Genomic DNA, 72089 nt, shown 5'->3' on the forward strand with positions numbered 1-72089 from the left:
AAAAGAAATGCAATATTTTCTGGAATAAGAATACTATAGTTATAGCTTATGGACTTTCACAAAAAGTTGTCAATTTGTTTAAATCCCTCTGACCAGCAATACAGCTTGTGCAATGAGGCATTGCAACCTGCCAATCACACGAAAGCTTGTTAGGTGCACTTTTACCCAACAAGGTCCAGTTGGGACAATGCCTGATCGGGCAACCTTTAAAAAGGCCTTAATTCAAACTTTAGGTCACTGCAAGAAAAAAGCCCACACTTAGTTACCTGTGCATTCCATAATGCCTCGAATGTCACCTGAAGCAAGGGAGCAGGCCTGCAGGCAGGCATGTCATGTGCCACCATTGCCAGACACTATGGAGTAAGCCGCTCCACTGCGTCCTGACTGCAGAGAAGGTTTCAGCAGACCGGCAGGACAAATGACAGTCCAAGATCCGTCGCCCTCGAATGAACACACCAGAGCAGGACCGACACATCAAACTGTCCATCTGGGAGATCGTTTCAGATCTGCCATGTGCAGATCTGCTGCTGAAACTGCCGGCAGACACAATGTCTGTGACAGGACAGTGAGGCTCCATGTTGCTGGCCTTAGAGCAAGGCGGCCTGTCAGAGGCCCTGTGCTCACACATCCTAGACATCACACCCGACTGGCTTGGGCCAGACAGAGGCTGCAATGGAGTCGTCAGCAGTGCCATCAGGTCCTCTTCACGGATTAGTCACTTTTCAGCCTGTTCCACGCAGATGGGAGGACCAGAGTGTGGAGGAGGGGATGTTGAGTTTCTTTTTTCCATCAGTATATATATATACAGTATATCATACATAAACACCTATTTTGCATCTTCCCTCCACCCACTCTCCACCTTTGCAGCTACACCTCCGTTAACGCCTCTCTCTGAATGGGGTTTCAGTCTTCTCCACTTACAGTAATAATACTTAATAAATATTCAAAATATGATTCTTGGATGTTACTATTCCTCGGAAACGTATAATGTAATAGCTGTTGCAAAATAACACAAGAATTGCGCAATATTAAAGCATTCTTAGCATTTTTTCTGTGTAGCTCCTCTTAGATTACATTGCAAATATTTTACTTTATTTTCATGCAATATATTACCGCATACTGCATACACTTTCTCCTCAATTGGAAGGCCTAAGACTGTTTTTAAAACCGATCAATTAAGGTTAGAAGGATATGATTGACTTGTATAGTAGCTTTAACAGTTGACCTAAACAAATGAAGAATATATGGAGAGACGGACTATATGAGGTCCAGGGATAACAGTGTTCTCAGCAAACAGAAGGAAACTGGGAAATGACATCTTCAAGAAGCTGACCTGATTACTACAGTTACATCTTGAAAAATATGATGCCTGCTCATTGAGCCAAGAAGATTTTTCAAAACAATAATGGAGAAAAGAGTTATTGATAGATAAAGCAACATTTGAAATAAAAGATGAAATGCCCAAAAAAACTGTATGCTGTGCACAGTAAAACATGAGAATAATAACATGATGTATTTTTTTTTCCTAAAGAACACAGCATACTGAATACTTTCAATTAAACCATATCCCCTCCTCCAGTTTTTTTAAATTATGCAATATTCTCAGAAAAGTGAGGTAAATGTGGGGTGTTTTAACATGATAAGGACTAAGACAAAATAAATCAGGCAAAAAGAGTGAGTTTTCAAATTTTATCCTCCCAGGTGGCCCAACTTTAACATAAACGAACCTAGATATACTCTGGAGGTTATTAGGATCATGGGTTGAAATAGTGATAAAGTGCTATAAATATGAGATGAAATGTCTAGAATATGTGCAGTTTAGATTCCTAAGGAGGCAGAGGACCTTACAGTATGATTATAATACGTAAATCAGCGGCAAGGTATCAAGTGAATCATCTTCAGGTGCATTCTTTCAGGAACTATCATAAATGTTCCTATAAATAATTTCAAGGTGATTCTTTCTTATTTTTCGGAGAAATGTCCTATACAAACATAGTTGTCTGAGTAATGGATAAACAGTTTTTATGTATATTAAATTCCTTAAGATCATTCATTATACTATAGCAGGGGTCTCAAGCTCATTTGCTGTAGCAGACCGGATTTGAAAAAAAAAATGTACTTTGAAATGACCATACTGTAAATTCCATAAATTATTAAAATGTAAGGCACAACCATTATATAATATATCCATTGTGTCTTCACTAAATGACAATTAAGAACAATTTACTCATTATCTTTCGAGTATAGGATCCTTTAGCATTTTGTACACGATTGAACAAGAAAGTTATGTTCTTTTAAAAAGAATCCTGTGAGAATATCTCATTCAATAGGTGGTGTAAATAAATTAGCAATTATATACACACACCCTTTGCTACACAAACACTTCATTTATATGGATTTTTGCTACAAAGACACCTAAACTGCATTTTAATATACTTTTTTCACTACACAATTGCAACAAAGCTGCTTCACTTTATAGCCTCTTCCCTTGTGATAGTTTTTAGTATATAGTGTGTGTTAGATTTTGATTTTGATTTTGATACTGTTTCAATGGTGGTTCAGTCACTGAGGGAAAACCAGAATTTGGAGGAAGTGTGTGCACATGTCCTGCAGGGTCAATTTTCTCAACACCATTTTCGTGCAAAGATGTCCCTATCAAGCTAGTTCTGTGACATCATCAAACTGGGGAAACTGTAATTGTGGAGAACACTAGTGGGAATGTGAGTTTGAGAGTGATTAAGGCACCAAGGGCTTCTGTGTGGTCTGTTGCAAGATGGTAGCAGGCCTAGACAAGAAAGAAGACTCTTTTCTAAGGAACATTTCCCAGAAGGCAATGGGGAATGACCTGCCATCCTCAGCCACCAGGACATTGAGCCTAGGAAGCCAGCAGGGTCTGTTGCATGATTGCACCAGAGGGATAATGGAACAGAGAAGTAGAGCCTGATCAACAAAACTGTTAGCACTACATTGTACATTTTTGGAAGTTTGTTTTTGGGAAATAGTTCAGGTTTTGCAAGAGTGAAATTTTGTGAAACTGGTAAGCAGCTTAGTTGGCTGGATATAGTGATATATCTGGAATCTGAACTTTAAAAAGAATGGAGTAACAGGTAGGCTTTTGCTTTATGTTATAAAAGTGTAAATAAATCCTTAACCTTTTCACATCTGTTGAATTGGAGTGTTTTCATGTGCAAAAGTACCTAAGGCATGCTACCAGAAAAGGTGGATCTTTCACAGCTATTCAGGCACAGACAAGACACAAATTGAACCCAAGCCAATGATCACTACAACTGCCAAATGGGCTGCACAAATGGACTAGTTGGGAGTTATAGCTGAGGCTTGGTTGCAGCCTCCTCCTTCTAGAGACTAAATTAAAGACACCTGCCTTGTTTAACCTCCACGTGAAGCAATCCATAGATAGAAAAGGGTACATACATAATTAGCTCTCAGCATTAAGACATTCCTTAGAAGTAGCACAAGTCCATATATCAGTAGCCAGTTACCAAGGGCAGGGGGCTGGGTCTAAGATTCTACAGTCCTAATGCCAGTTTAGGTTTGAAGTCTAGAAGATAATGGAAAAAAAAAACTTGAAAGTATTTTGTTATAGAGTGGAGTTAGCTAATGAATGACAGATATAGAAAGGATTTAGCATTCTGTCTCTACCACGTACTCCTGGATTTAATTTGAATTCTCCAAACTCTCTGTAGAGTTAGTTAGAAACAGGGAGCTGAGGGTTAAGCTGTGTAAGGCACGCAAGTGCAGAATGTGTATCTTCTAGTTAAGGGAAGACTTGCTGTGCATGGGTGTGCCAGGTGTTTCTAGTGAATAAAAGTGAAGAGTCTGAGAGGAGTATGTCTTTTCTGGCTATTGCATTGGAGTCTGCATCTGTAATACAAAGGACTGAAGAGTTCTTTCACAGGAGGAGAGGGACTGAAGGTCTTTTGCCGAATAATACCTCTGTGATTAACTGTTTTTGGGGGATTGAACAGGCTTCTCAAAAAGGGGACCAACAGTATGTAATAGCAGACCAGAAGGGTTCCACAGGCCAATAGTGACAGACCACCAAAACGCCCTCATGTACAGCTACAGCTGGAGGCTCCAGGCCTGCATATGACACCCCTACTTTAGAGTGATACTGTGGCCATTTGATATTCACCCTTTGTTTCTTAGGCATTCACTTCTCCTGAGAAAAAAGCCCCACCACTTTACAGCTCAGAATATTTCAAATGAGACTCAGCAAAGTTATCCCTCATCCTGTGACTCCACAAGTCCCCACTAGAGGGCCTAAGACAACAAAGAATGTGGCCCCCTTGCTCTCCTCCCTCACTACTGCATGAACATGCAGTAATAGGGGAACTCATTACATCTTCTACCCCAATTGTAACCACATATTAGATACTCACATGGCTGCTCCATTGTTCATCTCAGAACCAAGCCAACCGCTTCACGACTCAGGCACTTTTTCTTGGTAACCTTAAGATGATTAATTTTACCAAGCCCTATCGCACAGCTTTCAATTTAAATAGAGAAGGTAAAACTACCTTCAGGGCGATTCCACAGCAGCATTCTACCTACTCCTGAGCTATTTGAGAAAAAGCCAGAAAAAAGCACACAAGGTCCAAAATCCACACATTGTCACACAAGGCATATTGATCCCATCAAATTTAATTTGACATGATGACTTCAGAAGTGTAATGTTTGTGATGTGTAGCTATTTTACACAACTGAAGGTGGGTGGGTTGTGGTACAGTGATACATGAGGTACGTGTGCTTGGCCTGAGGTTTCATTAATACTAAAAGCATTAGTCCTCTTACCGTGTATGTAGGAATAAATACCCCCATCATAGCAAATTTTTTATGTGCTGTAACATTTTCAGACACTCTAGTGCATCCTATATCTGACATACTAATATATTCCAGATAAATCCAGTGTTTTTAAACTCTACACTATGTTGGTTGAAGGTTCACTATCAAGCAATGGATACATAACATGTTACAGAATTATGAAGTCTGTTATTTGCATATTTTAGTCATTTTATTGAGACATACAGTAAGTGTAGATTTGGATAGAAGCAGAGAACCACAGAGAGCGAGTGTTTGTGAGATGTGCAAAAGTTTCACAATTTGTGAAAACATTATGGAAAGGTTTCTAAGCTTCCCATTTTCTACTTCTACCTGAATGAGCTGCATCATTGGGAACCCATATGTCAAACGTCAAACATGACAGAATTCTGTGATGAATCAGGACTTGGCAGCTTTACTGAATTATCATATTCATCATTGTCATTGTCTTTTGGCGATTGTGAATTTGAAAGAGCAAATCTGCAGAACAGCAGAGCTGGTATGCGTTGGTATTCCAATCAATGTGTGAAGCATTCCAACCATGATGTGTTATCCATTTCAACCAATGTGTGAAGCTGTGCTTAAGAGGCCATGCAATTTAGAAAAGATATTACTGTAATACAATGACACGTTAACCTCTGGAAATGAACAATTACACAATAACAGACTTCCATGATGGTAAGGAATTTATTCATTTTCACATTTTGCACTGTGAATTGTTCTACATGTTTGTCCATTTAATTACAGAGATAGTAAGTTGTTTAATTTTTACTATAAAATTATCAATAGTTATAATTACCATACTGTAAATTCCCCAAGACACTGCAGAACATCAAACATTATATAGAGACTATGCCCAGACAACAATTTCTCACATTTATACTTTCCATCACCAGTAATTCTAAAACTGTACATACAGTATAAGACAGGACCCAATACATCCACCACTGCAAAAAAACACCTCTTTTGACAGGTGACATGTGGCAGTTATTGTGTGAGTAGGCCCACTATTAGACAAAGATGTGAGAAATTGCTTCACAATTTGAATTAAGAAGAAGCTTAAGTTAGGCTGCTTTGATTTAAATATGTCAAGTGGTATTTTATCATTTGGAGTGTTGCACAGGTAAGCAGAATAGCATTCACTTTTCCGAGTTCCCAGTGTTATGATAGTTTAATATGTTTAATAAGATTATAAGTAATGAAGTCTTATGAGCGTGAAATGTGACTGTTAACAATAGCCTACCAAACATATCGGCTTGCTAAATTAATAAGAAAACAGTTGTTAAATATACAGCAGTAAAAAGGTTATTTTCAGAGCAGAAGTAATGCATTATGAAATTCCTTTTTTTCTTTACAGTAGGCTCAGAAACATCAGTATAAAAAACACAGCTTTCAGTAACATTTTAGTCATAATACATTTGTCTATCACATCCCTTCTTCCGTTATTTGCTTATTTGAGTTCAAAGTAAATACTGTAAGTGCTTGTGAAATTATGCAAAATATTTTCTTTACAAGAGGATTAAACAAAAGTAGAGAGAGGTTATACATTCTTAATGAATCTCATGTAGTGTTGGACTGATTTTGTTCCACAGGATCCCCTATATTTTATCAAGGCTTAACTAAGATTTTGATATTCTTCTTCTTTATCCTTATTCGCCCTGTTACGGGGACACCTGCATTTGAGAAACAAGGGAAAATATTAAAGAAGGAAACTGCTTTGGCATACAGATTCCAATTAAAATTCTACAAAAAAAAATGTCTGCATTCTGTTGCCTCAAGGCAAAATATGTCTTTGTCAAATTTCTTTCCTTGGATAAGGATTACATTTCAGTGCATGCTGTGTCTCTTTAAGTACTAAAAACAACATAAAAGCCTTAATCAACAATTACAATATGCGTAACTCAATCATTATGTATTAATCCTAATGCAAAAATGAGTCATTTCTAACCTGTGACGTTACATTACTGTTGCTAGAAGAATTATACAGTATTAAAGAATAATAATGATGGTGATAGTGTGCAAGACATGCATACTTTATAATAATGTGTGTATGAAATGCTGATTTACAATGTTTTCAAAAATGATAAAGCACAAGATTTAAATTGGAAGAAACCTGTATATTAATGGTTAGATAACCCTGCCGGTTATTTTGAGATATCCTAGACTGATTAACAGTCTGTTCAAAATGCATTTATACAGGTTTTGAACAAGTTTTTTGGTTTAGATGGTTTACACTGCAACTAAGGGATAAGAGATGATGACTTTCAGTTATAGGTTCTCATCTGTAAATGATGACAATCACTTTTTTCAGCTGAGAAAAATATGCAAAGATTTTTTGCAAAAACATAATAGCTTTTTATATCTGAGGTGCATGAAAACTGCTGATCATAGTTGCCAAGTATGTTACTGGTATCATCCAGTATTGAATCATAATTTCACCACTCATCAACATACTGTACCATGTTTTTATACTGTATTGGCTTCTCAATTTTTTTTACACAGAGAGGGGAAATAATTGCCATCACTTAGTGTTGTTCAAAATGTCAGTGGTGGTGTTTAGTTACACTCAAGGTACCATATTTATTGCCATGTGCAAACAGCAACAAATAAAAACCCATGATATTGCACTGCTGAGGCCTATGATTCATTCAGTTGTTTGAAGATGCTTTCCCTATTACAACTTCTGCTACTACTGAAGCACTGAAAGCAAATGACAAGGAGAGCAGGGAGTTCCATCACCTAATTAACATTTTAATTGGTTTCTTGTTTTTTCTTCACCTACTAAGTGCTGCATCTAGTAATTATCTAGTATTCTTTGTTCTCTCCTTTTGTTAAAGAACAGCTCAGATCTTGATCTCTCACAGCTCTACAGATACTTTGGCTTTATGGGCATGGATTGACCACTACAAGTACAGAACTTTAAAACGACTAAGAGACAAATGTATGATTTGGTTTTAGTATCTGCATTTATTCCAGATATTAACTTGATGCAAAATGTCCACAAAATCACATCAGCTTTACTTTCCTGAACACAGTCATTTACTAAATACCTTTCATGCATGTTTTCCTACAGTCTTCCTTGGAGACAAAGTTGTTCTTGTTGCCTCCACATCCACTGTATCGGAAAGCATGGCACCTCATTTTCTTGGGATTAAATAAATATCGTTTCACAGAACCATCGCAGGTGCCTCTGTCTGGCCGACTCCAGCAAAAATCTGGTCTATCCAAATCTGGAAACCATAATAGGAACAGTGTTACAGAAATCGAACACGGCAAAGTATAGTAGACATGCAATCTTGATTACCTTGGGATTATATATACTAAATTTTCTATCATGACAGGTAGCTGTTCTCTATTTTCTATTGATCATTTTGCAAAATACACGTCTTTTTTAAAATTAGATTTTCCATTTATGATAATACTCAACTTGAATTACAAGCTGTTAATTATCTTGCTTTTAGAACCATAACCCTTATATCAGATTTAGCAAGATGAGACTCTGCATTCTTCCAAAATATGCATTTGTCAGAGCAAACCACCACGAGTCCCACAGTGCCCGCAGCAGAGCATCAATGTGAAGGGTGATGTGGCTCTCACTAACCATGAGCGAACAGGCAACTCTGATGTATGGATACCCTTGCCAACTCCAGCCAAACAGACTTCAATTGTATTCAGACATGTTTCACCACTGCACAAACAAACCCAGTCACACGGGTCGCACTTCTACAGTTCTTGCACGCTTTTTGTGCTCTAATGATAGTGCCTTTTAAAGTCTTGGGTATTACATGTCATGCAATTTAGAAATGCATTTAATTCACACCCAACAAGATAAATGAGACTTGAAAAGTATTAACTGCTATAACAGTAACTTTTTCCAGCGATGTCACCTTCTTACTCTTATAGAAAAATCATGTGAATAAAATAAATCAAACTACCTTTAAAAGTACTGCCTAATGAAGGGGTATGCCATGAGGTTCTTTACAGTAATTGATAAATAACAAAGAATATATCCATATAACTGCTATTCATACATATAGCAAGTCTAAGTACATGTATATATTTTTTAACCGGGCATCACCTTTTTTAATTCTATGCCTGCAAATTTGGAATGATCAAAAGAACAATTTGTCTTGATGGCTACAAATATATTAAACATAATGGGTTGTTTGAGTGGGTACTGACAGGACACACATTCAAAGGATTTACAAATATTCCTCCTTTAAACATCTGAGCCAACAGATACCAGATAAAAATGATACTGGTTAACAAACTGCAAAATATGATAAATGACTTTTCCCTTCTTTTCAATTTACAGAATGGTGTGACAAAAATAAAAAAATGGGAAAGCCTTCCATTTAAGATCCTAACTGAATGTAAACTCTTACTCTGAGACATCCTCTTCACTTTTAGCACTGTACTGAAAATGCCAAGGAGGTTGATAGTGAATGGAAATGCAGTGCATCCCACTATAACATTAGCATGCTTGTTATTTAAATCGATATCTACCAACGTAAAGCATGTCTAAAGAATTTCCTAAGATACTAACCCTGTCAGTGAACACACTATAACAATGGACATATGTGCAAATCTCTGAAACAACTCGTGCATAAGAATGCGGTATTTGGTACATCTTAGCATGTTGCAAAATCATGTCATAAAATGTAAATGATTACAAGCATTTTATAAATTTGAATTTCACATGGTGAAATTCAATTTTATTCTATTTCAATTTTATCACAAAGCAGACAGCTTGAACAGAAAAGAAAAGTGGCACACTTTCAGCCCACATGGTGGCAGTATGAGATAATTCATGCAATGTATGCAATCCAAGATGGAGGTTATAGATACAACCCCAAATCACTGGAAGTGGACTAAAAACACTAAAAGCAAAATTTTGGCATGTACATTCTTATCCACACTGTTGTATCTGGATAAAAATATGAAATGATATACAGTGAGCAGGAGTTATTTGATAATGTCACAAGACTACCATTTCATATCTGTCTGTGCTTTATTTCTAAAGCAACGTTCACGAGTGCAGTAAATCACAGCAAGTACCAGGGGTAAGAAAAATGATAGCTTTAATGTTCACCTTTGACCATTGGAGCTGTATTCAGTAGAAAGCCAGTTAGGCAACAAGTCTTGGTTCATTAGAAAGATTATATCAAAACCATTTTTTTCCTTTATTTTTAAAACCGTATCTGCTGTGTAAAACCAGTGACATAACTGGTATTATATTAGTATTATATTAGTTTTGTTCTTTTCATTTTCTGAAGAAGGTAACTTACCCGCACGTCTGCTATCAAGTTCGGGTGAAGAACTATTAACAGTAGTTAAATCTGAAAGAAAAAAGAGACTTAAGTCAAAACTTTATTGCCGTTATCACAGACAAAAGGTCTACTACAGGAACATGCTATATTCGAGTTTACAGGTTCACGAGCAAGCCTATGTCTGTTCTCAAATTGTTCAAACAACTCTGACTAATTCTGAAAAACTAGCTGCCCATAAAAATCAAAACCAATGTGTTTTTTCTACTTGCCTTCTTGTGGTTGTTTGTTGATATGGGAACTCTGAAAATTATAAACCAAGATGCTTTACAAATGCAACAAATTAGTATTGGAGCCAATTGCATTTCACATTTTAAACTGTACTCTCAGACTAAGAATGTGTGTCGAGACTTTCTTTGTACTATTTTCTTTTCGGAATGATGAACATACTATGACAATTTTTGTGTAGTGTACATATATACAAGAGGTAGTGAAAGGTGTTTGTGGCTTTACAAAGGGGATTTTTGTTCCAGTTTGTGTCAAAATATTGTGGTTCAGTCTGAATAGTTCATACATACTGCACTGTTACTATCATTTTTACCTTGGCACATCAAACTCAATTGTTTCCAGTGCTTTAGATCTCATTTCAAGTCTGTGGGCTAAGGAATCTCCATTCTTGAATTGCATATTCAAAACCATTACTCACAGTATCACAGTTCTCAGCAGTATTTGGCCACTTCTTAAAATACTTTTACTAGTACAACAATGAAAATATTTAGGTCCAGGAGTATGAAGTTCAAGTATTTGTCACATGTTACACTTAAATGAAAGATTTATCTTAGGAAAAGACATGACAACTTATTCCTTTAAATGCTAGAGTATTTTCTATAGCCTTCACCACTTTTATGTAACAGATTTATGTCAGTGTGGTATTGTCCCAAGGTTTTTCTTTCACAGCATTGCTGGAATACTCTTTCATGTTTCAAAGGCTTTTCACTTGAGCTCAACATAATATCTTCATATAAGTCCAAGAGAAAATAAGACGATCCTTTAAGTCTTTAATCTTTAAAAAAACTATTTTACAAGTTGACAAAAAAGTGTATTTAGTTCTGTATTCTCATTGAAACATCTCTCCACAATCATAGAACTCTGCTCAGGAATGTCTGTACAGTATTCAACCCATTTTATTACACACAACAGATATTTATCTAAATATGTAGTGCCACAGGTTGTAGCCATACAGACCCATATCAAAATTCTTCTGCTTCCAGATTTCACAGTACAAAAGATTCAGTCAGTATCTTTTGAATAGAAGACACATTCTCACCAGCAAATAAGATAAATTTTATGCCAGAAAACCATAGAACTATTGTAATAATGTTTGGCGTACCACATGTTATGGCCCTGTTCATTTCTGTGGGGCATATCACTTTTTTGACTTTTTTTTAGTGAGGTAATTAGCTTTTTCACTTCTCTTGTAGTCTACCAAAAGTCTTTCAGTCAAAATTCAGTGAGATAGACGCTTCAAGCAAGGAATTTTTGGTAAGATTGGTCAAGCACAATTCTTAATGAAGGCTACCATCTGGGAGACCATTACCAACCTCACCAAGATTGACACATCATAATGCTCAATCTTTCCGATAGTTTTCAGTGTGATGACATAGGAAGGAGTGTCTAATTGTTACAGAGCGACACTTGTGATGGCAACTCAACAGCACAGCAATACACTGAGCAGCCACGGGGACTTACTTGGCATCCTTCCTGAGGGCTCATCCCATTGTGACATCATTCTTAGCAGGACAACGCACATGTAACCGCTTTCTTGTGAGATCAGAATGTGACAGTTATACCATGGATTCCCTTCTTGCATGGTACAGATGCAGTCATTCAAAATGAGCGGGGTATGCTGCGGTACAACGCGGTGGGCGTGTTGCAATATACAGTATGCAAATTAGATTATGTTAATAGTATCCGGAATCACCTTGTAAAACCGGCAGGTGGATAATTAAGCTAGTAAAGCTTAACCTCTCCTGTACAGCATTTGAGCTGTCACTAGAAAACATCTGGTTTTGAATCCCGATCACTGCTGAGGGACAATCTTTATTCAATTAAGAACTTAAGTTGTATACTCTTTAGAGTTTTAAATTTAAACTGTGTATTAAAGCACGTTAATCATTATACATTAAAACGTTGGTATATTTTATGAAAGCAAGATTGCTCAGTTGGACAAAAGTACACAATCTACCACCTTTATCATAAATATTTTAATTATGTAGAAATATTTTATGCATCGAAGTCTTTACCGAAGATATTACTAATAGCATTAATAATGAATGACCTTGGACAAGCTGTAAATTCAAAGTATTACCCTGGTCCACATTCTTTGTAACCACCTTTGTAAATGAAAATACTTTATTTTTTCATTGACAAAAAGTAACACCAAAGCATTTCGTTAATCCGATCACGCATTCGTTTCCAATCATACAAAGCATGCCTTTCACATGCTCATAAAAGATTTTAATTTAGGAACATAAACATATTACTGTATGTAAACTGTACTGTATATGGCTGGTCTTGGTAGTTTAAAGAAAAAATACACACCAGTATTACATTTATCCCTAAACATTTTAAGTATCTTACATTTTACATTTTAAGTCTTACATGTGGTTATTTCGGAAACGTTTTTACGAGCTCCTTCTGACCATATTACTGTACGTTTATATACTTTGTGAAAATTGATCGTTTTAACCTTTTCTGCGAATACGCTCATTATCGGAGTAAACAAGAGCACTTGATTAATTGGGAATATAATATCGAATCGCGTAAATTAATAACAAATTAATGTAAATTAATAACAATAGAATATATGTATTGCTATGTATTCAGTGTATGTCACTTGACTGGATCAGTGGCGTGATAGCTTAAGTGACTGACTTATAAGCGTGAGGTCGGGTGTTCAAATCAAGCAATCACTATGAGTTTTCTTTTAACAAATTAGCATTTCTTTGAAAAACTAAAATAGCAAATATTATGGACACTACAGTATATTGACTTTTTATATTTCTAAATATCACAACATGTTCGTACTGTATGTACACAGCGGTACCGCAGGGTGTAGGGTGCAAATCCACGTGAGCCAAAAACGCTATATCCTTAATACAGTAATATCTTCCGTGTCACATTAACAAGTTTAAAAGGAGGAGACACTTTACACTTTAACTCTTCAGTTCACAGAGACATTTCACCAGAGCCTCTTCTCTTCTTGTGTCTAATTTCTAGTTTAGCAGGATTCAAGGAGGATTTCAGATGAAAGGCAGTGATGTCAAGCAAGCCCAAATCAAAGTTTAATCCGTTCAGAGCCTACATTACATTTTAGCGTTTCATTTTGAGCTGAAGACCCTCACATCTGAAGAAGGCTTCACAGCTGAAACATAGAAATGTTTATTTGTTAAAAGAAAATTCATAGCGATTGCTGGATTTGAACACCCGACCTCATGCTTATAAGTCAGTCACATAAGCTATCACGCTACTGATCCAGTCATGTGACACTGAAACAGCAATACATATATTCTATTATTAATTTCTTTAGATACGCGATTCCATATTATGTTCCCTATTAATCAATTTCTAAAAGTATGCTTTTGTTTACTCTGATAACGAGCCTATTCGCAGAAAAAGTTAAAACGATCAATTTTCACAAAGTATATAAACGTACAGTAATATGGTCAGAAGGAGCACGTAAAAATGTTTCCGAAATAACCACATGAAAGACTTTGATGCTTAAAATGTTTAGGGAGAAATGGCATACTGGTGTGTATTTGTTCTTTAAACTACCAATACCAGCAATATACAGTTTACATAATATGTTTATCTTTCTAAACCAATATCGTTTATGACCTTTAGATGTGTTATGCTCCTCTTCCTTCTATGCTCAGCTACTAAAAATTCCCTTTAGTTGTACCGACCAATGCACCACGAGTGCCCCCGTCGGTCATTTTGGCCAGCTAATCATGTACCGCAAACGCCACGGTGGGTTGTGGGTAGTTGCATGCGGTACGGGTTTGTTCTGCAAAGTTTGAATGGCTGCATCTGTATAAGTCCCACTGAACTTTTAAAGGATGATCAGGGATAATGTGTGGCATCTAGAGCTCAGAGACCAGTGAACAGGCTAACAGCTGTCTAGGCTTTAAGAGAGAAATGGGGCAGAATCCTAAAAGATGACTTGTCTGCAACTGGGTGCAAAACATCCATCACAGACATACAACAATGTATTGTTTCTTATAGTGGCTATGTGTACTGGCTATATGCTGCTGCCTCTGATTTCCCCTGTTGGTGACAAATATGTTAAGTGGCATAATGAATGTACAATGTCACCTGCAACAAAAGAGATTTATTTCTGTTAACTATATGAAATTACTCTTTTGATACTCAGTATAGTTTTAAATGAAACACCATATTCAAAAAGAGACAATTATTAATTGGTTATCATAAATTAAACTGTGTTCAATCCAGCCTCTCAGGCAACTGGAGTTCTGAGGCTTTTCTCTTCCCATTCCATAAAATATTGAAAAAATATAACTGGCTGATTTGGAACTAATTTAAGAATTTATAGATATAAAGTTAAATACCATAAAAAACACAAAAGACTCTGATTATCAGGATCTTCTACTTTACAGTCCAGTACACAGAACAAGAGACAATCAAAGAATACAGTTTATTCCTCCTATTTAAAATTCTTTAACATACAAGTGGTGGGTGTAAAATACCTCAGGACAACCCAAATCTTTCATTTATTTGAAGTGTTTGTTCCAACAAAGGTATTATTCCCATTAGCAATCCCTGTTGTTATAATAACCATGACCAAAATCCAATTTCGTGGGGTTGAAAAGAGCTTTCACTAAGGGAGTCTGAACATTATACAGGATCCTTAGCAACATTTGCTAAGCTCACAAAAGCACTGCATTCATCTGGTAAACATAATATTATCCAGGTTGCAATGAAAGCCTTCTAATCACCAGTTGGAAAGAAACCGATATGACAAGATCTATACCCGAAGGTGATAGTAAACATGCTCTGACTTACCTTTTCAAAGGTATAATTTAAGAATTTATAGTTACTCCTAAAAAGCATTTATTGATTTGGTTTAAGTGACATATCCCAGTTACATAATTCAATAAAATATACCTTAATGTAAAAACTGAGTTTTTAAAGTTTGAACATAAAAATGAGAAAACTCTCACATTGAAAGTTTTTACCATCAATTACTATTTTCTTAGTTTTACTCATGATTTATCAAATGTCTACAAGTATTATTGAAGCTAGACCTCCTTATTTAAGCGCAATTCCATTTTTGTTTAAATTGACACTGATTAGAAGAATTGCACATACATCCATTTTCTAGAACTCTAGGTTGAAGGGGTAAAAATTATCTTTTTGCTGCAGTATCATTAAAATTTAATCAATTTCACCTTTCTTCTTTAAATACAGACACTCATTTATCAGAGGTCACCCATGCCATTTAGAAGTCTACACCATCAGAAACCTGTGTATTAGCAATACAAATCTCTGCAAATCAGAACTAAAAAAAAAGCATAGGAAACCACAAACTGCTTTTTTTTTAACTCCCTGTGCACATCAGGACACACTGGAGAAAACAGTACTTGATATTCCTCACCTGTTCCTTCAGTGCAGTATATAGTTGTTGTTAGACCCAATAACCTCATTTTTTCCCCAGTCAACAATGATATTGTGACTATTCAGTCATTTATGTTTCTAACTTCTATATACTCTACAAGTGCTAGAAGTCATATACAAAAGAATTCTGACCTTTTAACAAGTTTTAACCTGCTTTTAGTAGTTTTCACACATACACCACCTAATATATGTAGCAATAAAGCAGATATTTTATATGTGCTCTACAGATTTCCAGTCAATGCTTAATTACTCTGTGAAGTTTGTTCACTATCATTTTTGTTCAAGTAAAACAAAATTAATTCTCTATCAATATATCTCTGATATAGCCTATTTTGTTTGCAGCTACTGTTCATAGCAGTCCTTGTTTTGGGGAGGTTTTAGAATGTAATTGCCGATATATTTTTTAAACTATGCACAGCACAGAACAGAATTACCACAACTATTACAATTATTGTATAAAGTTACCTATGAGGACCTTAGCTCACAACTCCTTTATCATGTTCACCTGTCAAAGTCATGTAGCCGAGGAAAGCTTACTATATATCTGTTAGCTTGAATGTCTGTCAGGTCTCATAAATTGCTGTAGGGAGCCCTAGAAACCAAAGTAGCCCTAGCTGACTCTTGTAATGGTGATGACACTCAGCCAGTTGTATCCTCCGACCGAGGGAATCCCGGTTAAAGCAAATTAATGAAATGACACAGACTTGAACTGCTAATATCTGAACTATGGGACTTAACCAGTGTCAGCTTACTACTTAAGCCATTCAAGGAAGCTTACATTTATAAAATTATTTTTTCAACGCAAAATTAATCTTGGCACTTCTTCAAAAATACACCTGTCTGAAAACGAGGACTCTGAAATACTAATAAGCTCCACAGTGCCCAACACAAGAGCACTAATTGGTTTAATATAATGTCTCCTGCTACAGTGTTTCAAGACAAAACCACCCTGGCCAACAAAAACTAAAGTCATTCTCTGAAAATTGTATGCTGCTATTGGGGAATCCCAGTTACATTGGTCTTATGTGGTCACATGACCCAGACCCCAAGTCATAGACGTCTGGGCTATAGTCCCCAACTCTGAGCAAACTATATTGGTAGGTGAGCCATTTGGAAGCCTGTGCTTTTTAACATTCTGTAGTGTTGTTTATTGCACATGATCCACTATATACAGATTTGCTGTTTAATAACAGATAAAATGTATGTTTAAATGATGCAAAGATTTGATTATCAAAAAATAGTTTTAAAAATAAATGCTTTCTAATTTATACAATAGCATAACTATCATTTTAAGTATTTAACCTTTCACTGATAAAATGTAATCACTTCTTATAAAAAAAAATACTTACCAAAATAAATCACAGGTATTATGTTTGGTTCTGGGATATCAGTATGTTTGTCACTATCTTCCACAGTGTCAGGCTCTGCTTGGATTGCATGAAAAGAGAATGTGATTAGCATTTAGAATCTATTTAAATAAATCTTATCCTCCTTTTACAAATGTACATTTGTTAAAAACCACTTTACAATTGTGATCACCCATATAGACTAAAAACTACCTTTTTTGCTGCCACACAACAATGAAAAATGACTACTTTAGAGAAGAAAAATAATTTAATAAGTCTGGATGAAAAGCATATGTTTAGATGGCATGATCTAGGATAGCTAAGAAGAGAAAAAAACATTCTAAAAACATGTGAAGACCTGCACCTCTTCTCCTGAAAGCCTTACTTCATACAACTATAGCACTAAAAGCATTTTAATACTTGGCAATAAAATTGATTTCAAGGATTGGATGCCTGAAAAAATAATCCTAGGAACATGTTATGCAACATTTTCTATATTCAAAGCAAATGGAAAAAGCAGTTTAGGACAAGCTGTCGGAAAATTGTAGGGGAAAAAAAACAAGGTCAGCTTGTTTGTTTTCTATGGCTTAAAATATAGGATTAATTTATTGGTTAAGCACATCAAAAGCACTAAAGTAAGCTTCTGCATGTGGCAAAGCAGCAAAATTGTGTTGTGAACCATATAGAAAGTATAACATTCATGAAAGTATCCAGTATAATATCTTATAGAAAAAAAACCTACCTCTTTCTCGTAATTTTGTCCTCTAAATAAGGTAAGCAACCAGCCGTCTACCACAGCTAATATAAAAATATAATTGCATTCAACACTTCATTTAAATGTGTTTTTATTGACTTAATGGACTTATGGATTGCTTTCTGACCTAATTACACTTTTCTTCTATTACATTGCATTGTTAGTCATATTTTCACATTCTATAGCTTGTTTTTGAATAATTTCTAGAGTAATTTGAATAATCTTGTCTAGAGAACACATCTGCCCCGCTTGCAGCACCAATATCACCAACAGTGATGCCTAGCTACCAGTTGTAATAAGTGCAAGTAGCTGCCAATCTGAAACCCCCACCCCGATTGAATAATACAATTGCATACTGCTTCGTATGCATTACACACTTAGGCAGGCTTTCTTTGTAGTTTTAAATATGGCTCATGCTTCTGCTTACCAGTTTAGTAAAACTAATTGAATTCATAAAAATAATTCTTATACTAATATAGCACTTTTCTGGACACTTCACTCAAAGTGCTTTACAGGTAATGGGGATCCCCTCCACCACCACCAGTGTGCAGCATCCACCTGGATGACGCAACAGCAGCTATAATGCACCAGTACACTAACCACACCAGCTCTCAGTGGGGACGACAGCAGAGTGATGAAGCAAATTCATAGATGGGGAATATTAGGAGGGCATGACTGGGAAAGCCCAATGGAAAATTTGGTCAGGAAACCAAAGAGGTTCGGTAAAGAATGGTCCTGTGCAGCACAATCACATTACTTAAGAAGAGAATACACTTACTCTACATATAAAATCTACTAACTAGTTAATGAAGTTTATATCATTTTACTGTAAGTGGTCCCCTCTTATGTGTAAAACACTAATTTATTTTGTGATGGAAAGCACTATATAAATGAAATGAAATATTAGTAGTAGTAGTAGCTTGAACTGTGATGGTTACAAATCTTCATTGAACTCAGCAATTCAAGAAACATTTGAATATGCATGTGCTCTTTCTCTTCTGTTCCTTTAGGCCTGAAAACAAAATCACTTTAATGCAGTTGGGCAAGGCACAGCAATTCACTGGCAAATATGAATTTAAAGTTGGCAATGCCTTCCAAAGAGCAGAAAAAGCATTCAGTATTGGCATGATTCATTGTGGTGACTTGATTAAATATAGATCAGAATTTCTAAAAAATGACCAGATTGATGAGTATAATATTTTGAAAAACCTTCTTTTCATAACGTCTAATGACATTCCAAAGGTTAAGTTATTTGATGAAAGCTGATGAGATTGTACTATGCTTGAACTAGAGCTGGGAGCCAGCTTTTAAAATCAATCCACAAAACATGAAAATGATCACTGATAGAACATGTCTGAAGAAAACAGTCAAATGTTTTAGTTATTTACATTAGAACTATATTGCAATTAGAAATTAAATGGAGAGATAATAAAATATTTTTTTAAATACTGTTTTCAGTTTAAATGATGCTAAAGGAGGAATTTATGTGTGAGGGTTAACCTAAGAAGAGATTAACTCTATCTTCATTTTTATTCTGTTAAAATCATCACTAAATCGAAATTAGACTAATAGCCCTGGAAGAAAATTGACAAATTAGGATTACACTGAATTCTGGGATGATGGTGTTACCACCTACCACTGTATGTATACCTTTACAAGAAATTAATTTTCAGATGTTAGGTTAGTTCCTTATGTATGTGACAGAGAAATTAAATGTGTAGAGTGCATCTGATATTTGTGACTCGCCTAACTGTTTGGATGCCTAAACCTTCACTTCACCATTCCAAGGAATGAGCTAGGGAGCTGCTGCAAGGGTGTAGACCTGGTAGCTCGAGGGGTATGAGAAAGACGTGCGAAGGTAAGTCCGACGTGCATGACAAAGATTGATATATCTACACATAGGAAAGATGGAAAAAGTGCAAGAGATTAAGATCTAACCTTCCGCCCGAACATTGGTTATAAACTTCATTAAGTACTTACTTTTTTTATGGCAGGTAGCCTGACAGTCTTTTAATGTTTTAAAGTTATTGGCATTTCCAAAACAACCTCCATAAATCATACGATCGCACTTCTGGGCTGAGGAGTTGAAGAAATACCTAGTTAATACTCCTCGGCAGGGTCCGGGCTCCTCCTCTAAGTGGCAGGGGTTTTTGTCAGCTAAACAGAGAGGGAATGAAAACAAATGATCTTAAATCACATTGATGAACAATGGTAAGGGGAAAAATAGAAAGAATTAAGCAAATAAGAAGATAGGATATACTGTACATAATAATAAAGTAAAAAACATAAATTGGAAAGTAATAGGGACTTGAATCTTGTAAAATCTAAAACTGATAAACCACTGCGTGCAAAAAAAAAAAACGCAACAAAAAATGTCAATTGAGAAGATTTTATTATCATGCCTTAATTATTCCGAATCAGTTTTTCAGCATTACATTGACACGTAAACATATAACCGGTATAATATACATTCAAATGTTGGTTGTTTATGATAGCAAAATGATTCAGTCTACTTATCTAATCAACAATCTACACTTGCTGGATCACTGCCATGAAAGCAGACATAATGCCAGATAGCATGATAGTTTTTTTTAGCACCATCTATAAGAAATAAAGTGTTTCCTTACTCCTGGCTGGCGGCCTGCATACCACTGAAAAAAATATTTAATATCCTGACCTCATTTTATTGGGAAACGCAACCAATGTTTGTGTTTTTGATTAATTAAAATATTTTTTGCAAAGTGCCAGTCTATCATCAGGGCAAATACTTCAGATTGCTTGGCTTGTATCTCTTTTGAATATCCAGATGTACCTTTTAGAAAGGTATGTCAGAATCATTCTTTTTTTTTCAGTCTTGAATTTGAAAAAAAGCATATAGAACAATTCAGTCACATGTGCTCTGCTAATCATTTCACATACTACTACATTACCCCTGCAGATGGGGACGTGCTTTAAAAGCATCTCTAGGACTAATACAAATGCAAATGAAGGATGTAAATTGATATTACATAGTCAAAAGGTTAAGTCTGTTTTAATGTTCATGTGATAAGCTTACAGAGGGCTTGAAAATCCTGCCTAAGTAATTAGGAATGAATTTAGCAGCACAAAGCAAAGATAGGTCTGAACCTTATGAAATGATTCACGACATTTCACATTTCCATCTCAGCTGTAATTTAGACTGCCGGCTTGCCATAGCTTTTTATGTCTGTAAATGTACTGTACCATATTCAAGACATAACGAACGCTCTGTACCACCAAATTAAGTTTACTTCTATTTAAATGTTACTCAATAATACCACTCAAGCAACATACGTTCAGCTAAAAAAGAGCAATGTCACAAACCATTCACGATGCCATATGACTTCATCTGTTTTCTTACTTATTACTACCTTAATGAATAAAAAAGGGGTAAAATAACAGCCTTAAATTTACATTTACAGTTCTGGGCCTTAAACAGCAGAATTCTATGCTCTTGCATGTCATATACCATTTTAATTCAAAGGAATTTAAATTACTTCAAATCGTCCAACAACAAAAAAAAAAAGGTTTTAAACAAAACATTAAAGATCCTAACATCATCTAACAGATCATAAAAAACCATCAGTGAGAACTGGGGGCTGTGCTATCCAGATCATCTGTCTGCATAATGTCAGCTGCTGAAAAGAGCACTATTCTGTAATGAATATTTGCTTTCTTACATGACAGATGTGAATACTGCATTCATCAACCAGTGACATAAAATGTGCAAACAGTGAAGTGCATTCCCTACCCAGTACTTAATTTACTGATTATTTCAATTTCACATCGGGTTGCCCTCTGAAAAAAGGGGGAGAAGTGTCTTAAAGAATGCATGTGTTGAATAGAGTTGTGTCTTAAAAAACCTTTGCTAAAATAAGGAAAACATAAAAAATGATTAATGGACAGTAAATGCTGAAGACGTTTTAAAAGATTACAGAGCCACCTAGCCACCATTTTATGCCCATAAGTGTGCACGTCATGTGATGGACTGGCATCCTGTCCACAGTGACTTGTGCCTTGTGCTTTAAGGATAGGCTCCAAACTACTATAACCCTTATCCAGAATATACAGCTTTGTGATACTAGATGGATGATCAAAAGATAATTGAAAAGGAGAAGACATGAAACAGTGCTTAAAAATGTCACCTCTAAGAGTAAACAGTAGGAGAAATAAAAAAGTCAAATCTTGTGTAGTGCCAACGTAAAGTACAGTGGTAAAAAACTGAAGATCTGGGGTTAGCGTGCTTGTGCAATTATATGAATGCATGATCCAGTCCTAATAGTGCTTTATTGTTTAATTTCATACAGTACCCAGAAAATTCAATCTATGAATGAAGGCTTTTTTTCCCCAACATGATGATGACATTAAGAAATATGACAGATTCAACTGCAATGAGGAAGAAACATCTTTAAAATGTATGCACTTGCCTTGTCAATCTCTTGTCCTTAAACCAACCAAGTGCAGCAGTTTGAAAATTACAATGAGGAACAAAACTGTTTAAGACAAATCTGTTCTGGGAGATTATTTGAACTGAAAGGTGAAAGGCTACTAAACTTTCAAGACAGGATGCCAAGATCCTATGAAACTGCGATTGCTTATTTTCTTAACACTGCAGTCAAAGGATAGCAAAACATGTCCTCTGTTGCAATTTCCTTTGAAAAGGTCAAGAGATAGTGTGTACTCCCTTTATCCTGATCACTGGTTTATGTGTAAACATAAATATGTACTACATTCAAGCAGTTAGAAAAGACAGGATATAGTATATCAACATCAGCTTAGCCAAATTCATAGTCCACATTTGCAGCTCCTACTTTTAAAAATATTGTGGTGAAGAAATTATATTAAAAAGAAACTTACGTGTTACTAAACACTTTTCTTCACATTCTGCCAAGGTTTCAAAATTGTTTGCATTCCCCAGACAGCCTCCATACAGAAAAGTTTCACATTTATGAGTATTAATGTTAAAATAGAAACTGAGTTTGCTTGCTTTGCATGGGCCTTCATCCATCTTCAATGCACATGAATGATGGAAAATCTTGAGTTCACGACGCACTCCATCTGGTTGGGGGAAGAAAAATACTTTTTTTATCAGTAGGGAATTAACAAAATGCTGACAAATTTGTTTTAATTTAATCTGGAAATCAGTTTTGACAGTTCTTTACATGTCAGAGAACCTTGATACATTGAGAAGTAATTTTAGTATATGTTCTTCACCACTCACTTCATCAAGGTACTTAAACCAATGAAGAATGAAAAATAAACACCTGATCAAAAGAGAATAAGATAGCATATATAGTGTATAGCCAGTGTACTGAATAATTGACGTACTAGTACAAAAATATAGACTTAAATCTTTTTTGGCTTTAAATGTTAAAACTCAGCTGCATGTGCCATTTTGCAGAGACTGAAATTGTGCTTGGTTACCTGCAGTAATGATTCAAAATACATAGAGTGCCATGCAAAAATATTCACTCCCTTTCAATGATTTCACATTTTAATTAAAAAAAGGTATGTATATGTATGTATACAATAAGTTTCTTTCACACATGAAAATGTGCATTTTTAGCATCCAAGTTCTTATTAAAATATTCACTTTAATAATGTTTAAATCATTTGCAATCAACAAAATGGGACACCGTTGGAAGAGGTTAATACTTCTGCAAGACAGTGTAAATCAGCTTTGACTTTTTGCTTATCTACCTTCTTTTAAACATTAATTGCACTCTAAAAACCTAGAACTCTAGTCATTGTATTCTAGATGCAAAATTCACTTTTACGTCACTGTATGCTGAAAAAAATCTTTATTAAACTAATGCAGAAAATTAAAAGCACAAAGAAAAACCATACCACTGGAGGCCAAATTAGGTAACACCATAAATGTAATTTTAGTTAAAGCATTATCATAAGTATTTAATTTCATATGCCTTGTGTATTAATTTAATTAAAAGGCAGAACAAAATTTCTCTATCAAATTTATAGCTCTATCAAACTTAAATTAATAAATATATATTGCAATGATCAGACTTTTGTGAGCTTTGTTAAGAAACAGAATCAAGTACAAATGTTTTCAAATTCTACAAGAGAAATCAACTTTCAAGACTCAAGTAAATCTTTTAGTTACCTGATATTTACAATTTACAAATTTACAAAGCATAAAACATATTAGGCTACTGAAAAATTGCTTCATATTCAATCTATGTTGGCTTTTGGCTCTTAAAATCTAGAGTGGCTGGTATCATCTCTGACAATCACTATAGGTGAGCTGGCTTGTCACTTGAAAACCACAGGGTTTACAAAAGGATCACATACTATACATGTGAAAGGCAAGAAGAAATACTATCGAGTGAATCTCATATATGTTGTTTTCTATAGTATGTAAATGTGATTTATTTGCTTTTTTATTTTTGGTTCAGTTTGGACAATTCTTTTGATTATCAGCATTACTTCTCAAAGTAACTTATTTCAGTTAAAGAATAAGGTTAAGAAAAATGTATATCCTATCTATTTATAAAATACATAATATATAGGAATACCTGCAAATTCAAAGTATAATGAATTTAAAATTTACATTTTAGCTTGAGTCCACCCACTCATTTGTTACAAGTTAAGCAGTAGCACTAATAATACTACATAATAATACAAATAAACAATTATCGTGATCATCTGATCACTCTCCAGTGCACTTCTGGTTATGTGGAAATGTACAGGATTAAGTGCATCACAGCCAAACTGCCAGAGAAATAGTTACCACTGGAAGCTGAGATTTTTTTCTGAATTGGATCTTGGTCAGGACAAGGCACATATCAACAATTTGGTCATTTTCATTTCTCTGATGCCATGAATGTATCCATCTATATGCCTTTTGATTTTCAAGTCAAATGGATGTACCGTTATAAAGATACTCTTCTCAGAGGTGATTGGATTATCTGCGATGCAATACACACTGTAAATATGGCATAAAGATCAACTGATGTTGAACAAATGTTAAATTAGCTGCTTCCGGCTCCTTTGAAAAAAAACTTTTTCTCTGCTTACAAATTACCTGCATCAAAGCAAGAACAGCATTTTATCACATTAGCATCATGCCTTTTCTCATGGACCTGGTAATGTCACGCTGTGGAGTAATAATTATAGTCAATATACTGTACGGATTCATTCACTTCATCCTTCATTTATGTAATTTCATCTCAGTTTCACTACCTGTTTTTTTGTTCTACAGCCTATGACTGGGTGAAAATCAATAATTTATCCCTAATATCACAGAAAGAATACTGGCATCAAATTGTGTTCTGTTACTATTTGTACAGGGCAACACGTTAACAAATGTAATTATTTAATTTATTATATAGAAAAGGGTGGCACGGTGATGCAGTGGTTAGCATAGCTTCCTCACAGCGCTGGAGGCCTAGGTTCAATCCTGGACTTGGGTTGCTATCTGCATGGAGTGTCCATGTTCTCCGCATGTTCAAATCAGTTTTCTCTGAGTGCAGAGGTTTCCTCTCACAGTCCAAAGAGTATTCTCCCCTGTCACACCAGATTTTCAGAGTTCAAATTAGAAAGAGTTGCTGACAGGTATGTATTCAATATTCTGTTCTATCAACACTAATATGCCTATCTGTAAATGTGTGCAAGCATGAATAGAGAAACATATGAAACACATTGCAAAATACATGAATGATATTAAACTACTTTCAGCACTATCTTTTTTTTTTGTTGTTACATTGCACCCACTAGTATTTATAAAATCAGTCTGCACAAGCTCCAATTTGTTATTCTTTCACCTTTCCAAAATTCTTGGAAGTAACAAAACACTACGAGGCTATTTCTTAATGCTGTGGATAGTCTAAATATGTTTAGACCTGCCTATCTAGATAGGAGAAAAAAGAACATTGGCATTGATTTTCTAAAGGTATTTAGCTCACTGAGAATAAGGTTCATTGTCTATTTGTTTGTTCCACATGTCCCTCTTCCAGTAATTTAAGGGACTGTGATTCCTAAATAACACATAGAAAAGTAAGAGGCTTTAATAATAATCTTTTACTCTTAAGTCAAATTAAACAAGGTATGTTTTAATGGAAGTTGCAATGCTAAAATGATTTTGGATGATAATCCAAACTTCAGCCAAAAACAAAAAAAAAAGATAATGTGGTCATTATAGTTGTTTCATCGAGAAAAAGAAGGCTGTTTTTTAAGAAACTAAATCAGTTTTTGCATCTTGTCAGATAAATCAATTTGGTAACACTATTAAATTCACATAGGTCCTTCTGTTGCAGCTAATATGCTGTTGGAAGCTATTTGAATGCTGCACTCTTCCCATCAGAAATGTTTGAATGTAATATCCTAGCAAACTAATTATATTGCAATAAATAACCAACAGGAAAGGGCAATAGCAATTATTTATTTAGCCAGTTCAAGTGTATGAAACACCATTCCTTTGATTACTCAAGATCTTAAGCTAACAGAGACATTTAAAGTTTATTTTTAAGTTAAGATTTAAACTATCCACATTCCAAGAAAACCAATCTGTTCTACACATGACTTGAGACAATATTGTGGTTACAGAAAACAAACACGTAGGAAAAAGGTATTATTAATAGTAAAATATTAATATTAAAATACTGGTAAAGATTCACTAAATATTTTCAACACTGAAAGAGGACAGTGAAAAGCTGAGGTCCCCCATTTCAGCCACAAGGGAAATTAACATACTGAAAACAAGATCTTTCAACACAAAGAATTCATGAAAACAGGCCTTCGAATTTTTTTATTCATGACTAGAATAAACCAGACAAGAGCTTTGCTAAAACCCTCGATCAGACTGAAGCTGTGCTCTAATACAGGGGATGAGACAGAAATTACATATTTTGAGGATCTTATAAAAAATTTGACAGCTCTTTTTGACTTAGAAGAACAGGTCATGCCATTTTGTCATGCTGTAGCCTCTACAATATTCTAGCTAATGCAGAATGTGGGCAGGATGCCCCAAGAAGAAAATGAGTCCCATGTTTAGCCAACAGTCACTGTTTTTTCTAAAACAGCACATCCTTTATACCTCCATGGTAGTGGTGATGGTGGAGAAACAGCAGTGTTTTTTCCTGGATCAGAAATTTCATACCAATGGAACAGTCTGAATGATGGGAGACACTGCGTTGTTGACAGCATGACTCTGATTCAATACAGCAGAATAAGTCTATCTACATTTTCAATATTAATTTACTAGCAGATGCAAATATACAACACAAATCAAATGTAAACTACCATGATCTTTGAAATAATCAGTATGAATTCATAAACAACTGTACTTATTAACTGATCTAGTTATTTAGTGATTTGTAATGAGTATAGGTATTTGTGAACTATCAATTACACAGTGATTAGAAGCCAGAGAATCCTTCTAAATAACACCTCTATAATGTCTATATTGTTTAAAAGGGTTAAGGAAATACATAATCTGTACTTAAGTAGAATATATAACACTGTGAGAAAAACACCCTGGTTTGGGCAGTTATATCCACAAATGGAAAGCCCCTTAAGGCTATTGTTCATTAGTCACAAAGTAAACTATCTGGGTACAAAAATAAAACAGGCAGTACAAAACATCAAGTCCAGGTTGACCTGCAGAGAAAAATGTAACCTCTCTTGTGCTTTCAGCACCCCTTTAACGCAGCCGTTAATTGTCCTTCATGTTCTTGGGTATGACACCTGGAGAGGAATGTACAGTGGATATAGAAAGTCACCACCCCCTTTAAAAATGTTCAGCTTTTGTTGCCTTAAAGCTCAAAAAGAAGACAAATAAAATTAGACTTTCCAGTTTCATTTACAAACTGTACCTTGCAACATCTTAATAAAAAAAACAATTTCTGAAAAAAAAGTAGAATAACTGGGTGGGGTGGAAGCAACTTTTGCTTGAATTACAATGAATTGAATGAGTCTGTTTGGATACATCTCTACCAACTTTGCACACCTAGACAAAGGAATATTTGACCATTCCTCCTTGTGGAATTGTTCGAGTTCAGTCAAACTGCATGGTGACCGCTGATGGGACTGCCCTCTTCAAGTCATTACTATTAAGATTTTCTATAGGATTTAGGTTGGGGCTCTGACTAGGCCACTTAAGGACATTCACCTTCCTGTCCTTCAGCCACTATACGGTTGCTTTGGGTCAAGTTGAAAGGTGAACCACCTTCCCATTTTCAAACTTCCTGGCTGAGGGCTGCAGGTTTTAAGAATTTGCCTGTATGTTGCACCATCCATCTTCCCTTCTATCCTGACAACTTCCCCAGTCCCAGGTGAAGAGAAACACCCCCACAACAGGATGCTGCCATCACCATGCTTTACTGTAGCTATGGTATTCTTTGGATGGCAAGATGTATTGGGTTTTCACCAGATGTACCATTTTGCATTCTGGCCAAAAAGTTAGATTTTAGTCTCGTCTGACCACAGCACCTTTTGCCATTTGGACAAAGAATCCTTAATGTGCTTTTTAGCAAAACATAAACGAGACATAATGTGGCTTTTTTTTTTGCAACCCTCCCATACAGGCCAGATTTGTGGAGCACTTGTGATATTGTTGTCACATGCACACAATGGTCAGTCTTTGCCATAAAGGCCCGTATCTCATTCAAAGTTGCCATCGGCCTCTTAGTAGCCTCTCTGATCAGTCTCCTTCTTGCTCAATCATCCAGTCTGGAGGGATGGCCTGATCTAGGCAAGGTCTGGTTGGTGCCATAAGCCTTCCACTTCTTAATGATAGTCTTGACTGTGCTCCATGGGATACTTAAAACCTTTGAAATCTTTTTATACCCATCACCTGACTTGTGCTGTCCACAACTTTATCTCAAAGTCCTTCTGAAAGCACCTTTCCACCCATAGTTGATTCGTTGCTTTGAAACGCACGTCCAAGCAGTGGAATCCTCTAGAAACAGCTGCTTTTATTCTGAACTAATCAAAACCACCACAATTGATCACAGGTGGGAGCCAATTAGTTTGTTGTGTGATCTGTAAGGTGACTGGTTATACCTGACCAAGTTTACAAATGCAATTGTAAGGTGGGTGTTCACTTATCCAAAGTGAACATTGTACTGTTGTAATATTTATTTTCAAAGTGTGTTAGAATTTAATTTTCACTTGTCTAACGTGGGTTACTGTGTATATATAAAAATGGAACAAGCCTAATTTAAGTTGTTCTGTTGTTTTGTCATACAACAAAAGGTACACATTTTGAAAGGGGGTGGTGACTTTCTATACCCACTAAACTTTCTGATTTCACCAATTCTTAGATCCACTTTTAACCAGACCAAGATTATTCTATTCCATGGGTCACTCATACCCAAACAACCATATTTTAGTAATTGTGGTGAATAATATAGATCAAGTATTACTCTGTTGGGCTTTGAAATCTTAAGCAGAGGTAAAAAAATAACAGTAAAATTGATCCATTGGCTTTGTTCTAAGCAGGTATTTTCTTGAGTTATGACAGACATCTTGATACCATAATAAAGATCAGTTCCAGAGTCAAAGATACGGCATACAGACAAATCGTTAGCCTTAATGTTCTTTTTGCCTATTACTCTGCTGCAGGACAGGTTTTCAATATCAAACAGTCTGTGTAATTTATTTCTGTTTTAACGTCTTCCTTCCTCATCAATGAGATGTAAAAAGTCCCATGTACATTTTTTAACATGATTGCAATAAAGGGACAAGAAGTGTATCTCAAATCATCATTACTTTTTATCCTCAAATGACTTCCAAAGAAATACAATTAACTACGTATTAACTATGTATGTATGTAATCTTAATAAAGTATTTATAAACTGCCAATTACTTTAAACTGCTAAAAAGACTGTTAAGAAGACTCTTTATGTACATCAACAGAAAATGACTGCAACAATGACATCAACAACAGGCATGCTGGTGACTCTACAAAATTATATTACACACAGGAAATTACAAAATAAATTATGTGTTATATGCTTTCACCTGAAAGGGCCAGGAGTCACACCTGTGTAAATATGCATCTTATGAAACCTTAACAGATGTTCAATTTCCTCATTCAAGATCATTTACACATTACAAAAGACTTTGAAGATTTCTTCATGGAAAACCAAGAGGGCATAAATGTAATCTCTTGGTTGTTCAATTAAAACACAGAGTACTTAATCAGAATTAATTAAATTAATGAGGTGGAGGACAAAAACCTCACTTTGACTTATAAGCTACCAGCACATATTGCTTTCTGTTTGATTGACTTAATTAAAATGAATCAAGAAAATCAACTATAATGAAAGATCTTTGCTTTTATGTAGCAGCATTAAGGTCAGTTTACTTTTAAGGATTCCGATTTCTTCTTGTGACAGGGCTTTTAAAAAAACAGGATGACTTACATGGAAATAGGATCCTACAGAAGAGTCAGTAAGGATATGGAAAAGGTACTGCTGGTCTTACTTAAACAACTTGTTAGAGCTGTCTGAACAAGCAACAAAAGTATGGGATACAGAGTATATGATATGGTATTTAGATTGTCAGAAGGCTTTTGATAAAAAAAACCTCCTAAAAGATTAAATCTCAAATTACAGGTGGTAGGCATTCAGAGAAATGTGTTTGATTATAGATAAAATGTTGAATACTTAAATTGTGATGATGTACATTTTTGGAGTGTCATGGGTACCTATACTAGAATTCCAACTCTTCCTAACTAGTTTCTGGTATAATTAGTAAAGTAGTTAACTTTGCAGATTAAATAAAAACAGGAGAATGACCAAACACTGTAGAAGCAGCAAAATAAAATAGTAAGCCAAAATTCAAGACAAGGTAAAATAATCATGACAGATGACATTTAATGGAAAATAGTGAGGGAGAAGGTGCTACATATGTTGACTTACGTGTTTATGCCGACACATTTATAGACAATGTGAATAAATAATTAAATAATAAGGGCGACAAAATATTAGCATATGTAGTTAAAAGCACAGAATTTAAATCAAGAGATAAATAAAGCCTCATTTAGAATTCTCTGGAACTGGTGCACAGAATAACAACTATATACATAATAGGACTTAAGTGATTATCCTATACAGTCAACCAGAACAAACTGGACCTTTTGAGTCTTGAACAGAAAAGACTGAGTGGACCCGATACATATATTTAGAATCCTCAAAGGAAATAACAAAATCAACCCTTTGACTACTTGAGAATGAATGAATCCAAAACCAGAGGGTCAAGTTGAAAGTGGAAGTGCACTGAAAACTTTGAACAAGTAGCACTTCTCTATCCAAACTCTATAGCCAAATAATAAGTCAAATCAATAAGACAAGAAAATACTGCTCGGGAAAATAGGAAATATAGTTCCTGAATATTAAAAATGAAGACATAAAACTGTTTATATTTATTGAATAGGATGTTTAACTTTAGGCTTTGAAAAATTAGTGTATATTTGCTTTAACCATATTTCCTAAAAAAGGGCTCTGAGGCAGTAATTTAATAACCACTGCTGATTTCAGGACACACTTAATGAAGGAAAGCATGAATATAAACACAATGACTGATAGTGACTAATGACCTTATAATGACGCAGATCCCGCAGTTTATAAGGATTGCTGATCTCAACAGTAGTATGCATTTTTCATTTAAGCCACTTCAAACCCTTTCCCTGGTGAGTTTAACAACCTCAATGAGGCATTGTACATGTTGCTGCAAGTTATCAGGCTATAGAAACAGCATTTGTTCTTCTGTGACAAATACACATTTGGAACAATCCGTTTAACTGTTTCAGCCTTAGTGTGGAAGTGTCTAAGTAAAAAAATGTTTTTCTCTAGATTACAACATTTCTCACTCCATTCTGCTTTAGTTCCATCCATCCATAATAAGAAAGCTGTAAAGGAAGAATAATTATTTTCAATAATCAACGTAATCTTGCGCAGAAATATTTTCTATGAAATGATGTGAAACATAATATGTTAAGCTGTGTGTTACAGGTTTTGATCTTGAATTCTTGAGTTTCCCAAAAAAATTGAAGATTTCTGATAGACAATCAACAATAAACAAATGTTTTAGCATTGTTTCCTTGACTCTCTTTTGATCTATATGTTGCTGTTGGGAACTGTTCTTTATAAGCACTATATAAAAATTCCTCAGTGGCTTGCCAAAGAAACGTCTTGAGTTTCCCGCTAAAGCAATTGACCCAAAGTGTTTTTAGTACTTTCTGATTACATACTGTAGTTTCTTTCACACCCCTGAGGAGACACAACTACCAAACCAGAATAGCTAACAATGGGGAAGTCCTCCCCATGTTAAAGCAGAGCCAATGTTTTTATTAATTAACTCTCTATAATTGATCCATATTCTCTTTACTAAATCTTTAACATGATTCAAACCAGGAAAACACTACTGCACCAAATTCAGGTTCACATGGCATTGTACCCTCTTGAAAATATTTCTACAGCTTCAATGTTGAGAAACATTCTGACTCACTCTAAATATCCATTTCACAGTTAAGCATACATTGGTTACTGACACAAATTAAACATCAAATATTACTTTTAGTACAACTATATAAGCATTTTACATGATTTTACATTTTTTTAATCTGCGAGTTAAGCACTCAAGCTGGGAGATGACCTGAAATGCATCCTGCCTCTCGTACTTGCAGACGTTCTTATGGGAAATTGGTTGTTAACTTACAGTATGTGTTTTTGATTTATGCAGCATTTTTCAGGATTACATCTCCCGGGTAAATTGAAAACCACTATTTGTAGGCTGAGCAAAATGATGGTAAATAAGACCCTAATCAGTGGTTGCCAACCTTTGTATTGAGGGATCCCTGCATCTGTTGCCTTTCACTCCAACTGAGCTGGTAACCACTTGTGCAAAATAATGCCTTTAAATTATGTACTTGCTTATTTACACTTTAGTTTACCTATTTCTTCACGCAGTTCTTTTTCATACATACTTTCCATCACACATACTGTTCTGACACCTTCAGCAAACAGAACTTTATGCAATTCCCTTAAATTTGCTTCCTTAATTTTGTCTCAACAGCTTTTAACCGGTGATCAGTTTTTAGCAATCAGACACAGGTGGGAATGGCAAAGAAGACAACACTCTGACAGTGTAACTTTCAGCAATCCGAATGGTTTCATTTCAGCTGAACAACGGGGGTTTTTGAAACCTGGAAACTTGAAAATTGGTACAGGGTTGAAGTCAACTAAAAATGCCATGCAACGTTGCAAAATGCCATGAAAAGAGCTGAAAACAAATTTAAAAACACACCTTGGCTAGAAAAAACAAAACAGCAGACACGGTGATCCCCTAGGACCTGGGATGGGAGACTACCTTAACCCATTACCTGCTTTACATTGTAGAAAAACAAGTGGTTGACTCCAAAGTACATAAGTTGTTTTTCATTGCTGTGTTACAATGTTGCTTAAGCAGATCCTTAATAAATGGGGACGAAGATCCCTGTTAGTACTTATGCAGTGTTAGTACCCCTGTTACTACCATGCAACAACTAGGCAAAGTGAATACAACTGGTCAGTTGCTCAGAAAGCTAATATTAACATAATAGCAAAAGTCATTTAACACCAGTTCTTTGGTGGATTAGCTTGAGACCATTAGTCTCAAAGCTTTGAGGCAAAGTAAAATACTTTTAAGATCAAATTGAGAATAAATAAGTAACATATATTAAAGATGTTTTAATTACAATAATTGTCATGCCAGACAATCTCCTAATATTAAAAAAATATATATATATTCTACTAAGTGTAGAAAAGTAAACAGTTGCAACACAGAAAAAGCCAATTCTAAAACCAATCATTTTATGTGCATTTCTACCACTGCTGAAATGTATGCCCCTGGCAACACACTGTATTTTCTGAACTGATCATAAGTAAACAAGTTCTATGGACCATGGGCAAACTGTAAACTGCCACATCTAGTAAGTAGCACCTCAAGAAATAATGGATATATTTAAAGTCAACTGGCAAACCTTTTCAATTAGATTAATTGCATTACCTGCTATTAAAATAATAGGTGTTACTAACAGAGTTACTGATGAAGAACCAGGTGTATTTTAAAGTACTCTATCTTTGGTTGCTAGGTTTAGAATTTGAAATCTCCAAACCACAGCAATTTACCAATGCATGAACCAGACTTGTCTGTGGAGTTATGGTAAATAAGCAACTCCCCTTTAGGGTGATTCAAGCTGATTCAAAATGTCACGCATTTCCCGACTTTAATGCATTTTAATATGCAGTATTCCATATATGTCTCACCCAGCACAGTTAGATATAATTAAAATAGAGGCATGCCTGGGGTTGTCAAGGATTCAGGATGTTTTTCCTGTAAATTTTCAAATTACTTGTACTTTCAAAGTTCAGTTTATCAATACAAAGCTGGAAATCATCACTTTATAGGCTACACTATAATCACTTGAGTAATACAAAATAATATGAAGCATGCATATGCTGAATTAAGATATGTTTTGGAAGAAAAACAAAATTAACATTTACAAGAGTTAAACCCCTTTCGAAAGTGGTGTATAAAAATAATTTCTGAGGGAAGAAATTGTCTAAATTTTTAAATGGCCAAGGGCCTCTTTTGCAAGTGGCACATGTGAGACTTCAACTGCTCAGAGTTTATAACTATTAAAAAATGCATGCAACAGCTGTTGAGGTCTCCCTCTGAAATCTTCAGTTCACAGAGACTTTATTTTATGGGTATTTGTGAGCCAAAACTGCATTTTTTGGAAAGAAATATCAGGCTCTGCCTTGAACTGTTCAACATGCTTGAACAAAGGTTTGCAAAATTACAAAGAATTATATACAGAAGTAAATGAGACAACAAAAAGCATTTTATAATGAAACATTTGAGGACATTTACACTATTTAGGTTAAGGTGCAAAACAAAATACTTCAATTATCCTGCCATGTCAACTATAGTACCTTACTTAGGTCAAGTGCCCTTAAGTCAAAGAAATACATCATAAAGCTGTAAACATATTTAGACACAGCTATGGTATTGTCAGTAACTACAACTTTTCTCTACTACCTTACAGACAGCCAAAGCTAGTAAATCCACTAGTATGTTTGCTTTTTCAGGTAGATGGAATTCAGTGTTTCTTTCTTGCGGATAACAGGCAGTATACTAATTGGTCGGCAATTTTTAGGTCTTATTTGATCTCCATTTTTTTAAATAAATTATATTTGCATGTCTTTGAAGTCTAAAATTATTTAAGCACTACAATGACTTGCATAGTAATCAATGGATAAAACTGACACAAAAATGTAAAACAATGTATTGTCTCCTTTATCTGATCCATACACAGTGCCTTTGGATTTTTTAAATTAAGATATTATCCAGGCAATTAAACAAGCAATAATTTAGCAATTACTTACCAATACTACAGAAAAAATGCCTCAAGGACATATGAGATGCTAGTTTCTTTCTGTTTTCATTCACATTCTGCTTACTAAAATTGAAAAATTCCTATTACAGCAGGACCATTGCTGTATCATTCATAGAAACAGAATTATGCGTTCTCAAAACCTAATTGTGACAACTAAGATATATGGAAACATTAACATCTGGTTTAACATGCAGTGAACGTTTTTTGTGCAGAAAAAACTATTTATCGATCAGTTTGTTCTTTGACGTGCATATTGGTCTGCAATTAATGAAGACCTACAGAATAATGTTGTTAAAAAAACTACAAGGAAAATATTTTGCCTCCTTACTACAGACGTTGAGAAAAACTAGATCTTTTAAACTACAGCCCAATCTTCTAGAAATGTATTACAGTAGTTGTCACAAGAACTGCAATTTATTATATACCACTGTCAACAGAACTGTAATTTATTATACACTGCTGTCCTCCAGGTATAGTCTTCCAAGATATCCAACTGAATATCTTATCAATGGCTCCAGGAAATGTTTTTTCACATGGCAATTATTAATCACTTACACATGTGTAGGGCGGCATGGTGGCATAGTGATTAGTATTGCTGCCTCACTGTCCTGGGCTGCCAGGTTCAATTCCAGCTGTGGAGTGATATGTGTGTGGAGTTCATATATTCTCCCCATGTTTGTATGGGTTTCCTCTCCTACAGGCCAAAGACATACTTGTTGATTAACTGGCATCTGGGAACATTTGCCATAGGCATGAGCATGCCTGTGTGTCTTCCCTGTGATGGACTAGCGGCCCATACAGGGTATACCCTCCTTTGTGTCCGTTGCTTGCCGAGGCTACAGCTCCCCTATGACACTGAATTGGAAGAAGTTGTTAAACACTTGTATGGGTTTATTTAGCATATGACAGTACATGACAGGAAGGGTACTGTGCTTTGTTGTAGTACAACTGAATGTTCTACACTGTTATGGAGTATACAGGACCTACACATTCTTTCAACAATAATATTCAGTTTACTTCAAATTCCTGCTATTCTACTACTAATAAAGAGTTTATATATTTATACAGAATATAAATTTGTAATTGTAGCAAATCTTTGAAAATTTTTGTGAATAATAGGATGACTGTAGAACCAGAGAGCTATACTTGGCATTTTCATAATTCTGCAGGACTACCAATCAAAAGTATATTTCTATTCATTTACTTTTCAACACGACATTAATAATAACCCTTTCTAGTACAAAAATCACCCAAACTTGCACGCACTCACTAGATTGGTAATTCCTGGAAAAAGCTACAGACATATTCTACTGGGTAACTCGGACTATATACCTGGGAGTCAACAGAAGACAATAAATTACAGTTCTGTTGACAGTTGTAGATAATAAATTGCAGTTCAGTTGACAGCTACAAATTTAATTGACATGTTTATTTTTTCATTTTATGAGTCTTTAGTTCCAATTAATCAATACAGGGCACAGGAAGGCTCCCATTGGGAAGATGGGCCTCCTGTAGGAATAGAATTATGAATTGGACTTAGCATAATAGATAATTATTTACCTTTTTTCCCCCCATTTACACTGACTACTTCTGCCTCTTCACTTAATTAAACTTCTAAATCCTCTAATAAATAAAATTAAGTTAGTTTTTAGCTAGCCTCGTGAACAGTTGTTTGAATTCTATATTATCATAATATCCTGTCAGATGACATCCCACAATGCTGTGTGCCACTAGGGTATATTTGTACTTACAGAACATCTTTCTTTTACTTATTTTAATCCAACTTTGTAGTTCCTTCTGTATGGTGTTTTACACTTTATTGATGCAGTTTACATCCTTCTTGCATTATTATAAACAGCAAACGAAAGTTCTTGATGACAACACTCAAATTGTTGTCATATTGTCACTTACATTCCTTGGAATCTGAGCCTTATTGAAACCTAAGAGCTACTGAATTACTCTAGTATAAAGCAATATGGATCCACCTAAAATATGCATCTTGCTCATGTAGTTGCTTCAAAACAGAACAAGGACCAGCGTTTTTTAGGTATTTATCCATTTCCAATTAAAACGTATCACTAAAACCCACAGGCCTCTAGTCCTTCAAGACTTGAATTGTCAACCCCTGTTCTGGACCAAATAGAAGAAAAAAGAAAATTTAATCTTGTAATGCTCTGGTGATAAGCAGGCCCAAAGGGGAATCAAACTCTGATTGCCGTTTCCAAGGTAACCATATCACCTCAATCCCTACAGAAGTCAGACCTGCCCTATTACCAAAACATCACATTGGTGTGTGGAAACTGAAATGGTGGGGTTCCACACCACTTGGCTGTGGTTGCTGTAGGAGGATGTGGTATAAACCAGGTAGAAAGATATGGTTCCTCAGCTGTGGTTGGCAAGGGTAACCTTGTGGCAAATGAACTGCAGGAACGGTGACAGGAGCCAGGACAATAGAGTACAATTTCACCTTGCCAAAGGGGCTAGACCTTTCGTCAATGAAGTCAGGATTTGTTTCCTCGTCAGATGTACCAATCCTCAGAGTGTTGCAATATGAAGCAGTGATCATTTATTGAACCTTTTATGCTAAAAATAGTTAAAAATCCTGATTGTATTTTAACTTCAGGAATAATTAAGAATGCTTCAATAATGATCATTTTCTTGTAATATTTTAGCATCGCATATTATAGATTCACATAAAGACATGTGAGGACACTAAAATTCTAAAATTCCTCTTTATGTCTAAATACTAAATGGTCTACATGGGCCCACAAAATGTGTCCTCTTGTTTGTAACTGTTTATATGTTCTTTAAGAAAGATAAACAATAATAATGTAATTATCTCTTTCTTCTCCTAAGTGTTTGACCAGAAATGACCCTACTAAAGATGTGATTATACATATTTTTCTGAATATAACCTAGCAAATATGAGACATGGCACAAGACCCAAAAGATGTCAGGCCTGACTTAAATTGGATAAGAATGTTTTTAAAAGGACTGACGAGAAAGAGCAACTAACCATGTCAGAAAGCTGTGGGAGGATTATGAGGCAGGACACTACAGGGAGAGAAAAAAGGAACACTTTCAGAAAAATCTATTAAACTGTGAAGGTTGCTGAGGAATGTAATGTTTACGTTTAAACATTTACTGTATATAAAACATACAATGCATTCTCAAGTTATAACTCCTCTGTATCAGTTTTAACTGAAAAACTATAGTATATTGAGTAACAGAAGAAAAAGAGAGCTGTAATGGTCTAAACCAACATTACATACAATAAAATACATATTAATTGAAACCATGCACGGGAGATGGACAAAGAAATGCTATATAAGGTTTTTGCCTCATAGCTTTTCTCTATTCTTCTGTATTAATTTTAATTAGAAACACTAATTTTAGGAATACAGCTGTTTTTTGCTGTTATAATGGAGGGTGTGCTGATTAATAACTGTTTTCTATCCAAATAAAAAAACAATACACAAAAAACAACGATTACATACCATAGCATTTTAATGGAAACCAAGAATTAATTTGGCTAATACTTTGTAACACAGTTTTCCTATATTTTATATACATTTTGTTAGAGTTCATTGAATGATTTATATGTAAAAAGGTTTTGAACTAAATTAGTTTATATTTTCTTCTAATTTTCTTCTGCATAGTCACTTCTCTAGAAGCTCCAGTAGAAGTTTAATTGGATTTACATTCACTCTTTGAGCAGTCCACTCTAATGATTAAATTCCTTCATCTTCATTCTTATGCTTTTGCTTTTCCTGGCTTTCTGCCAGGGTGACCTGTCTTCTTGGAAAATAAATGCATTTTTATCTAGCTTTCCTGATAAGAAAATAACAACACTTTGGGCAGCATTCTGTTATTTTCGGCAAGAATATAAGCTCTTGTCATTGTATGGTTTTGTTTCCTGTACTATGACACAGCATTTAATATTATAATAGTATTATTATTAACTTGTTGATATTTGGGGTTTTAAAATCCATACTGTTCTACTGTGAATATTAAAATAGATTTCAAATACTTGAATTTTATGCTGTCCCAGAACTCCAAGAAACAGATAGGTTCTTATATAAGTACAAATAATCAATATTCAGACTATACTTTTTTATGATGGTATGCTCAAAACCAAATGCAGTATTCACAAACCGAGTGCAGGATTTTGCTTCCAGGAAATCAGTTTTTCTGTAACTCTTTTCATTGTTTTGTAATGGTTTTGCATCTTAAATTTCTGACTCAGTATTTAAGCAATGATGTACACAAAACAGTCTCAATATTTGTTTTATTTCCTATAACCTGGATGGCCAAACATTTTTATTTTATGAACATAAATTAATTTATATTTCAGTGTGTATTTCTTCTGAGAGATAAGTGTATGGATGCAGTATAGAATCACAACTTTAGACTCCAGATAAACTTTAGAGATGGGGTATAGCTGATATTCTATTATTTTTTTGCTGACATCATTCTTCATATGAAATTATTTGAAATGTATAGATGTCAATGTGACTCTGTAAACATTAATCCACTAAAAATTGAACTGAAAGTCAGATGTGGTTGGGATCAAATGACACATTCCAGTTGGCAATCCTTATACATGCAATCACTACGTCATACATCTACCATTAGCTCCATCATAAACATGTGAAAGGTATGAATAACTCTGGCAGAAATGCTGCACATGGGCCACAGAGATGTTGCCTCTTTACATTTATAAAAAGACTACTTCAATATTGACATCACCAACCCACCCTTACTCAACTAGGTAGGACCCACTGATACAGCAGGTCATCATATTAGGGGTATCCCAGATTGAAGCACAAACTTCTGTGATCATTGATGTGGGGTATAAGTTTGTTTTCTTATAAGCTTACAGTCAGTGCTGCAATCCCATCTAAGTTGTATCCTGAGGCTCTGGCTCTGCCTTGACCCTGAACTGGATAAAGCGGTTAGAAAATGGATGAATGGTCACAAAGTCACACTGACGCCTATATTCCGCTTAGAGGACACTGTTCTCCAGGTTACCTCACAAAAAACAAACATAAATGAGATCACTATTAACAACAAACTTGTACCTTAAGCTCAAATTAATGCCCACACACACCGCAGTCACACAGCTGTGCCAAAAACGAACAACACAGAATTCAGAAAACATCACCCTTCACTTATGTGGGTATTGTCATTCATGTTGATCTGATAACATCAATCATGAAGCCCAGTAACACTAAGTTGTGACAAGACAATTGATGGGGAGCTTGTATTGAATAGTAGAAGCTCTGAGATATCCGATTATGGTAACTGGTTTAATGAGCCTTCCATGCATATTTGAGCTTTTGCCAAGTGGAATCAGTACCTCAGTACCTACTTGGGTCAATCCTGAATGCCTCCTGTCAGCTGGCAGCACATACAGAATTTAGTGATGCTAGACAAATTTGAACTTGATAGGCCAAGCATTCACCAACAAACTGTACCATTGTCCAAGTCCAATTAAAAAGAATGAAACCATTTTAAATTTAAATACTTAAAACAAAGTTTAAGTTTTGAGGAAAAGGCCCTTCACACAGAGAACAGGGTTGATGGTATGAACCCAAGCCAAAGTTCCCCTCCCAACTTCGATACAACAGCAACTGCTGTGCCATGCCATGAAAGACACTTGCTCACAGTTTGTCAAATCACAAACAGATCTAACAAGTGGGCAAGTAAGAAGTTACACATTTGCAGGTTCTCATTATTCCTTTGTAGAACAAGAACAAAGGGACAAACCTTAAAGGCAAAAACCTATGCCCAGTATTTCTAAACAGACACGTGCTGTCAAAGGATTTGCCATTTCATATACAAGGGGCAATAAATGCAAAATGGAACACAAGCTCATTTTCACAAATTTTCATAATATATTCATAACAAATTTATCAGTTAGCATTGAATAACTTAATTGAGTGTTTAAGTTTGGTCTAAAACAATGCATCTCACATTCAGACAAGAGAAAAATTCCAAACCATCATGCTACCATATCTCCACTATAATAAGCAACACCTAACATTCTGCAAATAGTCCCCATTTGGCTTTTCTCAAACATGGGAAAAGATCATTAATAATAAACAATCACTGTATTTATCGCAATCTTCCTTCAAGATAACTCAATATTGATAATGCCAATCCTCCCCTATGCTGTTTCAACTAACCAATTTAAAAGAACAAGCATCTTAAAGCTGGGTTGTGACAGGTTTTCACAATGCACTCTTGTCTTCCTTAGAGAGGGTTCTCTCATCTGTCTGCATTCTTCTGGCACTGAGGTAACAAAGTGTACACAGGGGAATCATTTTGTAAGAGTAACAGAAAAGGACAGCAAAAGTTAATTCACCTATTTCCTCTGAAACTCTTACTTCTCTTTAGCATAACCTAATAGTTTATGTGAAGTTTTCCTTTTTAAAAAATATAAATAATTCATTTATCTAGCTCTTTCATCCTTAAGGAACTCACAGAGTTTTACATATAGAAGGGACCCACTTCAGTCACCACTGATGTGCAGATGTCCATGTGAGTGCCACAAGGTAAACAGCGTCTTCGCAATCCCACTACAAAGCAGATCAGGCAGTAACAACAGCCATGTTTTTCTATGTACAGTTAACTGTTTTTGATGATAAACTGTCAGACATGGCCAGCAAGAAAATGCAATTAATGTAATGATTGCCAATGCCAGACATAATGTTTTTTTTTTAAATAAGAGAGTTAACTGCACTGCACAAGCTTTAGGTGAAAGTGATTTTCTACCATTTAAAACTCTTGACTCTTATCAACTCAAGATTGGGACCTTTAAGATGAAAAAATAGGTTCTGTAAACAACAACAGTAGCAACGGCAGTTTCTGGGAATAATGGGTTTTTGTGCTATGCCTTATTGTTCTATAAATAATTCTTTGTCTGAAGTTGTTCTAAGTCTAATGACTCATCTGAATTTTTTGTTATGCCTGGAATTACCTGTGCCACTCTGAGAACTTGAAAATGTAGGCTATATTTAGATGGGAGGAGTTCTTCCAGACATAGAATGCTTGGAAATGCCTGTGTAACTAAGAAAACTCGGAAAGGTAATCTATTTAGATGGGAAGAGTTTATCTAAGATGATTACATGGAAATGTACTGTATTCCTACTGTTAACTGAACATGGACTGAATCATTATCTTTTGGGAATTTATTTTCCTTTGTAAAGTTTTACATTTTAGGGAAGCCAGGCATCATTTGGAGAAAAGGCTAACCTTGAGAGAAATTAGGTTAATCTCAATCAGAAAATGGACTCCTCACGCTGTTACAAGATAGTGGGCTAAGTGTGGTGTATTAAAGGAAAAGTATTCCCTCCGATACCAATTTAAAATACTTTTGGTTTTAAAAGTAGCCACTCTGAATTTCCATGTATTTTGGTTGAGCACACCTCAAGAATATACACCATTTCTAAATTTAGGATGCCGTTAGTTTTCACTTTAACATACCTGGGTATGGCTAGCGATAGGCAACTTAATTGAGTGTTTAAGATCATACATGGCATGCAGTTAAAAATAAAACATCTACTTTTAAAATAAAAAGGGAATTGGCATGGTTGTTTGCCTTAAAAATTACAATTCAGATGATGCAAAGAAGTTAAACAGAGACTTATATTCAAGCAACAAGACAACTACAATCCTTTACCATAGACTCCAGGAAATCAACTTGAGCACAAACTTCTTCCTCCAACAACATCTGAAGCAATGCCTTACAGTTTTAAATTTCTGCATATTGTCCAAAGCACATTTACACATCTATGAAAAGAATGTATTGTTTTTCATATCACTTTGATCATCAGAAACAAAAGATTTAAAAATAATAATACCTGGATTTACAGTACTTGCTATACAGTGCCTTCAGAAAGTATTCACCCCCCATTTGAACCTTCCTAGGAGCACCGTGAAGTCCATTGTAACAAAATGGAAAAAACATGGCGCAACCCAGACACTACCAAGATCAGTCCGTCCTACCAAATTGAGCAACTGGACAAGAATGGCAATTGTCCAAGGAGTGACCAAGAGGCCAGCTACAACACTGAGAGAGTTGCAGAGCTCTTTCGTTGAAATCGGAGAAACTGTCCAGACATCAACAACCTCTTCAGCATTTCACAGATTTGGCCTCTTTGAGAGAGTGGCTGGAAGGAAACCAATTCTGAGAAAGGGCAGCATTACGTCATGCCTGGAGTTTGCTAGAAGCCATGTGACAAAACCTGAAACATTTTGGAAGAAAATTTTGTGGTCTGATGAGACTAAAGTTGAGCTCTTTGGCCTGAAAGAAAAGTGCTATGTTTGGCGCAACCCAAATGCAGCCCAACACCCAGGTTCCACCATCCCTAACGTCAAGTATGGTGGTGGCAGCATCATGCTCTGGGGTTTCTTTTCAGCAGGAGGAATTGGAAAGCTTGTTGCCATCAAGGGCAACATGGACGGAGCCAAATACAGGCAAATCCTTGAAGAGAACCTGTTTCAGTCAGCCAGAGATCTGCGTGAAAGGTGAAGATTCATTTATCAGCAGGACAATGACCCAAAGCACACGGCAAAAACTATCAAGGAATGGCTTGAAGAAAAGAAGGTTAGTATTCTGGAATGGCCAAGCCAGAGCCCAGACTTGAATCCAATTGAAAATCTGTGGTACGGCCTGAAAATTGCCGTCCATCGACACTCTCCATCTAATTTGGCAGAGCTGGAGCAAATTGCATTGAAGAATGGGCAACAATTCCCCAATCTAAATGTGCAAAGCTCATTTCAATGTTTCAATGAAAATTATTTAAATGTGCTCAAATTTGGAGGTGTAACAGGAACAAAATGCGAAAAAATTCAAGGGGATGAATACTTTCTGAAAGCACTGTATCCTTGTTTCTTATGTAAACCAGGTTTAGTATTTTGTGCAACCCTGGATATTACAAGGAAGAGAAGCTAAAAATTGCTTCACCAACTGAATTAAGGGCAAACATTTAAGGTCAGTCTCATAGATTTAGCCAGGATACTAAACAACCAGACTCTTATTAAAAAATGCCAAAAGATCTTTAATAAACCAATGTCCTGACTACCTGATTAACATCTAATCAGGATGATAACACCTACTACAATACAACGTCCCCAGTCACCACACTGGATCATTTCGGTCCAGTGAAATATTGGTCCAGACTGAAAAGTGGGTTTTCTAGTAGCATTACTGTAAAATTTACAAGTATTTCTAATTACTTGTAATACAGCCAATGTAAAATGTTTAGTGCCTTGAGATGAAGTACCATGAAAGGCACGATACAAAGATTATCCTTTCTATTAGCCTTATTAGTTATACTACTATATAATATAAGACAAATGTTTGGTCTTAACCAGTAGGAAGCTTAACAAAAAATATGGGTCAAATAGGGGTCATATACAAGTAATACAAAAAACTAAAACCTGGTTTACTTTATATTGCAGTGTATGCATAGAAATAAAAATTCACCTCAGCAAATACCCTCAAAAAAAAATACAGGGCTCTGGACCCTAAGGATAAACACAAAACTTTGAGGGTTAATATTTCTTAACTTGTTTTTTTACATCTAGGAAACTTAAGGATGGAAAGCGACTAATTCCTCATGCCTCTCTCTTTTCTTTCTATCAACTGACAATTACATCTTGCTGACAATTTGAGAGATGAGAGAAAAACAATGCCTTAAAATAGCTTGGCTACATAACATCTATACAAATGATTTATTACAACTGAATTGACTTGAAGCTTAAGTGCATGTATTTAAGAAATGCATTGTGGAATGGCCTTAGAAGGGGGCAAGTGAGTCATACAGCTACAATGTAAACTCTATACAACACGGTTTAGACTGTATCAAACACAGCATTCAAATTCTCCACCATCACCCTCCGGTACTATGAATCCTATCCTATGAATATAATGTCTGGATGGGGCATAATCCGTGATCTCCTGATGCCACAAGAGGGAATGTAGAAGCTCACAATACACAGTTGATATACTTTTTCAGCTGCAGTCACACAGCTAATGCAATCTGCATCTGCTGTTATGAGTGGTCCACATTAGAGTTATCATCCAGCAAGGAACCATATGTGAATCCTATTTAGAATAATGGATAAACAAGATGACATGTTTCTAGATCCTAACCCCCTAAGGACACTCCCAAGAAGTCCTCATAGTACCCTACAGACAGCATACAAAGGTGTCTAGGAGCTAGCTTCATACTGAATAATACTATCTATGAGAAGTCAGATACACCCCTCAAAGACAATTTAAGGGGATCACGTGACGGGTAGGATATTTTGAGTAAGAATGTGTATTAGCCCAATGATGAACTGGCGTCCTGTCCAGAGTGCACCCTGGCCTTGCACTTGTTGCTTGGCAGTTTCCCCACAACCCTGAATTGAAAGAAGCGATTAGAAAATTGATAGATGGAAGAATATTTTCCCAAGAAACACTCTCAAATATTTTCCCAAGAAACACTCTCAGTAAACAGAACTTGACTGAAATACACAGTCAAAAAGGAATTTGGTATCCTAAACATGAATGAATATCAGATATATAAAAGGTTCCCAAAGACACCCAAGGGTAAGCGTACAGAACAAAAAAAGAAATGAGCCTAGAATAAAGCCCAGAGGAATAGCTGTGTGATATTGAAGCACCACATTCGTAAGCTTTGGAGGACACATAATGTGTCATATAAAAAAGTTCCTGTCACACAGTCAAATCATTTTTAGGCAGATCTGGAAGGAAAATCATTATGTTTCACATATTGCAGAAGAACAGAGATTCATAATGAAGAGAAGTACATTTATTTATCAATTCACTGTACATTTCAGAAACCTTTCAAATGTACTATAGGTCACAGATGATCACTCACAATAAAGTATTTCTGAATCTGGCATTTTAAGGTGGCTACATACAAACAGGTATTGCTTTTAAATACAGGAATAAAATGCAAAACTATAAATAAGAGATCGTGCTACACAGGTGTGGTGCAAGAGGAATGTTTTAAAATCTATAGTACTATCACATTTTTTGTGAAATACTTAAATATGTAAATCCTTCATGAAACCCTACATAAAGCTTTTTAAGCAAAATAAATTAAAGTCCATTAGTGTATCCAAGGGAATTAAATACTAGGACAATTAATTCATTTTTTTTTTTACATAGCTTTGACAAAAGAGTAGTTATGTATTTACAGTATAACCTTTTAAACTATTAATCCCTTTAGAGTTATATATTCCCACAATCCTTTGCATAAAGCAGAGTACTTGTACCTGTAGGGCTTCAAAACAAGCTGCTCAGCCAAAGTGAAGCTCATTTCATGGCTTATTTAAAGAAATGTCTGAATGTTGCTAAAAATGACATTTCAAGTCAGAGATTAAAGATATCTTCCAAACATCACAGACATCTCACAAAGAATGCTAATCTGAGAAAATATGACACCTTAATCTATCCAGAAACTTTCCAGACAGACATCACAGCAGATGGAACATCAATTATGGCATAACCATCCTCTTTATTTTTAAACTAAGATCTGATCCCATCTATTTTTTCTGGACACAATGCAGTGCAAAATTCTCACCATATCCTAACACACAACATTGCACATATGAAGGAGGATGTGACATAGTAAACTGTGGAATCTGGACATGTGGTGTGATAGAGCTGCTTGTAAATCAGAGCAGCACTCTCTCTACTATTAGGTACCCTGCAGGAGCTCCAAAGTACCCTTTTCCAGTTCCTACTGCCACAAAAAATGCCAGGGGCAGTCAAGGCTGTTCCTCCACTGATAAAAGCATTTTCATGCTAAAGGATATCAAAGCACATTGCATATAGAAAGGGGACCCACTTCATGCACCACTGAAGTGCAGCCATTATGTGCCAGCAGCCCCACTGCACAGCATTTCAGGCAGAGAGGTGAGAAATTGCTTCACCAATTGAATTTAGCACTTTGGTAAGCCAGATGTTAAATGTAGCAGTCCTTCAGAATGCAGTCATAGAACCCTGCAGTATTCCAGAACCACAGGGCTGCACTCCAAGTTAATCCAAAAGACTGCATCTTAAATTAAGTTCTGACCAGAATTAGCAAACCCTAGAATATGCTATTTGATTTGATTTGCTACTGCAGCACACAGGGGATGCCAAAGTGCCATACATGCATGGAGCATGTATGCATGAGCAAACACTCAAGACTTTTAATTTTCTCAACTTCTTGAATATTTTCCCAAGGCACTGTACATGTCATTTATTCCTAGTCTGTGAAGCAGTACAAGCCTAGGGCTCTTCCTCACAGTGCTGTACTTTGATAAAGAAATTGGAAAATCTTACAAAAGGCATTATTCTTACTGTACAGGTCTCTGGTGAATTGCAGGAGACAATAGGCACCAGTTTAATGCAGGATACAATCAACAGCTGTTGGCCTAGCAGACAATTTCCCCCTCAAGATATATAATAACCTTTATCTTATATACTGTAGCACCCTTCATAATACATATGTAAATATCAAGTGGAATTAACTGCACATACTGCAGTTTTAATCATCTCTGGAGGTTAACTGATGTGCTATTGAAACGTATTCTCTCAAAGTCATAAATCATCCTGCAATTATAACTATATTTTAGGAGCTCATCAGTATAAAGCAGAAATGTTTTCTTTTATTTATATTTTTTCAAAACATCACTGTGTTATGACTACTTGTTTATATAACTACTGCACTTACTGTCAGTCTCGTCAACTTATTGTTTACTTCATAGTTACAATGGAAACATGGTACTTATTGTTTTGTCATTTAAATTGACTGTTACTGTAAAACATTTTGAAAGAAGAAACAAGCTTGCACCGAATATTTAAAACAGTTAAAGAAACTTGATAACAATCAATCCATTTGTCTAATCTGAAATACCATGCATTTTATTTGAAACCCTTAAAATCTCCAAATTAACTGTCTTTAGGAAAACAAAATAATATTTTTTTTCTAATTCCACAATAATATGTCATTTAAGACTTTCATACCGCTTATATTTAAAAAAATACTGAATACAAAGTCCTTTGTTTTCCAAAGATTTATAAAATACGATGCACGCACCGTGAAGCAAGGGTAGTTACCCCAACAATGTAGTAAGGCTGGGCATAATCAAACTCATGTTTACGGATTGCCCGATTGCCTTTTGAACAAAATTTGAAGGGAAGATGTTACATTTCAGATTTATAATCTTTTACACATAGTTGTTGTCAAGCAGGAAAATAAATTATGTGAGTTTTTTGTTTTGGTATAAATACTATTTGGTCGACAAACCATTACGAACCTAACAACATAAATTCTGTGTCGCGTCTGAGAATAAAATATCCTCAGAAAATTTAAGTTAGAATTTCGTGACACTACAACCTGTGAAAAAAGTACAATGGAATTGAAATCTATTTGTTCAAAAACCCCAGTTGGATTTGTAAATCTTCATCCGCATAAAAGACGCTATACACGTTGTTTATACTTGGGAACAACACCCAGAAAAGGGACAACTATTTCAAAGCTCGGAGGGTTGTTACACTCATGGTTTGTGGACGGCAAACTTTTTTAATTGCTATAATTGACGCGTCTTGTCTCTATGCCCAATATATTTTCTGTCAAACCGACCAGAAAACTTCCTTTTCAAATACAGGTCACAAATCTGTTTTTTTTTTTTTGTTTAAGTAAAAAGATCTGTTTCTTACCTGTAATTTGCACATCACTTTCTGAGTAGCAGGAGCACACGTGTAAAATACAAATAATTAAAACTGCCTTAAACGAAAACATCTCTGACTCTGTTCTCACCTCGGAACCTGTAAAAATCGCTCTTACAACGAGATCCAAGAAACTTGTTAAAACTCTGCTGTCTTTTTGTAAGTTAGCTCACTCTTCAGGGAAAACGTTCCCACGCACTTCCGGTTGATAAAATGTGCTAGTAGTGACATCCTTGCCCACTTGCAAGAGCCAGCGCCCTTCTTAGAACAGAAAAACATTCATCAAACTATTTTACAGACTGATTTTTATCTGTTAGTCGTGTCATTTCCTTTTATAAAGCTGGCTTCCATCAATAATGTATTTTTAAGACATCCGATTCCCAGTATTGTTTTTTGAAAGGTATAACAATATTGCACGAACATAATGGTGCACAAAAATAGCTTTTGTTTTTGTGTGTTTACATTTATGCATGTGGCATTTTTGTGTAGGAGCAAAAGTATTGTAAAAAGGCTTAATGTGTTAATTTTGGTTATTGCTCTTTTGATTTGAGCTGAGAAAACAAGAATGAAGCTGTTCAGAAAGAAGAACCCAAATGAAACTGAAGTAAGATTTGATGTAGACAAATGCTGGGACAAATAATATAAATTAAAATATACTATACTGTAGGTAGTTATTTTCTGATTTAGTAGAATTTGGCTAAAAAAGGATGCAGTCGTTATATTTACTCATGATTTTCTTGCACTAACCAAAATGAGATAACAATACAAAAGGCCAACAAACCATTAAGATACAGGTACATAGTATGACACCTAGCATTTAAAACCTAGATGTCACTTACAATATTGTGAACTGTGATAATCGCGTTATAAAAAATACTTTGTTGCTCTGAACGTTGTTGTAAGAATTTAATGTTGTGCTTCAGGCAGTGTGATACACAGGCTGAAAGAGTGGAATACACTGTGTCTTTAACAGAGATCATGAGGGGGACTTGGTAAAACCATACAAAACCATTTTTAATGATAGAAACATATCTGAACTGTTATTCCTTTTGTAGTAAAGTGATATACAGTCTATATAAATAAAGGTATAAGTATTATTTGGAATTACAAGTAATAGTTCATCAGACGGCTCTATCCCATTTTCCTTAGTTTTAGGAGTCACCCAGTTTTATAGTTTTGGTGCCAGAAAGCAAAGGAGAAAACCGGGAAGAACTGGGGAGCTTGGTGACAGTTGAAGAGAGCTAGCATGAGAGAAATATGTCGGATCGGTAGTCTAATGTTCTGTACAAACAAACTTAACTTTAATATATAGTTCATTGTTCCACACCCGCCTCCGTGTCATTCTTTGCTTCATGTGAAGATATTTTCTCTTGAAACTTATCTTGTTTGTGTAGTTGTTTCCAATTCCTTGCAGAAAATTAAGAATTCTGAGTAATGTTTGTTTTGTGACAAGCTCCTTCATAGTTGTCCTCTTAGGCTGGCACACTACTCTGTAACGATCTTCCCTGGTACTGTAACTATTGTCCAAGTTGGCTTACAACATGACAGTTGTATTCATGTAATGCCTACCTTATTCTAAAAATACTAAGTTAAGAGCATTACCTCTTACTATTATTAGAAAATGGCAATCCTAAATTTTGAACTTGCCAAGACCCTTTCTTATACGTGATTAATTCAGAAGGCATTTAAAGTAGAAATGTTTGGCATATATTATCTCATTCGCTGTATACTCTACATGGTCAACTATTATGTTAAATAAACATGACGCCAGTCTTAATTTTCAGTGCAAATATTTATATTTAATATATAAAATATAAAATAATAGTGCTTATTAATCAAAATATTAAAAATCTTGTATTTATAAAAAAAACATATACAGAACCTGTTAGCTCTATAATTTGTGAATTTCACACTATCACATTCTTATGTCTGAACATACTGAGCCATAACACAAAAGAGTTTCTCTCAATTTTGGGATTCCATAAATCAATTCAGGAATTAAACAGCAAGCAGCAAATGTGATTGATAACAGGGGGAAGCTTGTTATGGAGTTTTAACCAAGGCTTTGGGCCAAACATAAGAGGCAGAATGAGAGATTGTCAAGTGATTGTTAGTTGGTCCATGCTGAGAGATTTTATTTCAGTGAAAAATGGCTGTAAAAAATAACTTGTGACTGCAATCTGCAGTTCATGGCTTGGTTATAAGGAACTTAGGCTTTGTTCATTTGTTATGTTCTCCCAAAGACTTGTCAACTGCCAACATGCATCACCACAAAAGTCTGTACCAGGTATGTTTGGTAGCGGACTTGCCTAGAGTGTGTAATCTGAATTTAATATTGACCTAGATATTGAATTTTGTTGCATTTTTTAATAATTTAAATTAAGAGTAAATCAAATGATTTTGTGCTGTTGTCCAAATAACCTTTTATTTAGTCTTCCATGAAGTTCCTTTATTTGGAGCTGCATTATCCTGTGATTTTTACTTTAACAATGTAAAAATCAGTTTCCATTAACCTATTCCTTATTTGCGTGTCCCACCACAATTAATATATAACTAATACCAGCACTTATAAGTAGTCTAGATAGATAGATACTTTATTGATCCCGTGAGGGAAATTGCAGAACTGTATATGTATATGGATTATATTTTACTGTAACAGGTAAATTTGAGTTTAAGATATACAATCTTAAATTAAGATTCATTCTTTTTTTGGTACAAGATTGCAAAACATGTCATTCACATTCATTCAACTTTTTATATGTGGGGTGGTAAAGTGAAAACATAACAAAGAAAAAACTGTAATTGTAAAATTCATAATCTTCACCAAAAATTCTAAAATTAAGAGCAAAGCCTGTTTTGTTTGGAAGATGATTAAACATTGTTTAAGCAAATTACATACAGTGTATAGGAAAAATGAAATGGGTTTAACAACTCAATAAGGAAAACCATCACATTTTCTTAGTTCTTGTGTTGTCCTGTCTTTCAGAAATCATGAAAACACTAATAGATAATGAAGTTCTCATTTAGTTTAATTGATCAATGAGTATTTAAATGCTTATATTGTAGGAACTAAGAGGCAAAATCAACTTTTAGCACTTTCATATGAATTTTGTCAACATAACATACAATAGTACAAAGTATCAGTCCACATCTTATGGAGCAATTTATCTAATTGCAGCTGGTAGAGGAAGGTATAACTTAATGTTTACAGTTAAATACAGATAATTTAAGTAATTCAAGCATTTGTCAGTAACTGTGATGAGACATCACAAAACAAATAAGTACATGTGCTTGTTTGTTTACATTAATTTAAATACAGTGAGACAATTCTTGTTGATCAATTCTTGTTGTTGATTCTTGTTCTGTAGACTTGGTATACAAAGCTTTCATTTATTCAAAAAATGTCTGTCATGAAAGGAAAAGCACAGTTCCTTTCCTGGATTTATTATTTCCAAGAATATACATAAGATTCTATGTTCTGCTGATGTTCATTCTATTTTTTAATCTCAGAGGTCTTGGTAGGTAGTCAGACTCAGTGGTTAAATTCCTTATTAAGTGTGATGTGCTGTGCTCGCTAGATGCATTTGCAAACTCAAGCCCTTCTTGATGCTGCCAGAGTTTATCATACAAACAAAGTATAAAACATTCACAACTGAAGCACATAATGTCATATAGAAGATATTTGTTCTTCAGACATTTTTTAGTTATCTTGAGAGAATTTTGAATATTTTCTCTAAATTCAATTTGAAATTCACTAGATTATTTTATTGTCGTTACATGAGACTAGGCTCGACATTGGAATAGTATTATAATTCAAGCAATAATTCAAGCATTGGAATAGTATTATTCCAAATGCTTGAATTATTGGTACAGGGTATAAATATCGAAAATTATATATTACACATTTATGAACATTACTAATGTTATTTTATTAGTCTGTAAAATTCTTAGTGTTTAGATGACTGTTAGATCTACTCTTTCAATACATTAATTAGTCAGGGATATATGAAATGGATGTTAACTAAAGCACTCAAGATTTCATGCTTCGAAATGTATACTTTGTGGCACATGGGGGGCTATCGTTTTATGGGAAAACATAGCTGAATAGAAAAATATTGCTCCTTCATATACAGTGTGAGAAACTCCAAAAATATCCCTGATTATATAGATAGCTGAGCAGTCAAGCTGCTTACTGCCATAACCCCCGCCCCCCCAAAAACAAAAGAAACTCACTTTTGCTTTTTTCCCAAACTCACATTTCTCCAAAACCTTATAGAACATCTACTAGCTTATCTATTGGTCGCTTTCTTTTGTTCCCTTCTTCCCGTGGTGTAGATCATAAGAGAAGATCTGCTGGCTTGCTAGCTAGGAAGGATTGACATCTCACCTAGGAGCTTCTGCTTTCTGGTTTTAACTGTTGCATGACCCGGTGTCTTCCTACAAGAAAGCTTCTTTCTTTTATAATACTGTAGATATCACTATTGTAGATAGAAGGGACAATGGACTGCTTAATAAAAACTGAATTCTGATGGACTGGCAGGAAAAAACAAATAATTCTAACAATAATAAATGTAACATGTCTAGCCTTCTGGCATATTATAATTATCCACTGTCTGGGAGAGTGATTCTGTATGGCTTAGCAGCAAAAAGTGCCCAGGAGATGTCATAATCAAATGCAGATATTGCAGACAGAAATGCTCTCAATCAAGTAATATCATTCCACTTGATACTACAATTTCTATCAATGTCCAGAATGCCTGATTCCAGCATTTATAACATGAACGTTTTTAGTTTCTGCAGCTCTTTACTCTATGGGCTCCCTAATACTCTTCTTGGTAAGCTGCAATATGTCAAAATTCTGTACTTAGACCTCTAACTCACATCAGACCTTGGCAGCACATCACAATAAAGTCTCTACATAAGTCATCTAAAAAGTCACATAATTAATATAAAATCTTGTTACTGACTTTTAAAGCTTTTAAAAAAAACCTGTCATAAACCTCTGAACTTCTTCATGTTTACACGTCCTCCTATAGGCTCCAATCAGTTGAGGCTGGTCCTTTGCACAGTGCACATACTGTAGGACTAAATTGAGGACTTTATGGAATTTATTATGGAATGCTCATCTTCTACGAGAGACAAATTCTTTGACTCTCTTCAAATCCAAACTTAAATCTAATCTTTTTACTAGTCTTATGCCTGATTGCCCTACATTCTATCAGTATGAATCTGTACTGTATGTTTCTGTTTACCTTTAATGGTAATTTTTTGTCTTTTTTCTTTAGCACTATATACAGTGTCACTGGATTTGGAAATGTGCTTTATTATTTGACATTAAAAACAGACTATTGGAGTAATGTTTACATTTCAGAATGCATAAATGTAGCCATATACATTAATAAGTGTATCACTAGAAATTTCCACATTATTAATTGAAGGGCTCTTTGCACTTCTCCTGAATATTTGAACAATGTATGTCTTATCTGAAGGAATCATCATCTTAAATTACATTCTCACACAAATAGCATCGCTCCTGATGTCACTAATAGGAACTTTATAAGATTTATATTTACCTACTGTATCCTTGGTAAAAGTTAATTTTTGCATTCTTTTCAGATTCATACATAATGATGAGACCATTAGCAACATATAAAATAATCTCATTATATAGTTACTGGTTCTCCTAAAAACAGTTTATGTTTAAAAATTATTTTTTCTATTACCGTATAGAACATTTCTGAGAATTTTATAAGTCAATGGATACTTAGAGTAAATGAAGCTATTCTTCTAAAACATTTTCAAAATAACACAAATCGTCAAAGACGTTTGTTGCCAATGAAAACGACAAATGCAGATCTTTTGGGAAGTTTTCTACGATTAATTATTTTTTTCTCCATTTCTCTTTTTTTAAATTAAAACAAAAGTAAGTAATACACTTAGTCCAGTTTCATAGCAGTTTTATAAAGTTAAACAAATATATATTTTATTAAAGAATGTTCTGTGTGTCATTGCATAGACTATTTATTTGGCTGATGCTTTTATCCAAGTGCCTTAGATATGGATAAAAGAGTCAGCTAACAAAACTTTCTGTGTTATGATACACAGGATAAGACTGCTATGAAATAATCACTGTTCCCTTGTACAGATGGAGTTTTGTTTAAGTGTTTATTCTTGGGCTGAATTAATTTAAGATAAGGTTATATAAACTCTAGCAAAAGTTACTCTTGCGTAGTTTATGACTGCAGAAATAAAGTGACTAGACAGAGAGACAGGGAAGTTAAATAGAAATTAACATGATACTACTTCCTCTGAACTCGGTCAAAACTTTTTTCTTTCACAGAAATGCTGACTGCATCTAGCCATCTTCTTTTCATACTACAAGTCCCACAGCAGAGTATTCATCAAATGGAGGACTGATTACATTGAAAACCCAGGGGCAGCAGATGCAGTACATGGCTAGCCTATCCTATTGTAGATACACTAGCCAGGTCACTCTGATGATAATTGCCTAAATGCAGGAGGTCACTTTAGAACATTGCAGTCACCGTGAACTAATGACTTTACTAAGACTAGAACTGGTGATGTACAGTACAGACTATAGAGACCAACAGGCATTGTTAACAAGCACTTTCACTGGCTGAGCCTGTCAGAAGCATAGGTGTCCTTTTTAAATTTATGCTTTGGTTTATGTTTTGCTTTTTAAAATACTTGTGGCACTTTACAAATGTTTCCAGTTTTGGTTCTATTTGAAGTATTTGAAACACTACAAACAAAAATATTCATATTCAGTGACAGGTAACAATATATTAAATCAATCTAAAGGAATGTATTTAATAATATTCAGCAATTATTGAATCAGTGATCTTAATTAATCGTCTTAGACTAGAAATGTAAATTTGAGATGTTTTTATATAAAACATGAAATTTTAGATTTTCTAAATGCAAACAAAAAAGAACGATGAGCTTAGCATCATCATATCATCCCAATGTGGAGTGTGACAAAAAATGCTTAGGTTTTTCATACTGTACAAGAGAGTCAATATTCATAGCTTTTGTCACATAATTAGCTTTCTGAAAATTTCGATTCCACATATAAAATTGTACATTTAACTAACATCCTTATCTTTCCTGTTGCAATATATGTTTAGCAACAAAAATTCCCAAGGCTTCATCACTACTCACTTACTAATGTAATTTACTGTAATACTCTTTGTGGAAAACATATGCCCTAGAACAGATAAAGGAAAATGTCAAACAAAATATTTGTCATTCCCAGTCATCTTCTGAGAATTACTGTCATTAATGCTTGTTAATTTTACAAAACAACTTATGCTGCTTCACTTCTTAGTTAATCCCTGTGAGATGGATGATGACTATGAAACGTCCTTTAAATCAGGGAATTGACTGTTTTTTTCTCCTGGTCTTCTGTACTAAGTACTTCACCTTTTAATGAGATTAATGTTTTTCTCATACGTTCATCTTGAATTTCATAATTTATTTTTTATTAGAAAAGTGTAAATTAATAGAAATATGGGCATCTTTGATGTGATATTCTAATATGGGCTTGTAATGACCTTCTTTGCAGTCATAAGAACACAAGAACAATTACAAATGGGAAGAGACTATTTGGCCCATCTAGCCCATTTGGTTGTTATTAATTGTCATTAATTGATCAAAGGATCTCATTCAGCCATTTCTTAAAAGACACAAGTTGTGACACAGTGGAAGGAATCTCCCCCTGTTCACCGCTAGAGGGCCCTTAACACTACCAAGGCAGCCCTCTAAATTGAAGTAGTTTAGGTGGGTAGCGGCGTCAGCATGCATAGGCTGCAAAGGAACAAGTAATAGGTTTAGGTTCCAAGCACTCAAAATGCACCTTTTTTTCATCAACAGAAGATACCCCACCCGTGTTATTGACAGGGCCCTCACCTGAGCCAAAAACCACGGACCATCAACTCGATCAGGAACTCCAGACCTATCAAATGCATTCCTTTGATGCTTCCCCACCACCCTAACACACTCTCTATCCCCAGGACCATTAACAACAACTCTCCTATCCTACAGGATGATCCCTCCATTGGGGCCGTCTTTTCTGACCGCCTTATCATCTTATATTGCCGACCACCTAATCTGCGTAATCTTCTTGTTAGGGATGTGATGATTAAATTTCTCCAAGCCCATAGTTTCTCATTTCACCTTTGAAGGCCATGATCACACTGATCGCTCTGTCTGCGTTCTCAAAGTAGGATTTCTTAACTCCTATAGCAGAAAGACATCAGAAACTAAATGTCACGACCACCAGGCAGTCAAGACCAAAGCGTAAGCGAGCTAATCAGCCCCAGCAGCGGGTGATTATTAACAAACGCCGCCGCACGAGTTAAACCACCTGCGCACACTCACTGTGCGGTGCGCACTGCTATTTAAACCATCTTCACCTGCTTCCCACTGCTCGGTATTGAGTCTACTCCTTGAGAGCTCTACCTGGCGTTTTTCCCCGTACCTCGTTTATTCTGGATTTTGGATTCCCCTTCTGCCTTTTCGACTTTGCACCTCGCCTCTTGCCTCGGACTGTCTGCTACCGGAGAACCTTCTGGATTACGACTTGCCTTTCGCCTTTTGACTACGACCTTGCCTCTCGTTTTGGTTTGTTCGCCTGCCTCATCTATCACCCGTGCCTGCGTCTGCACAGGATCCGTGTATCTTCCCACCAGGGATTCCTAACAGAATACCGAGCCAAAAGATGGATCCCGCGGACGCACAAGCTTTTTGTTCACTTTTTAATCGCCATTCCCACACTCTCACCCAGCTTCAATCTTCGCTTCACATTCTCTCCAATCACGTCGCTAGCCTTCCGCCCTCCCCTGTCCCTTCGTCTCCAGCACAGACCACTGCTCCAATCCCTGTAACCCCGCCCACCTCTCCTGTAGCCTCACCGTTTGTTCTCCCGGAAAGATATGACGGCAACACCGCGGGCTGTAGGGGGTTTATTGCGCAATGCTCCTTGACTTTCCAGTTGCATCCTGAGCATTTTTTTTCTCCCCGGGAGCAGATCGGTTTCGCCCTTTCCTTGCTCACTGGCAAGGCTCTGGACTGGGCAGCTGTGTTGCTTGCTAGGGGAGACTTTCAGTTTGCTGATTTCCAGCTTTTTGCTGACCAGCTCCAGGCACGTTTTTCTCCAGTCAACCCGGACCTGACTCATCTCCGGCTCGCCTCGCTTCGTCAGGGTGATGGATCTCTGAATGATTATGTGGCTGACTTCCAAGCCCTCGCCACGGAGTCTGACTGGAACCCTGAAGCCCTGATTTGCCTTTTTTATAAGGGTCTCTCTGAAGATCTAAAGGACCACCTGGTGCTCTCGCCACTTCACAACCGCTCTCTCGAATCGGCAATCGCTCAGGTGGTTGAACTGGACACCCGCATCCGGCTGCGGAGAGCAGAGAGTCATGATGGAAGCAGTCCTGGCCGTCCTGAAGGTACTACCCCCACGGTGCCCACTCGGCATCATGCACCCCTTTCCTCGGAGGAAAAGGAAAGGCGCCGTCGGGAGGGACTGTGTCTCTATTGCTCTGCACCTGATCACCTTCTCTCTGCTTGTCCCTTGAGACCCCCGTATCCCTCTTGAACCCTTCCGCAGCCTACTGTTAGAGTCAGTAGTACTGTTTTTTTCAAACCTCATCAGGCCCTTTATTCCCAGCTGAAATTTCTTGGGCTGACGCACAACTTCCCCTTTTGGTTTTTGTTGACTCAGGGGCAGCGGGGAACTTTATAGACTTCACTTTTGCTAAGAAGTGGGATATTCCCCTGGCTCCGGTCTCACCCCCGATCTGTATTCAAGCTCTGGATGGATCCCCGATTGCACCTGGATGGATTACATGGCAGACCGTCCCTCTCTCTCTAACAGTTGGTGCTACTCATGTTGAGGAAATTTCACTCCTTCTCCTGGACTCGCCTGCCTACCCGGTAATCCTAGGTCTTCCCTGGCTCAAGAAGCACGATCCCCACATCTCCTGGTCATTGCCTGGAGCCACTCCTGTCATGTCAACTGTTGTCGTCAGCCGGTTAAGGTTGCTGCTGCAGTAACCTCTATGGAGGAGCACTCTACCATCCCGCCCCAATACAGGCATCTGAAACAAGCCTTTGATAAGCGGAAGGCTCTTTCGCTTCCACCTCACCGTACCTGTGACTGTGCTATAGAGTTGCTTCCGGGAACCCTTCCACCCAAAGGACGGATCTACCCTCTCACTCAGGCAGAGAACCAGGCTTTACAAGATTATATTAAGGAGGCTCTGGAGTCAGGATTCATTCGTCCCTCCTCTTCTCCAGCCTGTGCGGGTTTTTTCTTTATTGGGAAGAAGGACGGCTCCTTGCGGCCGTGTATTGATTACAGAGGACTGAACTCCATTACGGTTAAACATCGTTACCCCCTGCCTTTAATTCCAGCCGCTTTGGAGTCCGTACGGGGAGCCTCCATCTTCTCGAAATTAGATCTACGGGGGGCTTACAACCTAATCAGGATATGTGAAGGGGACGAGTGGAAGACGGCCTTTATGACCACCCATGGACATTATGAATATCAGGTGATGCCTTTTGGTCTTGTTAATGCCCCGGCTGTCTTCCAGTCATTCATGAATGACATCTTTAGGGACATTATTGGGAATTTTGTTTTGGTTTACCTGGATGATATCCTCATCTTTTCTGCCAACCCTAGGGATCATGTCCACCACGTCCAGGAGGTCCTGACTAGACTCATTAACAACAAACTCTACGCCAAGCTTGAGAAGTGCGTTTTCCATGCCTCTAAAATTCACTTTCTGGGTTACATCATTTCCTCAGTTGGTGTAGAGATGGACTCTGCTAAGGTGGCAGCCATCAATGACTGGCCAGCCCCTCGTAACTTAAAGCAAATTCAACGTTTTCTAGGTTTTGCCAACTTTTATAGACGTTTCATCCGGAACTTTAGCTCCGTCGTGGCGCCTATCACAGCACTAACCCGCAATCGACCAGGCTTGGGTAAATGGAACCCGGAGGCTAACCAGGCGTTTTTACGCTTAAAACAACTCTTCAGTTCGGCACCTCTTCTACGACACCCAGATCCCTCTCAGCCATTCATGGTGGAGGTGGACGCCTCAGCCTATGGGGTTGGGGCAGTCCTCTCCCAGCGCCACGGGGATAAGCAGATTCCACATCCCTGTGCCTTCTTTTCGAGGAAACTCTCCCCTGCTGAGGTTAATTATGATGTCGGTAATCGTGAACTCTTGGCTATCAAGCTGGCCCTGGAGGAATGGAGACACTGGTTGGAGGGGGCTCATCACCCCTTTGTCATTATCACGGACCATAAGAACCTGGCCTACATTCAGTCGGCCAAACGCCTCAATTCCCGTCAGGCCCGTTGGTCTCTTTTCTTTTCTCGATTTAATTTTGTGATCACCTATACGCCTGGCTTGAAGATTGGGATGGCTGATGCTCTCTCTCGGCTCCATGATCCCCCGGATCTGGACTACACATTGGAACCAATCATTTCATCTAACAGAATCCTCGGGGCGATCCACTGCTCTATTGAAGATCAGATCAGACGTGCCCTCAAGGGAGCTATAGTTCCTTTGTGCTGCCCCCCGGATAAGCTTTTTGTACCGGACAACTTGCGTTCTGCTGTCCTGCAATGGGGGCATGACTCTCGGTTTGCAGGCCATCCCGGGTGCAGACGCACTCTGGACCTACTCACCAGAGATTTCTGGTGGCCTTCCATGCGATCAGATGTTGCAGAGTACGTCCGAGCTTGCCCGGTCTGTGCCAGGATCAAGACTCCGCGTGCCAAGAAGACCGGTCTCCTTCACCCTCTTCCGATCCCACCCCTTGGTCCCACATAGCTGTGGACTTCATTACGGACCTTCCTAGCAGTCAAGGTCATACAGTAATCTTGGTGATATCTGATCGTTTTTCCAAGTCAGCCCATTTCGTCCCCCTCCCAGCATTGCCCACAGCCCAGGAAATGGCGTCACTGTTTGTGCAACAGGTCGTTCGGATACATGGGTTGCCCAACGATGTGGTCTCAGACAGGGGGCCTCAATTTGTCTCGGCCTTTTGGAAAGCGTTCTGCCAAGCTTTAGGGACCCATGTATCTCTGACTTCGGGTTATCATCCTGAGGCCAATGGTCAGGTGGAACGGACCAACCAAAGCCTCCTTCCCTTTTTGAGAGCCTTCACCTCCAACTCGCAGGATGACTGGTCATCGCTACTTCCCTGGGCAGAATATGCTCATAATTCTCTTACCTCCTCCTCCACAGGTCTCTCTCCCTTCCTCTGTTCACTAGGTTATCAACCCACTCTCATTCCTGCCACCCCTCCGGACACGGCTGTGCCGTCGGTGCGTCAATATATTTCCAAGCTGCGCAGGACCTGGAGAATGGCGAGGACAGCTCTCACCAAGACAACCCAGCGCCAGGCCAAATTCGCAAACCGACACCGCAGACCAGCCCCCCGTTTTCGCAGAGGCCAGTTTGTTTGGCTATCAACAAGGAACCTACCTCTACACCTGCCTTCCAAGAAGCTTGGGCCTAGGTATATCGGCCCCTTCAGGATACTCTCCCGGATCACCCCAGTTACCTTCCGTCTTGCACTTCCCCCCACCCTTAAAATCCACCCGTCTTTCCACGTCTCCCTCCTGAAACCCTTCTACCGCTCAACCTCTTGCGGCTCCCCAACGTCGCCCGCCACCCCCGCCTCGCATTCGGGGGCACCAGGCATATACAGTCCACAAGATCCTCAACTCTAGATGGAACCGCGGTACCCTTCAGTATCTGGTTGACTGGGAGGGTTATGGCCCTGAAGAAAGATCCTGGGTTCCGGAGAGGGATATTTTGGACCCTGCGCTAATCGGAGACTTCCACAGGGACTATCCCGATCGGCCGTCTCGGGCGTCGGGAGCCGCCCGTGAAGGGGGGGGTACTGTCACGACCACCAGGCAGTCAAGACCAAAGCGTAAGCGAGCTAATCAGCCCCAGCAGCGGGTGATTATTAACAAACGCCGCCGCACGAGTTAAACTACCTGCGCACACTCACTGTGCGGTGCGCACTGCTATTTAAACCATCTTCACCTGCTTCCCACTGCTCGGTATTGAGTCTACTCCTTGAGAGCTCTACCTGGCGTTTTTCCCCGTACCTCATTTATTCTGGATTTTGGATTCCCCTTCTGCCTTTTCGACTTTGCACCTTGCCTCTCGCCTCGGACTGTCTGCTACTGGAGAACTTCCTGGATTACGACTTGCCTTTCGCCTTTTGACTACGACCTTGCCTCTCGTTTTGGTTTGTTCGCCTGCCTCATCTATCACCCGTGCCTGCGTCTGCACAGGATCTGTGTATCTTCCCACCAGGGATTCCTAACACTAAAATTATCCTGAAACTTGGTTCACACTTCCCCCTTCTCTCAATGACAGACTTGTTTTCTTCTAATTCTCTCTATTCATTTGTAGGTTTCGTTTCATACCTCTCCGCACCTCTCTCGACCTCGCACCACTTGATTGGCCACTCTGCCTCTCCCCTGCTCCTGCCTCCTCCTCTCTCCTGGCTTTTGTTTTCCCATGCTATATTATCTTTGCTGACTGCCCTATCTCTCTTACACTTGAAGAAGGCTCCACATCAGAAATGTGTGTTTTCTTTCTTCTCTTTTCAGCATTGAATAAACCTATTACTTGTTCCTTTACAGCCCTCTAAATTGTTCATTCTCCCTAATTATCGTGTGAAAATGTCTATCATCAGCACCACCTGGATTTCTAATCAGTTACCCTATATTACATTCTCACAAGACTCCTCTGGGTTTGTCCTGGAACCAAGCTATAGGCTGTAAAGTTTGTTTTGACATCTCTGAAATTACCTTAAATTTTTCTCAAGCCTTACTGCTCGCTCTAGCTCCCAGGAGAGAAGAATTCTCGATTAGAATGCCCTATTGTAATAAAGATGGCAATAAAACTGTCAGTGAGCCAGCAAACTCATCTCCAGCCCTTTAGTAATTAAGGTATGACCCAGTGCCGGGCTCCAGTAGGAAAATACTTTAGAGAAGCTCCAGGGAGTCTGAAACACAAGTCCAGGAATCAGATATCCAAAAGTCAGGCAATAGTCAAAAACCGGGAGGAGACAGCAAAACCGGGCAACCAATCAGAGACGCAAAGACAGAGACGTAACCAGGAAACAAGCAGAGGTCCTGTAGCGAGAAAAGATCAGACAAGAACTGAAAGAACGTGCAGGAGGGAGCTCCAAAAGAGAATCTGCAATAGTGAGAGAAGGTAAGAAGAAAGAGGAGCGTTTAAGTAGTGAAGGGAATGAAAGGTGATAGGAAGATTAGTGGAACGTTTGATTAAGTGGGTGTGCGTGGGAATGTGAGGGCATTTGTGAGAGCTTGTGGAATGCGTAACAGTACCCACACCTCAGGAGCGGCTCCCGATGCCCCACTTGAAGGAGCCGGATGGGAGCCAGATGACGAAGGAAATCGTCAACAAGGCTTAGGTCCAGTATATCACCCTCCAGAACCCAGGATCATTCTTCCGGACCGTAACCTGCCCACTCAACAAGGAATTGACAGGTGCCTCTGTGCATGTTGGTGTGGCTTAGAAAGGGAGGACCTGTGGTAAGTTTTCAAAAGAGAAACATGGAAGGTAGGATGAATAATAAGGGAAGGAGGGAGTGCGAGAAGATAAGAGACAGGTGTGATCCGGACGAGAATTGGGAAAGGCCCTATGAAGCGAGGACCCAATTTTCTCGGAATGTTGTCATAGAGGGATGTTCTTTATAGATAACAACATAATTTGTGTTTGTCTAAATCTGACGAAGGGTCTTCAATGTTTATTGGTGGAGGTCCTTTGTCTGTGTGCAGTTCATAAGAGTGCGGTTCTAGCTCTTCCAAAGTTTCTGGAGGGAGGGGAAGAACATCTTACCCTGGCTTTTAGGGGAGATCTGTGAGGAAGTCAGCGGAAAGATGAAGGGGTTGCAAGAGAGCTGCCATCTTCTGTCGGAGAGTCTTGACTGAGGCAGGTGATGCAGGCCCAAAAGCATTCCGTCACGTTGGTCTTCAGGGAAGGCTACCAAAAATCCCTGGAGATAAGCTCAATGGAAAGTTCAAAGTTCTTATGATCCGTGAGTATGGTGAATGGATGTTGGACCCCCTCCAGCCAGTGTCTCCATCTTTCCACAGCGAGCTTGATAGCCAGAAGCTCCCTGTTTCTAACATCATAGTTAATCTCTGCTGGGGAAAGATTTCTAGAAAAGAAGGCATATGGGTGGAGAACCCTTTTCTTCATGGCGCTAAAATAAGACAGCACCGAATCCCAGGGCTGAGGCATTGACTTGAAGAACAAAAGAAAATGTAGGGTCTGGGTGACAGAGGATCGGTGCTATAGAGAAGTGCTGTTTGAGTCGATTAAATGCCTTGTCTGCTTCTGGAGTCCACTTGCCTTGCCTGGAGCCTTTACGGGTCAAATAACTAAAAATCCTAATAAAATGTCGATATAAAATTAGAAAAGCCCAGGAAACGCTGTACTTGTTTCAAATTCTTGGGGGTAGGCCAGTTCCAGATGGCTTTAACTTTATCAGGATCCATCTCAATCCCAACAGATGAGATTATTTATCCCAAGAAATGAATTCTGGAGGCTTGAAAGGTGCACTTCTCCAATTTGGCATACAGTTTGTTGTGGATAAGTCAGGTCAAGACTTCATGGACATGAGAAACATGTTCCTGGAAATTGCGGGTAAAAATTAGGATGTCATCCAGGTAAACTAAAACTTACTTTTGAATAATGTCCCTGAAAATTTCGTTCATAAGGGTCTGGAATACTGCAGGAGCATTAACCAAGCCAAAAGGCATCTCCTGGAACTTGTAGTGGCCAAAGGAGTGGTGAAGGCCATCTTCCACTCATCTCCCTCACGAATGCGGATCAGGTTGTAGGCACCCCGAAGGTCAAGCTTGGTGAAGATGGTGACACCCTGGACTGGATCAAAGCAAAGAGCAGAGTTCCGAGGGATAGTCCTGGAATGGACGGGATCCCTGAGACAGAGAGGTAATGGTCATATGATAAGCGTGAAGCCAGCCAAAAACAGAGTGCAAGGTGCCATGAAAATGGTTGACATCAGTGGTCACAGGGTGATTCTGGGAGAAGAGGTTAGTAACCCACTCCAAAGCTCAGCCAGAAAGGCCATGAAGGCAATTTTCTCCCCGTCAGTTGGGAAACAATCTGGATGGAGATGGAAAGCCGTCCACCACTGAGTAATAAAACCCTGTAATAAACATTTCTCCTGGATGGGGGGGTGGTGGTAATGAGCTAGTGGCGGTGGTGGCAAGGGGAGGAATTGGGACCGGGTTGGGGTGGTGGTGTCTAGGCAATATGGTCACAAGTTGTTGAACTGCAGCGGTGAGTTGTCCAAGAGTCCGAGATTGCTGTTGGAGAACAGTGAAGGGATCGTTCTGGCCCACTGGGTCCATGTTAAATGACTCACTATTCTGTCAGTAATTAAGGTATGACCCTGTGCTGGGCTCCAGTAGGAAAATACCTTAGAGAAGCTGCAGGAAGTCCTAAACAAACGAGAGTCCAAGAATCAGAAATCCAAAAGGCAGGCGATAGCCGAAAACCGGGAGGAGACAGCAAAACCGAGGCAACCAATCAAAGACACAGAGACAGAGACATAACCAGGAAACAAGCAGAACTCGAGTAGTGAGAAAAGTAGTGCTGGGAATGAAAGGTGATAGGGAGATTAGCTGAGGCATAAGCATTTGTTTAAGTGGGTGCGTGTGGGAATGTGAGGGCATTTGTGAGACCGTGTGGAATGCGTAACAGTCTGTTCCCACACCGCAGTCAAAAGGCACAGGACTATTCATTACAATAGAAAAAGTTGTTTTTCTACAGAAAGGCTCACTCATTAGCTAGAGTCTTCTCATGATCCTAGTCTATTGCACAGCTGAATGTTATGTTTCATATTGCACATATGAAAGTTGCACTAAACAACCTTCAGCTCAGTTTCATCCCGCTCTGTTCTTTTTCCATGCAGGACCCCGTCTGTCAGACTGAATCCTGAATAAGTGTATTTGTGAATGTTAAATTGGCGATGTCAAGACCCTAGTGTACTTGTATCTGGTCCCCTCATAGTCTTTTCTGTTCAAGACTAAAAAGGTTCTGTTTCTTCTTCAGTATAGGACATTCCTTTAATACTATTATGTACATCTAAATTTTAATCTAGTTAATTATGTATGTATCTAGTTGCTCTTCTCGGAATAGATTATCTCTTCCTATAATATGGTGAAGAAAACATAAATGTGAATTTCCCTGAATTTCAGTTATATGCCTTTAACATATGTCCTGATGTTTTCTTTGCATTTCTGGTAAAACAAAATGCAAGACAAAAAACAAACAAAAATGGTTCTTTGGTTTCCTATAATTGTTTGCTTCGAAATAGGAGTTGTCAATGACAAGTTCACCATTTCCTCAATTCTTAGCAGGAATGAGGGTGATCTCATGGCTGGAGGCCTTTTCTACACAAACTGTTTAGTTGAGATAAAAAAAACATTACATTTCTCCATGTAAAACAACTAGATTCTCTACAACTTGAAAAAACATCTACAGTACTAGCAAGTCATGAACCAGAATTTATGTTATCACTTGAAACTAGTATAACTTTACACAAGTGAAAAACAAATTAAGATTAGTGAAACACACCATCATGATGCAGTTAACAGTATTTACTTTTTTTAAAGATACTCAGTTGCGTCAGGTTATTTATAACTGTCAAAAAAAAGTTCAACTGTGTATTACTATATGTGCATTACCCTGGGATTGCCTGATAACTGATGTTGCTTAGAAACAGATGGGAAATTACCTTTTAATGCATTCATAATCCAGAGATTTCCTCCCTAGTCTCTATTTAGATTATAAATTAAATGAATAAGGGCCAAATTAATTAGCTTTAAGCAATAAAAACTGATTACCTAGACCTGGATACCTGGAAAATATATAAAAGACATTTGAAATCAGCATTACTTGGAAATATTAAAAATCATGTTGTGCTGCAGGATAGATTTTGTCAAATGTTTTTTTTTCAGCAAATGTTTTAATAACGTTTATATTCTCATTTAAAAAACACTTCTATTCTATTTCCTCTGTAAGTTATTTTTAAATGAGTATTATGTATAGTCCTAAGAATGAATGTGTAGAGTGAAGCATAGTTTTTTTTAAGTCACAATTTAATTTTAATCAATTAAAAAATACCATACAGTATTCTATCTTTTGGTTTTGAGGAAAATACATCCTCCTTCTCCATTTTGCTTTGAAGAGAATCTTTCGGAGAAGGCAAGTTTTGTATTAGAAACACCCTTATACAGTACAGTATGTTCTCCATGGCACCTTTTAAAATTGAATTAAGCATTTTTCACAGCTCTTGGCAAGTTTTTGTAATTTAGAAAGACAGGGAACAAGAAAACAGACAGTACCCTGCAATTTACAAGAACAATCAATAATAATCTATTTTCATGAGGAATAAAAACATCCAAGAATTTGATGCTTCGCAAATATTTATTGAGCATTTAAATATAATAAGTTGTTGCTTAACCCACTTGGTTAAGTGGTAAAGTATTCTCCTGGCAATCACAGAGGAGTTAACCAAGGGGTAGCTGCAATGATGAAGGAAAGATGAATGCAAATAAAAATGCAAGAAGAGGTATTTGTAGAAGAGTTATTTATAGTGAAAGTCTGTAACGATTGTGATTCAAAACAGCTGGATGAGATTAGCTTGTCTGTCACTTTCCCTCCTAAACTTCAGTTTAGAACTCCCATTTAACATCTAAAATCTTCCTACAAACAGCTGAATATTATTAAAAGTTTATTTTGTTTAAAAAACTTTATCAATAGGCTTATAATATATCTGAACCTTGGGGACAAAATTATACTTGGAGCTACCAATTCTAATTGAAAATGCCCTATCAGAATGTCATTTTTGAAAAAAAGGTGCTACGAAAATAAATCAATTGAATTGTTTTGCAAGCTTTTTTTCATGTATCTGAAAAAGTAAATTCTTTACTCAGTCTTAAACAAAACAAACCTCATTATCTGGGGAGAAAAAAAATGGTTAACGGGAAAACTGGAGTAAAATAAAATCCTAAGCTCCTGGCGTCTTTTTATATTCTCACATTCTCCAGCTTTCACTATCAGTATGAACATAACACAGCAATGCACAGATGAAAAAAGAGCTTCTGTCTAATGTTTATGCAGATTCCCATCTCAGCAAGTGAAAAACCATTTGCCCATTTGCCTGATAACCAAATAGAATCCATTGTAATTCTATTATCTTATATAAAGTTTTTGGCTGCATTTTTTGTATTTTTCTAAATAGTAAGCTTTTGTGCATTAACAGTTTATGCAAACAGAAGTCTATATTAAATGCTAAAATTTCTGAATTTTCTTTCTGAACACAATGTATTTGCATTTGGGTTCCTATGTGAGAATACAGTATAAATCTCCACAAATGTATTATTTCCATCCATTCATTTTCTAACCACTTTTGCCAATTGTGGGGGAGCTGGTGCCTATCCTCATAACAATAGGTTCAGAGAGATAAAAAAAGATTGTAATGCTTAATGTGAATGTAGTATTATGCAGATAGTGTAACAACTTAATATTGTAATATTGATGCGACCACAGGCTTGCACACCTACAGTAGGTTGTTTAATCTTTCCACATGGTCTGAATCATCGTTATGTACCTCCTGCTTCTAATTTACTGTTACTCACATCATTACTCTAGTCTTGCATTACAATACAAGCCCTGCTTGCACTCTATACCAAAGCTCAGTCATTGGGTTTGCTTCCCAAACTCTGCTATGCTTCTCTTTTCCTTGCTTGCTTCATGTTGTCAACTTTTCTTCCAGATCCCAGTGGGGTGTTCTTCCTATTGACAACCTGGCTTAAGACCTGGTTTGAAACTTTGACTTCTGGATTTTCCTTTCACCACAGACTGAGCTTCACTGCTCTCAGTGCAATGCTTTCTATTTTAACAGCTTGCTATCAGCTCAGACCCTTATCTGTGGATTCATCCTTCAGCTCTGCGACCACTGCCCTATTTATCATTATGCATTATGGTTGTTATACCATAATTGTAAATATAACCAAACCATCCATGTCCATGTTTTAGTACCCAAGTATTCATGTTAACCTTTTGGAGAAATTTATGACATACAATGTGTTGTAATATCACAGTACTTACAATATGACATAGTGATCGGAGGCTTAAGGCTGCCTCCAGATGCATATAGCAGTAGGTGAGTTGCAGTAAGAAGCAGGTGAAAGTAAAACACAGTCCAAAGTCGTATTCTGAAGACAGGCAACTGGTTGAAATCCGAGGACATGGGCATAAGTGCCAAAGGGAGATACAAAGGTAGAAACTGGAGAGTTCAGTCAAGTTCAAGGACAGGAAAACACAGCAAGCACAGCAGGAAAATCCAGGAATCACAGGTCAAGCAAACATGGTCGAAGGACCAAGGTGAGATGCAAGAGAATGTCGAGACAAGATAAGGATAATTATGACTGATTATCTGAGCAGTGCATAGACAGATCTGCAATATCCTCAAGCTGAATGGACATGTAATAAGCTGATTAATGGATCTGCCTGTGGAATTAGGGTAATGGGTGACCACTTGGTGCTGGACACGGCTAATTGAAAAAACCTTGAATGAAATGACTATACCAGATGAGGGGCATTAAGGACCTTATCTGTGACCCAAGCTCTCTCTTCAACTCCACAACCCCTCCAATAGACCTTATATTAAATGTTATCTGGAACAAGATGAGAGACCAGGATTCTTTGGAGAGTAGGTTTGTGAAAACTGTCCACAGGATAATTGTTGAGAATTGTTTAATCAGCAAGCTATGTATCAATTGATTAAAACAAAGAAGGAGACTGTATATTATTTTAAATAGCCAAATTAACTTTAAGGAACAGACAGAGGGAGGAGGCTTACTCCTAACTGCAGAATGAGGTATTTTGTTAGTTAAGTCAGCAGGAGGAAATGGCTACTGAGAAGCGGATTTTGCAAAAAAGACAGAGAAACTGTCGGAGCTCTTTTGCTCTTTCTTGCCCTGCTGCTGTACCTTGACTTCAGTACTGAAATAAAGGCCTGATGATTGCTTCACCTCTGTAGTCTGGACTGTTTTATTTTGTTCCAGGTCTCTTGAAGAGGGTTGACCTCACCTATACACCTTCAGGGTTGATGCAGGTGGCAGAGTCTTTAGCCTGTTTACAGACTGGGCATGCTGCCACATACAGTACAACTCAATGTCTTCCTGCATGCTACAATGCACTAACAATATCTTTGAATATTCTACTGTATGTATTATGTGTTGGTGCCCTGTCAGCCATGAGTAATGCTGTTACGTCCCATTCTGTGTTCTGTGTGTGTTTTTTCTATGTTCCACACTGCTGACCCTTGATTGTTCTCCCTTCCCCATTGGCCCACCATCACTCCACTGTTTCAATATGATGTCATCATCAATCAGCCTTCAGCCAATCAGAACTCATTTTATTCACTATATAACATGGAGGCTTTCAGAAAGAAAAGGCCTTTCGTTTGACTTCGGTCCCGTTTGGTTTTGGTTATCGCTTCGCTTCGCTTCGCTTCTTGTTATTGCTTCAGCTTAGTTTGTTGGTTTGTTTTGCTTTGTGTGTGTGTATTTTCGTATAGCTTCGGCTTTGTTGTGTTGTTGGTTTTTTTGTTTGTTTCTTTGTATTTTTGTTTGTTTGTGTGTTCATCCTTGTTTTGTCATTACCTTGCCCCAGTGTTACAAGTTCAACTTTTGTGTTCTTTTGTACCCTGCTCCTACTTATTACTCTTGTTTTCCCTTATTTGTCTTCCTGGTTCACTTGTGTTTTTGTGTGAACTTTTGTATATAAGGTTAGTTTAGGTTGTTGGGTACACTTACACACTTAGTTGATTTTGTATTAGTACACTAGTTTAGTACGGGTGAGTGCTGTTTGTCTTGTATGGTTTTGGGTAGTCAGTGCAGGTTAGCTAGGGTGTTGAAGACGCCGAAGACCGTGTGTTTCGGGTTTTCTTTTGTAGTCAGATTAGCTTTCCCTCACTGTCCTAGCCAGCTCCATTTTGTTTGTTATTTTCTTTCCTTTGGCACCACTCTAGTTCCTTACCCTTGTTATCATACTTCCTAGTCCCTCACCAAAACCCATCTGCTTCCAAAAGAATTATCCTAAATGTTACACCCCTTTTCCCCTAGACACTTGGGGTCGTAACAAATGCAAATACTCAGTCTTGGCTGAAGGAGGAACAAACAGCTTACCAGGAGGAGTGTTAAGATGTGCAGGAACAAGAACTAGAGGTACCCTCACTGTCTTTTCCACTGATTACAATGTGGATCAGTAGATTTGAGTGGGTGGGTTGATAGATTCAGGAGAGGCCATGGATTCATCTGGAGAGTAGATTCTAGCAAGTGCTTTTGCTTTTCAATTCTTAGTATCAGGTCTGTATGAAACCTGGAAAAAGAAGAGTCCATCCTGCTAGTTGTGAATACCACATACAGTTATTCAGCACCCTACGACAAGAGACACTATTTCTCCAAGGCTAATTGAACAGGTAAAAATTCCCAAACAATTCCCACCTCATACTTAAAAGGTACAAAAGGGTCAGGATGCCTTAAGAGGGGCCAATGCAAAATGATTTTAAAGTTCTCAAAAGCCTTCTGCACCTCAGACGTCTACCTGCCTTGTCTCAGACCCTTCTTCATTAGTGCAGTAATGGGAGCCACAACTGAAGTGTAATTATAAATGAGCTGATGGTAGTGCTTGGAAAAACCACTGTACTGTACAAGCACTGTACCTGTTTCAAAGTAGTGGAGGTCGGCCGATCCTTAACTGCTGAAACTTTCTGGGGATCCATGTGCAATCCATTTGTGGAAATAAAGTAACCTGAGAAGAAAACATAGATACATGAAAATGGTAGGTAATGTATGAGTAGTTATGATTGCATTCTCAATCTATATGCTGCAACATAGAAA

General features: G+C 37.1%; 1 protein-coding gene across 2 annotated transcripts; it reads right to left on the reverse strand.

The window, feature by feature from the left end:
* Positions 1 to 5512: 5512 nt before the first annotated feature.
* tfpia (tissue factor pathway inhibitor a) lies at positions 5513 to 49277 on the reverse strand. Of its 2 annotated transcripts, none has more exons than XM_088605070.1 (7): positions 49049 to 49277; positions 22776 to 22976; positions 19881 to 20057; positions 17150 to 17224; positions 10128 to 10178; positions 7890 to 8069; positions 5513 to 6512 (listed from the first exon to the last, which is right to left on the reverse strand). In XM_088605070.1, the coding sequence occupies exons 1-7, from the start codon at positions 49128 to 49130 to the stop codon at positions 6448 to 6450; spliced, it is 831 nt and encodes a 276-aa protein (XP_088461196.1). In that variant the 5' UTR covers positions 49131 to 49277; the 3' UTR covers positions 5513 to 6447. The 2 variants fall into 2 exon arrangements, with proteins under 2 accessions (XP_088461196.1, XP_088461195.1); XM_088605069.1 differs by having other exon boundaries at positions 17150 to 17227.
* Between the last annotated feature and the right edge of the window lie 22812 nt (positions 49278 to 72089).

The sequence above is a fragment of the Lepisosteus platostomus genome, chromosome 14 (assembly GCF_059453375.1).
Source record: "Lepisosteus platostomus isolate fLepPlt1 chromosome 14, fLepPlt1.hap1, whole genome shotgun sequence".
In the NCBI taxonomy this organism is placed as follows: Eukaryota; Metazoa; Chordata; class Actinopteri; order Semionotiformes; family Lepisosteidae; genus Lepisosteus; species Lepisosteus platostomus.

What these genes read in the sequence shown, in the direction of transcription:
- tfpia (XM_088605069.1), bottom strand. Translation starts at nt 49,130, where the DNA reads ATGTTTTCGTTTAAGGCAGTTTTAATTATTTGTATTTTACACGTGTGC. An exon ending in AAGTGATGTGCAAATTACAG is followed by an intron (nt 22,977 to 49,048) that starts GTAAGAAACAGA and finishes TCCCCCAACCAG; the next exon opens with ATGGAGTGCGTCGTGAACTC. An exon ending in TAGGAAAACATGCATGAAAG is followed by an intron (nt 6,513 to 7,889) that starts GTATTTAGTAAA and finishes TCTCAAATGCAG; the next exon opens with GTGTCCCCGTAACAGGGCGA.